General features: G+C 45.6%; 1 protein-coding gene across 1 annotated transcript; it reads left to right on the forward strand.

Moving 5' to 3' along the window:
• Window positions 1–6,795: 6,795 nt before the first annotated feature.
• LOC125947200 (uncharacterized) lies at window positions 6,796–37,083 on the forward strand. The gene is given in 10 exon segments (XM_049671599.1): window positions 6,796–6,895; window positions 11,163–12,003; window positions 12,739–12,946; window positions 13,936–14,160; window positions 14,163–14,323; window positions 24,447–24,537; window positions 26,030–26,207; window positions 26,792–26,879; window positions 28,967–29,015; window positions 36,836–37,083. Coding segments are annotated over 9 exon segments (1,728 nt in total). The 5' UTR covers window positions 6,796–6,895; window positions 11,163–11,523.
• Window positions 37,084–72,089: the final 35,006 nt, after the last annotated feature.

A 72,089-nucleotide genomic window follows, 5' to 3' on the forward strand; every position in this document is an offset into this window, starting at 1 on the left:
AGGCAGTTTGGACGGTATTTTTTCATAAGCTTTCCACTGATGAAAACCCACAGCATGGCCTTTGTCCGATGGGGGAATCCTCATGGTGCGGTTACAACCGAAACGCTGCACTGGGCACCGCAGAAGGTTACCGGCACAAGAATTATATCCCAGAACCTCTCATGAACTGCATCAAACCCATTTTCAAGCCCTTGCTGCCCCTGAGCTCCTCAGAAAGTGTCTGCATGGGCGCACACAGAACACAAACAAATCTCTGAACTACTCGATCTGGTGCCGGTGCGCGAAAACTACATTCGTTGGAGTAACCACAGTGAAAGCTGCTGTTTATGATGCGATCAGCTATTACAATGACGACAACAATGCCAGAAAGAAAGTCCTCAAGGTCCTTGAGATGCTATGCACTAAGCAGGATGGACAAGGACAGGATAAAAAAAAGCAGATTTTCAAGCCTCTGTGGAGAGCAAGAAAAGAAGAAAAACCTCAATCGAGTAAGCGAAAAGGCTTTAAAGGACAGGCCAAAGAGAATAATGCTGAAGATTATGCAGCAGGAGCATTTTATTATGACTTGACGAAAACGAACTTTCAGTGCCGTTTTCTTCAAAGCACTACTTTTTGTCAGAAAAGGAACATTTTCTCTGTGACTTCCGTGACTTCTTTCTGAATAGCATTCGTTTTTACTGAACCAAAAGAAAGGTTTTGCTGCCAGAACATGATTTTTTATAAAAGCTTTTCTTCAAGAAAAAAGCCTTAAAAGTCTAGTTAGTCCTCAAGGAAATAATTTTACTAAACAATGGTGATACCTATAAATGTTATTCCTGCTTCAGAAAAACACTCTGGACACATGCAACAACCACAGGAGTTTTCAGCTTTTTAGGCGCGAAGCATTTTTCAAAAATGTTTCTTCAAAAATAAAAATAATTAAAAATTATATCGTTTTACATTTTAATCATAGCTTCACAATTTCACACGAAATTCATTCTGTATTTAGCGAACTATCCAATAAAACAGCTTGCAAAATTTGGTAGAGTTTGCTTTATTAATGACAGAGCTACGGAGAGTAGTAGTAGTACACCTGAGCTAGCTATCCATCCCCCCTTATATGAAGGAAAATGGGAAGCAGTTGTAGCAGAAATCGATACACTATAGCGAAGATACGATGGAAGCATTTTGAACATGGATGTACTTACAACCATTGCACGGGTTGGCTTTGGCATGTATGGGTGTTCTTGAGCAATATCGTGCCCCAAGTTTTCATTCAAGCGATCACTTAGGGTCCGTTCGATTCAGCTGCACCACTTGAACCAGCTCCACGCGGTGCCGCACATTGCCGTTCGTTTCAGTGGTGCAGCTTAGCACCCCTGCACCCTAGCGTTCGTTTCAAAAAGTGCAGCAAAGGTGCCAGCGCTGGTTCAGGAATTTTCAGAACCTGCTCTGCCGGTGGTGTCGCGTTGGTGCACACGCGGTTCATGAGCTTGCACACTTGCGAGCAGACCACAGCAGACGATGTCAGCGAACGACTGGCTAACGCTGTTTGTACTTGTAGACGGGGCGCAAGCGTAGGTTACCCCTGTAATCAACGAGGATGGGACCCACGTTCCCTTCGGCGATGGTTTTGCCTACAGAATGCCAGGTATGTTAACCCTTTTTAGTCACATGGGGTCAATTTCTTGTTGTAAGCTCCTTCAATTCAGCTGTCAACGCCTGTGAATATGGTGAACTTGATGTGTTCGTTGCTTAGCTATAGCAGTGTACCTGTTCGTCAATATGCCAGTACTGAAGTGTACAAAATGCATGTTATTCTGATCCAGAAATTTATCGCGCACTGCTTCCCATGCAGCAAAGCTGGAGGGAATAGCAAGTACGTAGTAACGTGCGTAAAAATTTTTAATGTTTGCTGCGACAAAAGAAAGAAGATAATGTTTATTTGTTATACTGCATCCAACTAACTCGTATGCCAATCGAGAAAAAATTGATGTAACTATTAGGCTTCACTGTGGCATTCTGGTTCCCCGATTTGTCACACGTGTAGTGAAGATGAGACCATAGAACGTTTTAGTTCTTGTCGACGATTTATTAGCTTAAGAAAACGAACCCTACCAACACCACCCCCACCTTCTTGGAATAGACTTAACTGTTAAATGTACTATCTTTGGGTGCCTCTACACTTCCGCATAGCGATGGGAAGGTTAGCGCTACCATCCAAGATTTTCTTTTAAGATCAATGAGATTTAACCTCCGAATACAAAATCTTAGGCCTCCTTTCCTTTCACTAAAATTGAATTTGAACTGTTGTTATAATTACGGCAGAATTTTATTTGAACTGTTTTGTTATAATTATGGTAGAATTTTAATTTATGTAAAATCATGCAGGCTCTACAATCTTTATCTTTCGATTATTACTCACCTATTATGAAATTTTGACTTATTTTACACTTTCCTACAAACTACCCGATTCTTGGCCAATCGCCCAGAGTGGGTACATGCCACTAGGTCACAAGAATGTACATGTACATCTACGTCTTGAGTGCGTAGGTTGACAAGTCGCTCCTCTTTACTACTGAGCCTGCATGTGAAGCTTCGAATATGTTAGTCCAGAGTAGATACATACCTACAACTCAATGCGATACTATTTTCTGTCACCGGATGGGACTGTCATTACAGTTATATTTCAAGAAACCAACACCGACGCGCTGTCAGCGCCATCAGAAGCAGCTTCACCGGCACCACCTGCATAGAGGCAGCACCTGCGGACCTCAGCGCCGCACCGATGGAGGAGCGATCCAGATCCCCCGAGGCCGAGCTTTGGAGTGCTCAGAAGACCCGGTTCCTCATTTCAAAGTATACAGAACTAAATCCTCTCGTTGGGAAAAAAGGCGGCCTTAAGCAAGTTTCATTTACTTTCTCATTGAAGTGTTAACAAAAAGTCAAACTTCAACTTTGTTTGCTTAGGCACTTGTGAGCGTACTTCAGCAGCTTTTAATGTGCTGGAATTTCCAATTTTTAATCAATGACTTTTTTTTCACAGGACAAAAAAGGCCATGTGGCAAGCAATTGCTCTGATGATCACCACAGAATTTTCATCTGTGATGACCGAGCTTCAAGTGCTATTTAAAATAAATGGAAGAGCCTCGAACGCTCTTATAAGACGAAAACGAAAAACAATTCATCCGGGCACTCGAGGGCTTTGTGTGAATATGAAGAGCGAGTGCTGTTGACCATTGCATACAGTCTCAGGCTTTTGTATTTGCAACTAATTTTTTTCTTCTTGCATAGAGAGCTAAGTGATGTTCTTGAAAAAGAACATCACATCACACCTATAGTTCTGATGAAGCCCGGAGCAACAATTGAAAAAGACAGCAGCTGGAGTTGCCTCATTTTGACAGAAGTTTAGTTATCCCCCTTAATCCTGCCCATTGTTTTTCAGCAAGTCTCCCGACGCTGATGACGGCATTGACATGGAGCCAGAATTGTCAACGGGCAAACCCTTGCCAAGCCCTGCATCAGCTGCAGTTGTAAATGCCAACCCAGCGGATGCCTTGACAAAAAAAGGAAGGACATCATTGAATGCTCTTTTAACCGAATTTAAGGAGGCAAAGAAAGAGCGGATTGAACACTTTGACAAGAAAACGTCCTTGTTAGAGAGGCTGGTAACCGCTGTTGAGAAGGTTGCCACAACGGCTTCTGAATAAAAATTTCCAAGACAAACACTGATACTTATGTGTGTGCGTATTGTGTATTATTATCAGACAACACAAGAAAACCATACAAAGTAGCCTGGGACTTGCAGGTCCCAAACGTCTCGATTCTTTATCTTTCACAAACGTTTCCTCAAAAAGTATATTTGCAGCATTACACAGAGTGAAGCAAAACTTATCTGCATAAGTACTGCTAGCGGCACAAATGAAATTACTATTGCAGATCGAAAAAGGCACAAAGATATGCACTTCTGTGTTTTAGCACTGTTTTTGGCAATTGCTTTTCGCAGGCACTCGCTGTAGCCTGCCACACTGCGGTCAACAACATGGCCACTGTCCCTCATCATTTCCGACTTCCTCCAGATCCGGGAGTTCCTGCAGCTCTTCGAAGAAATCTCTCTCCTCATTGCATAAGTTGTGCAGGACGCATGCGCCCAGGATTATAAGGCAGCACTGCTTGATGCTGGCTGCGTCCACCAAGTACAGCCTGCTTAAATTGCTGCTTAAGTATTCCAAATGTCACCTCAATGGCAACTCTCTGCTGGGAATTCCCGGGACTTGTTACATTTCCTTTTCCAGGAGGGGAAGCTCCGCTGTGCAACCTTGTAAGGCGTCTTAAGCCATGGTAGCAACGGATAGGCGATTTGAATCCCCCAGGATGTAACCAGTGCTGCCCCCATTTCGTTGCCGTAGCTTCAAAAAAGGAGCCTTCGCGGAGCACCCTGGCGTCGTGTGCCGAGCCGGGAAATCCAACGAGCCCGTCTATGAATCTGTTCTCATGGTTGCATATGCCTTGCAGGATCAAAGAAGGAAACTTTTTTCGATTGAAGTACGAGTGCGGTGATTCGGTGGGGTGTTTATCTCTATGTGGTTTCCGTCCAGGCAGCCAATGACGTTTCGTGGCCCCTTCCCAGCGCTCTTTCTTAAGAAGCCACCCGTTGCTACGTTCTTGCTGTTGCTGGTCCAGCCACGCGACCACTTTTCCACTCGTGCTATGTAAAAGGTTCAGCACCCTCTCAATGCATGCGTGCACACATGACCCTGTCACATCAAATCTGTCTGCAATTCAGTACATGCTGCACTTGCTCCAGAGATAGCTCAAAACGATGAGACACGTTTTTTTGGCACCGATTCGTGCGCGCCCTCCACGAGCTTCTGGGAAGAACTGAGATGCTTGATAGCGGTCTGCAAGACAGTTAAAAGGTCTCGCGTGACAGTCAGAAGGGCTGCTTAAACTCAAACTCAAAATAGCTGCCAACGACGTCTTCATGGTATCGTGGAATACGATTGCGGTCTTTCCTCACCACCCTTATGGCCAACATTGCAACCAAGTCATCGAACTCCTCATCACTGTCCGAGTCCACAAGGTACATGGCTACTTGAACGACAGTTGACAGTGTGGCACAGTTCATCGTCGTCCTGTGCAGCAGCGATGCTCACACACACACAAAACAGAGCTAACCAATTTTTTCTACGACAACTGCAAACAGTGCAACGCAAATAACACAAGTCACATACAAATTAACCAGCACGTAAACAACAGGCAACATGACGCAGAAGACCTGCACAACACCCGCATCGTGGCATTCGTTTCTCCGTGGCGCTAGTGCTGCGCTGCAGCTGCACCACTGAACTGGCACTGCAAAAGTGCGGAACTCGCCGTGCACCACCGTGCACTTGGTTCAAGTGGTGAAACCGAATCGAACAGACCCTTCGTGCAAACCATAGGCGTGCGCACAAAGGGGGCGGGGGAGGGGGGCTCATTCCCCCCCCCCCCCCCCCTGAACGCAAAACCCTGTGCACGCCTATGACTGAAACAGTGTAGCTGCTTGTACCAGCATACATGTATGTATTGTTCTCTGCATATGAATGGCAAAAAGAGATTTCGAGCATATCTGCAGCGCTATTTTGTATTGCTCTTCATTGCAGGTGTGCAACGCGGAACTTCGCATGCTTGTTGTGAACCCCCGGTTCCCAGGTTCGTGCCACGACTCTTGGGTGTGGCAGCATAATCCACTGCGCGCGCGCCTAGCCGCACAACTGCAGCCTGGCGAGTATCTGCTTCGTAAGTATTCGTAATGTGTACCCCTAACTAGGGCAGAGCACTCGGCTGTCATTTTTCTGTAACAGCAGACTCAGGATATGCCCTCGAGCATGGCCGCTTGTTCCAGTACCTGGCAGTCATGCCGGCATCACCTCCGAAAGCCAGTACAACCGGGAGCACACATTCATGCGCAATGTTGTGGAGAGATGTATCGGCAATGCCCGGTGTACGAACATTTTCACTCCGCCCCCGTGACTGGGAACGAACCCGTGACTTCGAGCTCAGCAGCGCAACGCCATAGCTAATTGCCTTGCCTAAATCTAGACAAAGCATGACCTACTCCAAGTAATTCCCATCTCGTAGTTAAGCCACACTAAGCCGTAGTTACCTTCGTACAACGAGCACAATGCAATGACATGTACGCAATATGACAGCTAACCAATGTTGATTCAAAAAAAGAAAGAAAGAAAGCGCTGTCGACATGACAACTGCGTATGCTGAATGCCGCCAGGCACAGTTTTGAAATTCCCGGCGTCATCATTCCCGCTGGGCTTGATCATGCCGTTACGGCGTGCTTACGCGCACTGACTGCAGAGCTCACATCAATTTGCCAATGTATCTAACTGTCAGCGAAAAAAAAGAAAAAAAAAGTTTCAAAACACCACCGCCACTCACCGGCACTGCGCGTGTTGCAGAAATGGCTCGGTCGCATCGTGAAGTGTATGCCCAACTTTTAGGGCCGCGTTGCGAGTGGCGTCGAAAGCTTTTCCCCACAGCTACCACCCGGCGGTTGACACGTGGTTGACACAGTTCAAAGACGTCCATATCAGCCGGCACAAACTTCGCACACGCAAACAAAGCTACAAGTGTTCACCACTACGGACACAGGGTTCTGAATCTGCCGAAACGCGAGAGCGGAACGCGGATAGACACCACGCGCAAAAATAAAGCGTGCCTTCCTCTCCACCGCCTCCATGGTAATAAACAACGCCTTGGCCTTTTCAGGAGGCAAAGAACTAGAGTGTACTAGAATAGAGAGTTTTAGATTAGGGGGACGCAAGCGTTGGGGCCCGCTAGCGCTTGGGTGCGTTTGCGTTTGCGTATGCAAGCAGAAAAGCGTTATAGGTTAGCGGCCCCAAACGCAAGCCGCAGTGAAGTTGGATGGATGGATGGATGGATGGATGGATGGATGGATGAGGCTGAACCCTTTAAATCGGGCGGTGGCATACGCCACCTAGCCATGACTATTAACATAATTTGTACTTTCTGGTGGGTGAAATTTCACCCCTGCCTTGATTTTATCCACCAATCAGATAACCTCTGTTTGGTTATTTCTACCCGCTTAAAGTCTATTTTGCCTTCACTGTCCCGAAACCCCAATGCTTTGAAAAAATCAGCCCCGTTGCCTTGCACTGTAGGGTTAAGCCCTTTACAGAAAAGTATGAGGTGTTCAGCCGTTTCCTCTTCTCCACACGCACAGCACAACGTGTCTATACCTTGGTACTTGACTCGGTACATCTTAGTCCGCAATACTCCCGTCCTGGCTTCAAACAACAAAGAGCTTCCCCTAGAATTATCGTAGATATTTTCTTTGGCAATTTCTTGCTTGAAAGTTCGGTATGTTCCCAGTGCTGATTTCGTCTGCATCCCCGTTTTCCACAGACCCCTCTCCGTTTCCTTAACCTTTTTCTTAACCGCTGTTTCCTGGTTTGCACCCCTCCTGCAGTCCAAATATTTGATTGACAGTTTTCTGGTCAGCTTCCTCCATTTTGTATCAACATTCCTCATGTACAAATAACTGAAAACTCTCCTTGCCCACCGCTTTTCTGCCATTTCTCTCAATCGCTCCTCAAATTCTATCTTGCTGCTGGCTTCCCTGCCCTCGAATGACGTCCATCCCATGTCACCCTGTACCCCCTGATTTGGTGTATTTCCGTGTGCTCCCAGAGCCAGTCTACCTACCCGTCGCTGCTTAGCTTCCAACCTTGCTCGAACCTCTGATCTCATGCACAGGACCGCATTGCCGAAAGTCAAACTAGGGACCATCACCCCTTTCGAAATCCCTCTCACCACTTCGTACCTATTGTAATTCCACAGTGCCCTATTTTTCATCACAGCTGCATTTCTGCTACCTTTAGCCGTCACATATTTTTCATGTTCCGTTAGGTACTCAGCCCCATTGTTTATCCACACTCCAAGATATTTGTACTTATCCACCACCTCCAGCGTAACCTCCTGTATCCTATGCTCGCTGCCCTGATTATCATTAAAAGTCATGACTGCCGATTTTTCTTTACTAAACTTCAAACCTAAGCTATCTCCCTCTTTACCACAGATGTCTATTAATCTCTGCAAGTCTTCTTTGCTGTCAGCCATAAGTACAATGTCATCCGCATACATCAGTCCTGGTAATGACTGTTTAATCCATTCTCCTTGCTTGAAATAGGAAAGGTTGAAGCCAAGTCCGCTCCTCTCTAATTTTTTCTCTAATCCTTGTAAATACAGCATGAACAACAGAGGTGACAGAGGGCACCCCTGCCTAAGCCCCTGCTGTATCTCTATAGGCCCAGATACCTTGTTTTCCCATTTTATAAGCACCTTGTTACTTTTATAGATATCTTTTAAAAGATTTCTTACTCCATCTTCCACCTCTAGAGTGCCCAGTATGTCCCACAAATCCTTTTGGATTACACTGTCATAGGCTCCCTTGATATCCAGAAAGGCAAGCCATAGGGGCCTGTGTTCCTTTTCTGCTATTTCAATACACTGTGTCAATGAGAACAGATTATCTTCTAACCTTCTTTGTTTTCGGAACCCATTTTGTAGTTCCCCCAGCACCTCCTCGCTCTCCACCCATGCCTGCAGTCTGTCCTTTATAATCTGCATCACCACCCTGTAAACCACTGACGTCACTGTTATGGGACGGTAGTTGTTTATGTCGGCTTTGTCCCCCTTTCCCTTATATATCATGCTCATCCTGCTCAGTCTCCACCCGTCGGGGGCTTTACCGTCCATTATCATTTTGCTCACTGTCCTCTCTTAATGCTTTCTTAGATTTTGGGCCCAATGTCTTTATCAACATAATTGGGATGCCATCAGGACCTGTCGACGTGCTACTAGGAACCCTCTTCTCTGCCCTTTCCCACTCGCTTTGTGCCAGTGGAGCCACTGCACTGACTAGTCCATCCTCACCTGATTGAGAACATGCTATGTTTCGTTCTTTAAATTTTTCTGTCATCATTGTTCTTATATGTTCCATTGCCTCATCTCCCTCTAGTCGAACACCTTGAGCTGTAACTATAAACCTCTGCTCTAGGCTAGTCTTATTACTCAAGGAGTTGAGATGTTTCCAAAATTTCTTCGCTGCTTTTCTATCCTTTTTGTTTACTTCTGACAACCATTGGCTCCCCTTTCTTCTGATCTTCTCATTGATCAAATTGGATGCTTCCCTTCTACAGTTTAAGAAGTTATTCCATTTTCTGCCTACATCAGCTTCTGGTTCATCCCTCTGCTTTGAATATCTGTGTTCCCTGGATGCTTCTTGACGTTTCTCTATGGCCTTCTTAACCTCCTCATCCCACCAGCTCTTGGGTTTACGTCTTCTGTTCCCTTTTGTCCTGACTCGTACCTTAGTAAGCTCTAGCTCAAATAGTCCTGTTAAATTTGCATATGTCCATTCTGTTTTTGTATCCTCTGAAATTACTTCCTCAATTTGCTGGGTTGCTATTTCAAGCTGCTTTTCCGAGTAAAATATCCCACCTGGTTGTTCATCTTGCCTCCTACCTACTTTCATTTCCCTTCTAAAACTCACCTTAATACGTTTGTGATCACTACCTAGACTTCTGGAGCCATATTCATCTATGCTCATTACATTTAGCCTATCGTGCATCCTATGTGACATTAGTGCATAATCTATCGTCGACTGCAGGCTCCCTACCTCCCATGTTATGTGCCCTTCACACTTCTCAGTACTGTTGCATACAACTAAGTCATGCATTTCACACATATCCAGCATCATGTTGCCTGTTGAGTCTGTGTACCCGTCCATGTCTTCTATGTGTGCGTTCATATCTCCTAGTATAATAATCTCGCACCCTTCTCCTAGCTCATTAATGTCACTTGATATGCATTCCAGCATTTTTTTGTTTTCCTCTTTGGCATTTGCTCCTGTCCACAGGTATACAAAGCCAAGGAGTGTCTGCTCTCCTGCTACTTTCCCTTTTAGCCATAAATGCTCCTTGCATTCCTGTTTGACCCTTTGCCAGTTGATACTTTTATGAATGAATGCACCAATTCCACCCCCTTTTCTGCTGCCCTCTGTTCTATTGCAATATTCCCATGCATAGTCAGGATTACAGGGAGGTTGCTCCATGTCCCTAAGATGTGTCTCCACAAACCCGTATACCATCAGCTTTTCTTGCCTTAGTTGCTTACGTGCTTACGTCTATTTCTTCTCCTACCGATTCTACGTTTCTTGAATCCTGGGGCCTCTCTGGGTCCGTCTTCGTCTACACTGGTGGTCTTAGGGCTCTGGGTCCCCCCAAAAAAGCCGTAGCTTGGCGCCCTATCCTACTACCTACGCTCCCGCCCGTGGCACCACTGTAGTGAATGCCATCCTGTGCAAAAGGGTGGGAGCCAGACTCGTACACTTCCCGGTTTACCTCCATTATGCCGTACCCAAGTGGTCTGCTCAGACCCCTAATGACCCGGTTAGCCTCAAGCACCCTCCATTCCATCCCGCTAACCTGGCCCCGGACATGTGGGATTGTGCATATGGTCACATGCACATTCGCAGAGGTTTCTCTGAGTTTACGCAACCCAACCTCTAACTGTCCGTTTAGGTTCTGGCTCCTTCCCTTCAGCACATCGTTGAGACCAGCATGGATAACGACCAGATGTTCATGCTCGAGGTTGTCCGATACCACCTTCTGAGCTTTTGCCATTGCGTCAACCATGCACTTCCCTGACTGGGCTTCCACCCTCACCCGCCCGTCTGCCTTCACTGTTGTAAGGACGCCCTCCTTAACCCTAGCTACGTTGGAGTCCCCCACCACTAGGATCCTTCGCTCTACACGTTTGGCTCCTGCCTGCGATTGTCGTCCTCCAGTTCGCGCTAGCTGGTTCTCCACCCGCCGTGCACCACTGACACGTGACGATGTGCTCCCTGCCGTTCGTCCCTTCCCACCCGAAGCCTGCCACACTACCTCGCTGTAGAGTTGTGGAACCGCCGTGTTGCCGCCAGCTCTCGCCTGCTGTTCAACGGCCCCTAGGCGTCCCTCCCTGCTCTCATGGCATGCCTCTGCCTGAGTCTCCGCGCTGTCCCCGCCGCCCGCCTGAGCTGACCCGGGATTACGCGCCGCCTGTACCATTAGCGCCTCCACCCGCTCTTCCAGCACAGCCCGCTTTTCCCGTTCTTCTTGTAGGTCGCACGCGCTCGCAGCACCACCAACGTCTGGTCGTGACTGCGTTATTGTTTTCAAAAAAATAGAATCACGCATATAAAGTCAAGTACATTAAACTGTTTTTCATAAAAGTAGTTAATTTATATAAAAACGGTGTCTGTCGACACTAGGCAAAAGTTTAAATGGTTATCTACGTTCCTACGTTACGACTGAGGCCGAGCCGAAGCAATCCAAAGATACGTTCGGTAAACTGGTAAATTAGTTTGGCGTCTCGTGCAGCCAAGCGCGGCCTCTTCCGTTTCGTACAGAATCATCCGTCTCGTAGAGCATAGTCCTTTGTGGTTTGCGTTTTGTTTATTTAGAGCCTCCTGCAAATTTTGACATGCCGCCGTGGCGACGAGATCGTGCCGGTGTGCTCTGCGACCAGCTTCTTTACCTTGATCTATCGTGGACAGAGATAGAGGATTTGTTCCTCGCTCGCCGCGCGCCCAGAGAAAGGAAGAGGAAGTCGTCGACTGGTCTCGTGAACGCTGCGGCAATGGATGAGCAGTCTTTTCGGAGGCTGTTTCGATTTGAGAAGGACGACCTTCCCCTGCTCAAGGATGCCTTGCGCATACCAGAAATCCAGAGTAGCCAGGGAGTGAAGGTGACGGGAGAAGAAGCTCTCTTGATGGGTCTGCGCAGACTGGCATATCCGAATAGATGGTGGGACTTGGAGCCCCTGTTCGGCCGTCAAGCGTCTGCAATGTCGAGCATTGTCGGCATGCTATTCAGTCACATTGACAGCACCTTCGGGCATCTGCTGGACGATTTGAACAATCACAGCTGGCTGCGCTTGAGTGATCTGGAGGAGTTTTCCAAAGTAAGTGGGCGAATTTTGTATCAGTGTGATTTTCTTTCGCACATGTATGTTCTTGCACTGCACCCTTTTCTGTGCTTTTGTTTTTGTGCAACAGGTGAATGTTTACGAGGTATTAACAATTCTTGCTCCAGATTTGCACGCAGAAAGCTACTGCTGAAATCTGTTGCTGCTCATAGCTGTTGCCATCTTATTGGCAGTAAATCAAGGAACTGTGTTTCAACAGGAAATATATACACCAAGCTAAAATTGAGCATGTACATGCAGAGTGGAAAATATCTACAAGGATTGTACAGCAACCTTGGTTCTCCAGAAGAAAAGTAGAAAGTTACCTATCAAGAAAGGGTTCAGGCAAGGAGATGCATCTCTCCAATGCTATTCACTGCATGCTTAGAAGTATTCAAGCTCTTGAGACTGGGAAGGCTTAAGAGTGCGGATCAACGGCGAATACCTGAGCAACCTTCAGTCTGCAGATGACACTGTCCTATTCAGCAATAACGGGGATGAATTACAGCAAATGATTGAGGACCTTAACCGAGAAAGTGTAAGAGTGGGGTTGAAGAACTAGGTGGGGTGATGAAGTTAGGAAATTTGCAGCCGCAAGTTGGAATCAGCTAGCGCAAGACAGGGGTAATTGGAGATCACAGGGAGAGGCCTTCGTCCTACAGTGGACATAAATATAGGCTGATGATGATGATGATGATGCAGAGTTCTGATTTAGGAGTTTTCTCTTTGCAGGCTGTGTATGAAAGAGGTGCTCCCCTGCACAAATGTTGGGGCTTTGTGGATGGCACGGCAAGGCCCATTTGCCGCCCTTCAGTGAACCAGCGGCTATATTTTTCTGGTCATAAAAGGCACCACGCTCTCAAGTACCAGGCGGTGATGTGCGCTAATGGGATTGTGTGCCAGCTTGATGGGCCATATGAAGGGCACAGGCATGATGCTGGTCAGTGTTTCTTTGTTAGATCGATTGTCTAGATGTTTGTTAGGGCTTTGTAAGCGCTATAGCTGACACACAACAAAAGTAAGACACAGCACGAAGGATAAAGCACTGATTTCAACTGATTGATTTTATTAGGTCTACATATGTTTGTGAAATAGCTTTTAAGATCTTTCATGACAATGCAACAGGGCGGCTGTTATTGATGCGCAGGTATTGCAGTGCATGCTATTATACCAATCATTTTTGTCATTTTCCTTGCTTTTTTTTCCCTACTATAGTTTTTTTCACTAGAGCTTCCTACTATAGTGAGTCATGCAGTTAGCATGTGACATGCATAAACGTTTACTTAATGAAATCTGCTAGTTGAAAGTCAACGCTTTGTCATACGGTGTCTGTCTTTCTTTCTGTGTTGGCTATAACGCTGCCCTTAATACAAAAGTTTAGATTGGCGGACACAAACTAATTGTGTGTGCTAACTTCCTGAGTCCCCGTGAGACCCAAGCAGGGTTTGGTTCTTGCATGTGGGAGCCGCTTGGTGTGCACCTTACCTAGAACCAACGCCTCCTCTGACTAGATGCCCACACACTGAATAATTCTTACACATTACCTATAGTTTTCTCGTTATTTTAACCATCTGTAAACAATGTTTCTTGTTTGTTTCAATGAGGGTTTTGCAGAAACCTAATATGAAACCACTGCTTTTTGCTCATTTCCACACTGCTACTGTATGTTGCTTACCATGTCACTTGCACTGAGGTGTAAATGCATTAAACACACCTGCAGGTTGTAATTTGGAAAAGGCCAACAGACCTAATTGATTTTATTGTCTAAAATGTTGAGCTACAGGCATCTGCTACGTATCAATCTCTGGTGTGGGTTGTCACAACCCATTGAAGCGCCGTGTGAGACAGTGTCAGAGCTAGAGCCACCTTGCAGTGAAAATGCACGACTTCATGGCCGTTTTTAAAAGCAGTGTTTCTTTTTTTACACAGGTATCCTGCGTGACAGTGGCCTTTACGACAAGTTAGAGAGACTAGTGCAGGGCAACTCGTACTGCATCTACGGCGACCCTGCGTACCCTTTATGCCCTCTCCTGATGAGGCCTTATGCTGTTGCTTCCCTCACTCGGCAGCAAGAGCTCTTCAATAAGAGCATGAGCACAGTTCGTCAAGCAGTGGAATGGGGATTTGGCAAGACCGTGGCGGAGTTTTCGTTCCTTGATTTAAAAAAAACCAGAAGCTGCTGCTGCAAAATCTTGGGCAGATGTACCGTATTGGAACTTTGCTTGCCAACTGCCACACATGCATTCATGGAAGCCAGACTGGCATGTTTTTTGGTGTCCGTGCACCTGACCTGCATGAGTATTTGCGTCCTAAAGGAGTACTGAGATGACATTTGACTCTTCATTGTTTGCTTTAAATTAAGGTCCTCGAGCTCGAAACCTCACAAAACATATGAACAAGTCTCAGAGTACCCTAAATTACTTCTGAAGCTTTCTACCACCAGCTCCATTTACGTTTCCCAGAAGATGTGTGCGATGCCACATCATGATACAAAGAGTGGTGACATGGCAACAGAGCACTCACTGCAGCTCGCTCTGTCGTCTGCTATGCTGCCGCTCATTGCGCAGCTCAATGTACCAGCATAACAAACCGCTCATGGAGCTGAAGCAAGTGCAACAATGTCCCGATGCTTTGCTCCAATGTGACAACCCTGTGTTATGATGTCATGTCACATACATGTCCTGGGAAACTAAACCAGAATGTTGGTGCAATAGCCCTAACAGTAAATTGTTTAGAGTGGTGTGGTCTGAGGCTTGTTAGCATACAGGGTCCTGCATATTTCGCTTAGCATGCTGGAAAATTTTTTCTCACTTACTGCTGCAACGTTCTTGCTGAAATTTTGAAGAAGTATCACACTTTGGAGTATACGTCGTTCATTGCAACACTTGCCACAGTTGATTGTGTGGTTTTTAAGAAAAAAACACAAATTTGCCTTTGCTTATTGGGGTGTGAGCTGCTGTCATGATGGTGTAAGCATAAAATTGTGTTGCTACCTGCCGGCAGCTACAGAAAGCAGCTGCTCAGGGAGGGTTGGCGTGTGTTGCCTGCTCATACGACACGTGGGAGCCCTCCTTGAAATGCTGCTTTCTGCAGCTGCTGGCAGGCGGTGCCACAAGTTTATGCATGTGCCATCATGGCAGCTTGCATGGCCGTGAGGGTAGGCAAATTTTCACTCGAGTCAGGCAATTCACTGTGGCAAGTGTCACACTGAACGACGTAGACTACAAAATGCGATCCTTCTGCAAAACTTCAGCAAGAGCAGTACGGCGGTAAGTGGCAAATCTTTTTTTGAACACGTTAAGCCAAATATGCAGGTTTCGAGGTCAAGTATCGACTTAAAGCGAAAAATGAAAAGTCATATGTCATAAGTTGAGGTAAAGCGCATGAGAGCACGTAGGACAACAGGACAAGACAAAAAGACAGCTCTACTAACAATTGAATATTGACACGTATACATGTTTATCTTTCACCGGTGGCCGCTTTCCACCGGCTAACAAATGTTAAACGTTATCGCTTGGCGCAGGACGCGCCTGTATCGGAAGTTTCTAGAACATTATTGATGCTTCTTTCCGTTGCCCGTTTTCACCGACGCTTATGTTATCTGATTGTATGACCGACGCGAATTGTCTAGAACTTTCTGGAAGACCCGCGGGCATCAGGGATTAATCTGGAACCTTCGATGACTCAGGTATAAAAGCCGACGCATTTCGCCGCTGATCAGATTTTCGACGATCGCCGACTGTGTTCGCCGCTATCGTTGTGCTTTGAGTGTAGCTTGCTTTTGTGGGCACAGGTTCGCCCAATAAACAACCAGTTTCGTCATAAACAGTGTCACGACTGTTTTCTTTACCGTCACTACTACGTTACATCTGGTGGAGGTGCTTTTGAGTGCATGCAGCGGACGCCCCCGAAAAGCCGTGATCCAAGCCCGAACCCCGAAGAGAGTACCAACGTTGTCCCGGAGCATCGAGCTAGCCTCAGGCTACAAAACCAACCCCCGGAATACGGACCTCTTCCCGAGAAGACCAAGAGGACAAAAGTCACGACCTCGGCAGCAGCTACCATGACAGCCCCTGCGCCAACATCTGCAATCGTGATGCAACAACCCAGGGAGCCACCGACTTTCCGCGGTTCACCATGTGAAGACCCCGAAAGCTGGCTGGAGGCATACGGCCGGGTCGCTACGTTCAACAAGTGGGACTGCGACGACAAGCTGCGCCATGTTTACTTCTCACTTGAAGACGGCGCCAGAACCTGGTTCGAGAATAGGGAGCATGCACTAACAACCTGGGACCTCTTCCGAGCCGCATTCCTGGACACCTTCACTAGCGTCGTCCGTAAAGAAAGAGCTGCAGCCTTGCTGGAAAACCGTGTACAGCTCCCGAATGAGAGCATCGGTATGTACACTGAAGAAATGACTCGATTATTCCGGCACGCCGACCCCGCCATGCCAGAAGACAAGAAGGTTCGCATGCTCATGCGGGAGAGTTAAGCAGGAGCTATTCGCCGGACTTGTGCGGAATCCACCAACGACAGTCCAAGACTTTCTCTCGGAGGCTACGACGATCGAGAAAGCACTGGACATGCGCAACCGGCAATACAATCGCCGTTCGACGCCACAGTACGCCGAAGTCCAAGGACTCTCCCACGACCTACGAGACACCATCAGGGCGATAGTACGCGAAGAACTGCAGAAGTTGCTACTGTCGTCGCAGCCTCAAGTTGCTTCCATCGCCGATATAGTGCGGGAGGAAATCCAGCAATCGCTAGGACTTCCCGAATCACCGCAACCCCAGCCGGAAGCGCTGACCTACGCCGCCGTCACCCGTCGTCAAGGCCCCCCTCCGCGCTCGTGCCAGGGCCCCGTAACGCCGCAGTTCCGTCGTCCACCGCCGCCGCCGCCAGCACGCCCGCCCGTCGCCCAGCGCAGCTACCAAAGGAAGACGGACATTTGGCGCGCCCCCGACCACCGCCCGCTCTGCTATCACTGCGGGGAAGCCGGCCATGTCTACCGCCAATGCCCATACCGCGAGATGGGCCTACGAGGGTTTGCCGTCAACGCACCACGTCCACAGCTTGGCGAGCGACCACGTGACATCGCCGACTACCTCGCCGGAGCCCAGTGGCAACCACGACGACCCTCACGCTCGCCGTCACCAGGCTGCTACATCTCGCCGCATCGCCGTCAGTACACCGGTCCCACCCGGGGCCGATCTTCGAGCCCTTACCCGGGAAACTAAAGGCAGCAACCGATGGAGGTGCGGTTGCTGTACGACGCAATGCCGAAGATCCTCCGCCGCCGCCGACGACGACGATTCGCGTATCATCACGACGAGATATCAGCATGCCGCCTAGCAACAGCATTGACAGCACTTCACCGCAGAAAGAAGACCTTCCGACGCGACGTAGCAGCAGCAGAGCAAGCCGACGCAGCCGTGATCCGATGCCACGAATTAACCGCAACACCAGACGCCGGTCTACCGATCTAGACGTGCTCATCGATGGTCATAACGTCACCGCTCTCGTCGACACTGGCGCCGACTATTCCGTCTTCAGTGGCGCGTTCGCCGCCAAGTTGAAGAAGGTGAAAACCGCCTGGCAAGGGCCCGATATCCGGACAGCGGGAGGCCACCTAATAACGCCGAATGGAATCTGCACAGCGCGAGTCACGGTAAACAACCGCACTTACCCGGCGAACTTCGTAATCCTCCAGCACTGCTCCAGGGATGTCATCCTAGGCATGGACTTTCTAAATCAACATGGTGTAGTCATCGACTTAAGGTCCAAGTCGATAACGCTTTCAACGAACAACGCGATACCACCGGATACAAGCATAAGTTACCATGCCTTGAATGTGCTTGAAGAACAAGTCACCGTTCCGCCTCGCTCCAGCGTAATGATTTCCGTCGGTACCGAAGTGCTTGCAGACATGGAGGGGGTCATCGAGGGCGATCATCACTTACTGCTCGACCGTGAAATTTGCGTCGCTAGAGGCATAGCTGAGCTACGTGCAGGGAAAGCAAGGGCGATGCTCACGAACTTCAGCCCCGAATACAAGCACATTAACAAAGGCACCACGGTCGCCTACATCGACGAAATAGTACAAGCCAGCAGTGCTGTCGCCTTCACGGATTCCAGTGCGCCTGCAACGACGACTATAGTATCTGAACCAACTTTCGACGTCAACCAGAACCTTCCCAGGCATAAGAAAGAACAGCTAAAAGCTCTGCTCCTGCAATACAAGGACTGCTTCTCGTCGTCGTCAAAAGTTCGACAAACACCTGTCGCCAAGCACCGCATTATAACCGACGAATATGTCCGTCCAATCCGTCAGAGCCCGTACCGAGTTTCGGCACGCGAACGCGAGGCCATAAGGCAACAAGTCGACGAAATGCTACGCGACGACATCATCCAGCCGTCCAAGAGTCCGTGGGCGTCCCCCGTGGTGTTAGTGAAGAAGAAGGATGGAACCCTACGCTTCTGCGACGATTATCGTCGCCTCAACAAGATCACGAAGAAGGACGTATACCCCCTCCCACGGATTGACGACGCCTTGGATCGACTCTACAACAAAAAGTATTTTTCGTCGATGGACCTCAAAACCAGCTACTGGCAAATCGATATAACACCAGACGGACTGTTCGAGTTCAAGGTCATGCCGTTTGGTCTTTGCTCGGCACCTGCGACTTTCCAACGCGTCATGGATACAGTACTGGCAGGCTTGAAGTGGCAGACTTGCCTCGTCTATTTGGACGACGTCGTTGTGTTTGCCTCAAGCTTCGAAGAACACCTGCGGCGCCTTGAAACAGTTCTTTTAGCAATCAAGACCTCCGGACTCACATTAAAGCCAGAAAAGTGCCGCTTCGCATATGAGGAGCTCTTGTTTTTGGGCCACATCATCAACAAGTCTGGAGTGCGCCCCGACCCTCAGAAAACTGCGGCCATCTCCAACTTTCCTCCGCCCGCTGACAAGAAGGCAGTACGTAGATTTCTTGGACTGTGCGCCTATTACAGGCGCTTCGTCAAGAAATTTTCACGGATCGCTGAGCCACTGACGTACCTCACGAAGGCCGACGTCGAGTTCAAGTGGGAGACGCCGCAAGTCGAAGCCTTTGAAGAACTGAAGCGACGCCTGCAATCGCCGCCAATACTTGCGCATTTCGACGAAAACGCCGATACCGAAGTCCACACTGACGCAAGCAGCGTAGGACTCGGCGCCGTTCTTGTGCAGAGGACTGACGGACTAGAAAGGGTTGTAAGTTACGCTAGCCGGTCGCTATCGAAGGCGGAAGCAAATTATTCCACAACAGAAAAGGAGTGCCTCGCCATCATCTGGGCTACATCAAAGTTTCGTCCCTACCTCTATGGCAGGCCCTTTAAAGTTGTGAGCGACCACCACGCCTTGTGTTGGCTAGCTAACTTGAAGGATCCTTCAGGTCGCCTCGCACGATGGAGTCTGAGACTTCAAGCATTCGACATCACCGTCGTTTACAAGTCCGGGCGAAAGCACTCTGACGCTGACTGCTTGTCTCGCGCCCCCGTCGAACCGGCGCCACAGGACGACCAGGATGACGACACTTTCTTGGGACCCATCAGTGCCGACGAATTCGCCGAACAACAGCGAGCCGACCCGGAACTAAGGAGCCTTGTAGACTACCTGGAAGGCAAGACCGTCATTGTGCCGAAGGTGTTCAGGCGAGGATTGGCGTCGTTTTTCTTGCAAAACGACATTCTCCTAAAGAAGAACTTCTCGCCTCTCCGAGCCAACTGCCTCCTCGTGGTACCCTCAGCATTGCGTCCAGAGGTTCTGCAAGCTCTCCATGACGACCCAACGGCTGGACACCTCGGGTTTTGCCGCACGCTCGCGAGGATACAAGAAAAATACTACTGGCCTCGCCTCTCAGCCGACGTCGCCCATTACGTGAGGACATGCGGAGACTGTCAGCGACGCAAAACACCGCCGACAAGGCCAGCCGGACTTCTACAGCCGATCGAGCCACCTCGCCGACCATTCCAGCAGATCGGGATGGACTTACTGTGGCCTTTTCCGACGTCGACGTCCGGGAATAAATGGATCGTCGTAGCTACGGACTACCTCACCCGCTACGCCGAAACAAAAGCCTTGCCCAAAGGCAGTGCTGCCGAGGTAGCGCGATTCTTCGTTGAGAACATCCTCCTGCGTCACGGTGCCCCAGAAGTCCTCATCACCGACAGAGGTACGGCCTTCACGGCTGAACTAACTCAAGCCATCCTGCGCTATAGCCATACAAGCCATCGCCGGACCACCGCCTACCACCCGCAGACGAATGGCCTCACCGAGCGCCTAAATAAGACCATCGCCGACATGCTGGCAATGTACGTCGACGTCGAACACAAGACGTGGGATGCCATCCTTCCATACGTGACCTTCGCATACAACACAGCCATGCAAGAAACGACGCACATGGCGCCGTTAAACCTGGTCTACGGAAGGAAACCGGCAACGACGCTTGACGCCATGCTACCGGATGTCTCCGACGAAGAAAATCTCGACGTTGCCACCTATTTGCAGCGTGCCGAAGAAGGTCGACAGCTCGCCCGCCTGCGCATCAAGAACCAGCAGAGAACCGACAGCCGACACTACAATCTTCGACGACGCTACGCCGAGTACCAGCCCGGAGACCGTGTTTGGGTCTGGACTCCGATACGCCGACGAGGACTTAGCGAGAAACTCTTACGTCGCTATTTCGGACCATATAAGATCATCCGACGTATTGGCGCACTGGACTATGAGGTCGTGCCAGACGGTATTTCGCAATCACAGCGGCGCCGCGCACGACCTGAAGTCATCCACGTGGTGCGTCTTAAGCCTTTCTACGCCCGCTGACGAACTTAGGTCCTTTGTTGCTTTGTTATTTTTGTCCCTTTCTGTACGCGTGGTTTTGTTTTCGCTTTCTTGTTTGTAGCATCGGGTCGATGCTTTTTAAGGGGAGGGTATTGACACGTATACATGTTTACCTTTCACCGGTGGCCGCTTTCCACCGGCTAACAAATGTTAAACGTTATCGCTTGGCGCAGGACGCGCCTGTATCGGAAGTTTCTAGAACGTTATCGATGCTTCTTTCCGTTGCCTGTTTTCACCGACGCTTATGTTATCTGATTGTATAACCGACGCGAATTGTCTAGAACTTTCTGGAAGACCCGCGGGCATCAAGGATTAATCTGGAACTTTCGATGACTCAGGTATAAAAGCCGACGCGTTTCGCCGCTGATCAGATTTTCGACGATCGCCGACTGTGTTCGCCGCTATCGTTGTGCTTTGAGTGTAGCTTGCTTTTGTGGGCACAGGTTCGCCCAATAAACAACCAGTTTCGTCATAAACAGTGTCACGACTGTTTTCTTTACTGTCACTACTACAAGACAATATTTATTGCACATAGTATTTAATACATAAATACCATTGTACAACAGGACGAAAAAAGCCACTGTCGCAACATAGATTACTTTTGTTAGATTACGCCCATCTGTTTCTCAGTCCAAAAAGAAACCCTGTTCCTATCATGGTAGCTGCCTGTGGTGGATGATTATGCCGAAAAGTAATCTATGTTGCGACAGTGGCTTTTTTCTTCCTGTTGTATTATGGTATATATGTATTAGCCATGTGCAGTTAAGAATCAGTTGAGTAGTGCTGTGTCTTTGTCCTATGTGCTCTCTTGCGCTTTACCTCAAGTTATGCAGTACCAACTAGCCCACCAGTCTGTTCTTTTGAACTTCATATGTCGTGTCTGTACAGGCGAGTGCTTCTGCAATGAATTGACCTGTATAATGATGGAATAATTCTGTTTCACTTCTATTGTGAGCTGTGTGGTGCGTGTCCTTTACAACGAAGTGACCTGTATAACGAATAATTTCGGAGGCCCCAAGCACTCGTCGCCCTTCCACTTCTCCGAACACAAATGAGCTGCGCCCATGGCTCTATCCCGCACCACCCTCCTAAACATGAATGGACCGTGCGAACTGTGCCATTCCCAGATTGCTTGCTCGCCCCTCATTTTGCGCAGTTCTGCTTATGGATTATGTTGCTCGTGCTTGTCTTTGTTGGTTGTGCTGAAGTCGTTCCTGACCACGTGGTTTTTTTCGCCTTGTTTGACTCGTCGCCTAAATCCACTGTTATAAATTTAATAGAGTTGATCCCTCTTTCATAGGAATCGGTAGAAACGTGTCTTCACAGAAGCTGTTGCCTGTTTATTATATGTGAAGAATAAAGTTAAATGTACCTATCAGGAGCACCTTACCACTGCACAGGGACCCTCGACAATTTCCACAAAAGCGAAAGTTGTCGAATGACTCGCGATCGAGAAACATCCCCCAGTGACACTGCATTGCATGCGCTGGAGTACTGCGCAAATCCACCATAAAGTACAGGCGTCCACAAACCATACAAGCGAAACCAAATGGGTAGTTAGTAAAGCGCTTCGTAAACTTGTGTTCTGCTGCAGCAAAAGGCACAGGATTTGCTGGTCAGCAACCGTGTTACAGGTTTGCTTAGCGTGTGGCATCCTGTTGGTAAACAGCATCCTGCTGCCGAGTCGCTTCTGCGAAGGTACGAGCATTTTGGTCCGGCAACACTTTCAATATTATCATGATAGAATTTAATTATTTGCAGTATTTATCCGCCTATTTTTATGACATTGTGTGTGTTGGGAGAAAATGAGCAGATCATTGACTTTTCATTTTCAGTACTAACCTGTCTCCATGAGATGTGAGAAAATGGCTTTTAAGCTATGTGCTGTGTGTGCATGCTTTCACAATGCAAGTTTGCAGTGTCATGCAATATTGTTCTGTATGCCTATTTTTCTAATGCATTTATTTGATGCCCCAAGGTGTAGCTGACACATTTTACATTCATGTTAGCATCAAAAACACCTTGCATGTGATGCAATGCGATTATGTCCAAGCTTCAAGTGGACTTCAAGCAGGTGTACAAAGCATGCTTGTTCTTCGCACGATTAAACTAGTGATGTGTTATGTTTGGCTGCTGCATATTACTGTACAAGGTTTTTTAAAGAATTTTTATAATTGTTGAGGTGGATGAATATCAGCTTTTTCATATACGAATATAATAATGAATATGGAGTATTGCAAACACAGACATTGACAGGAAAATTATTTCTTTTGGTATAATGGGGGGCTGTACCACTTCTGTGCTGGGCACTGCTAAAAAGATGAGTAACTATCAGGGGCTCAGAATCGCTTCTCATTAGAATCGGTTCGAAGCGCAAACTGCACAAACAGCTGCAATATTTTTAGAGCCTGATGACAAACTTTCTAACAATACATTGCTGCTGTATGAGTGCATTTCCAAACACACTAAACTGTTATTGGAAAAAAAAAAGAGCTGCTGAAGTACTTGTTTGTCGTAGACAGGTAAAAGGGCCCATTACGAGAAAAAGGTCACTGGTTGCAGTTAAAAAGATGCACCTGCTACTGACTAGACTGCCAAAAGCACTAGACAGATTACAAGCAAAAGTCAAGATGTGATGTAGGCTAGTGCCACAAAACCGTAACAAAAGATGTATTACAGTTTGCTTCTGCATTGCTTGGAACATTTTTTTTATTTCACTTCTGATAATATGCAATACCTTTAGTAGATGGAAAGCAGCAAGTGGACTTCAATAGGTGGTCGTTGCAAAATATTTCATGTTTCAAATATACCGAATAGTGCATTTTGAAATATAAATAGTTTGTATGTAATATTTCCATTCATTTTCAAAACTTATATTCATACCATTAGTCGGACTAACGAAAAATATATATTTACTACCCTGCCACTGCGTAAGCTTAAAGGGACTGACAACAGATTATGAAGAACCTATTTTTTTATGATAGTGCAACGCAAATATTGCCCTCGGTAGTGTTTATACCTGCAGCGGTTACTTCCAAAAGCATGTAGATATTTGGCAAGGAGAATTTTTCGACCTGAGCAGCATCTACAGAGACACTTTATTAAACAGATTTTTGCCTGCACATATACAAGTGCTGGCATGCTACTCTGTATAGGGATGGGGAATGGGATTAAAAGATTCCAGAGGAGAGTGGGAAAAAAGGATAAAATGAAATGTGCAACTGGACCTGATACTATTTACTGATGAGATGGCGGGTAAATCTAGGCTTTGCTATATGAAATGGTTAACAAACAATCCCTCACTACATATTAGTCCTCCGCTCGACTAACCCACGCGAAGTCACGAACAAAGGAACGTTCTGACTGTCGCCAGTCGTGTCAGACACCCGCTCAGCGTGGCAAAAGATGGCCTGTGTGGTTCCGACGCAGCGTGGGCTTCGACCTCCGTTGAGAGCGATGAGAATGTGCGTTGCGGCTGCATATTCTTTTTGCATATATTCCATAGCTGTCTGATAAGTCGCTGCTTGAGGCATTTTCTTTTTCGCACTGATTCCAGGGATATATGGCACGCTTTGCAGTGGTTGCAGTGTCCATGGTGAAATTCCAGCGTCCCACAAAAGTCCCTCCACCTTTTTGGGTTCAGTTTGGTGAGGTAACGCCGTGTATGTCTTTGTGCCCGTTGACAAGTTCTGAGGTCTTCGATATTCTTAGTATGTAGGGCGTTGCTTTCGGCACGCCTTCGAATGACGCATGGCCTTTCGAAATCTTCGTCGTCAGTAGGTTCATTACAATGCTGAGTGGCAGAGCAGGTACTTTGTTTGAGGCAATAAGCTATTGTCGGTACTAATTCTGCATTCATAGTCGAGGCTGTGATCCTTCTGTCTACGGCTGATGTGTAAGCTTCCCAGTCTACCAACTTCAGTTTCACTTTTCTGGGCACGAAAATGAAGGGCAGAGATTAGGATCGGGTAATGAGTCTCGAAATATACCTCGACTCTCAAAATCTGTACACCAGCCGAACATAGGGGCAACTTGACTAGATGCAAATGTGACGTCAATGCAGCTAACAGTCTTCGGATTTTTCAGGTATGTTATGCTGCCATCGTTCAAGGGCTCTATATTGTATCTTGCAAGAAGCTTTGCCAGCTTAGCACCACGAGCACATGTATGTGAACTGCTATCTGCCACAGGCAACCTTTAAAAATTTTTGAACGTGTTTGCTGAAACATCCTACACTCAATATGCCAGTACTGAAGTGTACAAAATGCATGTTATTCTGATCCAGAAATTTATCGTGCACCGTTTCCCGTGCAGCAAAGGTGGAGGGAATAGCAAGTACGTAGTAATGTGCATAAAAATTTTAAATGTTGGCTGCGACAAAACAAAGAAGATAATGTTTATTTGTTATACTGCATCCAACTAACTCGTATGCCAATCGAGAAAAAAATGAAGTAACTATTAGGCTTCACTGTGGCATTCTGGTTCCCCGATTTGTCACACGTTTAGTGAAGATGAGACCATAGAACGTTTTAGTTCTTGTCGACGATTTATTAGCTTAAGAAAACGAACCCTACCAACACCACCCCCACCTTCTTGGAATAGACTTAACTGTTAAATGTACTATCTTTGGGTGCCTCTACACTTCCGCATAGCGATGGGAAGGTTAGCGCTACCATCCAAGATTTTCTTTTAAGATCAATGAGATTTAACCTCCGAATACAAAATCTTAGGCCTCCTTTCCTTTCACTAAAATTGAATTTGAACTGTTGTTATAATTACGGCAGAATTTTATTTGAACTGTTTTGTTATAATTATGGTAGAATTTTAATTTATGTAAAATCATGCAGGCTCTACAATCTTTATCTTTCGATTATTACTCACCTATTATGAACTTTTGACTTATTTTACACTTTCCTACAAACTACCCGATTCTTGGCCAATCGCCCAGAGTGGGTACATGCCACTAGGTCACAAGAATGTACATGTACATCTACGTCTTGAGTGCGTAGGTTGACAAGTCGCTCCTCTTTACTACTGAGCCTGCATGTGAAGCTTCGAATATGTTAGTCCAGAGTAGGTACATACCTACAACTCAATGCGATACTATTTTCTGTCACGGATGGGACTGTCCCATTACAGTTATATTTCAAGAAACCAACACCGACGCGCTGTCAGCGCCATCAGAAGCAGCTTCACCGGCACCACCTGCCATAGAGGCAGCACCTGCGGACCTCGGCGCCGCACCGATGGAGGAGCGATCCAGATCCCCCGAGGCCGAGCTTTGGAGTGCTCAGAAGACCCGGTTCCTCATTTCAAAGTATACAGAACTAAATCCTCTCGTTGGGAAAAAAGGCGGCCTTAAGCAAGTTTCATTTACTTTCTCATTGAAGTGTTAACAAAAAGTTAAACTTCAACTTTGTTTGCTTAGGCACTTGTGAGCGTACTTCAGCAGCTTTTAATGTGCTAGAATTTCCAATTTTTAATCAATGACTTTTTTTTTTCACAGGACAAAAAAGGCCATGTGGCAAGCAATTGCTCTGATGATCATCACAGAATTTTCATCTGTGATGACCGAGCTTCAAGTGCAAAATAAATGGAAGAGCCTCGAACGCTCTTATAAGAAGACGAAAACGAAAAACAATTCATCCGGGCACTCGAGGGCTTTGTGTGAATATGAAGAGCGAGTGCTGTTGACCATTGCATACAGTCTCAGGCTTTTGTATTTGCAACAAATTTTTTTCTTCTTTCATAGAGAGCTAAGTGATGTTCTTGAAAAAGAACATCACATCACACCTATAGTTCTGGAAGCCCGGAGCAACAATTGAAAATGACAGCAGCTGCAGTTGCCTCATTTTGACAGAAGTTTAGTTATCCCCCTTAATCCTGCCCATTGTTTTTCAGCAAGTCTCCCGACGCTGATGACGGCATTGACATGGAGCCAGAATTGTCAACGGGCAAACCCTTGCCAAGCCCTGCATCAGCTGCAGTTGTAAATGCCAACCCAGTGGATGCCTTGACAAAAAAAGGAAGGACATCATTGAATGCTCTTTTAACCGAATTTAAGGAGGCAAAGAAAGAGCGGATTGAACACTTTGACAAGAAAACGTCCTTGTTAGAGCGGCTGGTAACCGCTGTTGAGAAGGTTGCCACAACGGCTTCTGAATAAAATTTTCCAAGACAAACACTGATACTTATGTGTGTGCGTATTGTGTATTATTATCAGACAACACAAGAAAACCATACGAAGTAGCCTGGGACTTGCAGGTCCCAAACGTCTCGATTCTTTATCTTTCACAAACGTTTCCTCAAAAAGTATATTTGCAGCGTTACACAGAGTGAAGCAAAACTTATCTGCATAAGTACTGCTAGCGGCACAAATGAAATTACTATTCCAGATCGAAAAAGGCACAAAGACATGCACTTCTGTGTTTTAGCACTGCTTTTTGGCAATTGCTTTTCGCAGGCACTCGCTGTAGCCTGCCACACTGCGGTCAACAACATGGCCACTGTCCCTCATCATTTCCGACTTCCTCCAGATCCGGGAGTTCCTGCAGCTCTTCGAAGAAATCTCTCTCCTCATTGCATAAGTTGTGCAGGACGCATGCGCCCAGGATTATAAGGCAGCACTGCTTGATGCTGGCTGCGTCCATCAAGTACAGCCTGCTTAAATTGCTGCTTAAGTATTCCAAATGTCACCTCAATGGCAACTCTCTGCTGGGAATTCCCGGGACTTGTTACATTTCCTTTTCCAGGAGGGGAAGCTCCGCTGTGCAACCTTGTAAGGCGTCATAAGCCATGGTAGCAACGGATAGGCTGAATCCCCCAGGATGTAACCAGTGCTGCCCCCATTTCGTTGCCGTAGCTTCAAAAAAGGAGCCTTCGCGGAGCACCCTGGCGTCGTGTGCCGAGCCGGGAAATCCAACGAGCCCATCTATGAATCTGTTCTCATGGTTGCATATGCCTTGCAGGATCAAAGAAGGAAACTTTTTTCGATTGAAGTACGAGTGCGGTGATTCGGTGGGGTGTTTATCTCTATGTGGTTTCCGTCCACGCAGCCAATGACGTTTCGTGGCCCCTTCCCAGCGCTCCTTCTTAAGAAGCCACCCTTGCTACGTTCTTGCTGTTGCTGGTCCAGCCACGCGACCACTTTTTCACTCGTGCTATGTAAAAGGTTCAGCACCCTCTCAATGCATGCGTGCACACATGACTGTAACATCAAATCTGCCTGCAATTCAGTACATGCTGCACTGGCTCCCGAGATAGCTCAAAACGATGAGACACGTTTTTTTGGCACTGATTCGCGCGCGCCCTCCACGAGCTTCTGGGAAGAACTGAGATGCTTGATAGCGGTCTGCAAGACAGTTAAAAGGTCTCGCGTGACAGTCAGAAGGGCTGCTTAAACTGAAACTCAAAATAGCTGCCAACGACGTCTTCATGGCATCGTGGAATACGACTGCGGTCTTTCCTCACTAGCTTTACGGCCAACATTGCAACCAAGTCATCGAACTCCTCATCACTGTCCGAGTCCACAAGGTACATGGCTACTTGAACGACAGTTGACAGTGTGGCACAGTTCATCGTCGTCCTGTGCAGCAGCGACGCTCACACACACACAAAACAGAGCTAACCAATTTTTTCTACAACTGCAAACAGTGCAACGCAAATAACACAAGTCACATACAAATTAACCAGTAAACAGGCAACATGATGCAGAAGGCCTGCACAACACCTGCATTGTGGCATTCGTTTCTCCGTGGCGCTAGTGCTGCGCTGCAGCTGCACCACTGAACTGGCACTGCAAAAGTGCGGAACCGGCCGTGCACCACCGTGCACTTGGTTCAAGTGGTGCAGCCGAATCGAACAGACCCTTCGTGCAAACCATAGGCGTGCGCACAAAGGGGGCGGGGGGGGGGGCTCATTCCCCCCCCCAGAACGCAAAACCCTGTGCACGCCTATGACTGAAACAGTGTAGCTGCTTGTACCAGCGTACATGTATGTATTGTTCTCTGCATATGCATGGCAAAAAGAGATTTCGAGCATATCTGCAGCGCTATTTTGTATTGCTCCTCATTGCAGGTGTGCAACGCGGAACTTCGCATCCTTGTTGTGAACCCCCGGTTCCCAGGTTCGTGCTACGACTCTTAGGTGTGGCAGCATAATCCACTGCGTGCGCGCCTAGCCGCACAACTGCTGCTTGGCGAGTATCTGCTTCGTAAGTATTCGTAATGTGTACCCCTAACTAGGGCAGAGCACTCAGCTGTCATTTTTCTGTAACAGCAGACTCAGGATATGCCCTCGAGCATGGCCGCTTGTTCCAGTACCTGGCAGTCATGCCGGCATCACCTCCGAAAGCCAGTACAACCGGGAGCACACATTCATGCGCAATGTTGTGGAGAGATGTATCGGCAATGCCCGGTGTACGAACATTTTCACTCCGCCCCCGCGACTGGTAACGAACCCGTGACTTCGAGCTCAGCAGCGCAACGCCATAGCTAATTGCCTTGCCTAAATCTAGACAGAGCACGACCTACTCCAAGTAATTCCTATCTCGTAGTTTTACCTTCGCACAACGAGCACAATGCAATGACATGCACGCAATATGACAGCTAACTAATGTTGATTCAAAAAAAAGAAAGAAAGAAAGCGCTGTCGACAGGACCAAACTGCGTATGCTGATGCGCAGGCACAGTTTTGAAATTCCCGGCGTCATCATTCCGGCTGGGGCTTGATCATGCCGTTACGGCGTGCTTACGCGCACTGACTGCAGAGCTCACATCAATTTGCCAATGTATCTAACTGTCAGCGAAAAAAAAAAAAAAAAAGTTCAAAACACACGCACTCACGCACATGGTTTGCTGCAAATGTCGGACCCATCGTCGCCAGTCATGCCCGGCGCTTGCAGTGGTCGAAGACTGGCCTCGGCTACCATCCGCGGTGACAGTATGCCAAGACTCCATATCAGCCGGCACAACTTGCCAGCAAACAAGCTACAGTGTCCCCCACGGCCAGGTTCGAATCAGCGCTCTCACTAAAGTAAAGGAGCGCTGTCTGAATCTGCAGAACCGAGCACAAGCGTTCGACACACACGCAAAATAAAGCGTGCCTTCCTCTCCACCGCCTCCATGGTAATAAACCAGGCCCCGGAAACTCGCGAGTTCACCAAATGGCCACAGAGGGCGAAAAAATCTCTGCTAACAAAACAAGCATAGTACATCCCCTCAAAAAATGCCTAAGTGAGTTCAAGTAGCTCCCGCTAGAGGTGCCGTAATAAGCGCAATTTTAACCTACAAACTTTCTCCCGCGCTTATTGAAGCGTTTTTGTTAATTTACGAAAGGGTACAAAATTATTATTCTTAATTATACATTGTACTATTGAGCACTAACTCTGTTCTTTTTTTGCCATTGTAAACGCAAAATAACGCTCAGCATCATCGATCTCTCACGTGACCTCTGGCCTGAATTTAAAAGTTTACCGGTATTTTCGCGTACACGGAAAGCACGGATTCATTGGTTCGTACTTCTAGTACACTCTAGTTCGTACACTTATGGTGGTTGCTTACTTTGTGCTAAAACCAGTTTATTGCGCTTCGACACCTCGCGTTATTTAACTTGGGGTGAAGTGACGGGTTTGCGAGCGGAGATGTGAGCCAGAAAGCTAGGTTTTGATCGTGAGACATGCGGAACAGTGTATGCATCGAAACGGGACGCCGGATTCTGCTGCGACTGAGGATGGTAATACCGGTAAGTCGTTTAACATCGCTGCTGCTTGAATCGTAATCATTTTTCGTCTCGTTAACTTACAGGCGGAGACAAGTTGACGAACCAGATTCTGCATTACATATGGGCAGTCAGGACCCTCCTTTGCTGTTTCCAAAATAAATGTTTAGTTTCGAGGCCGTCGTTATGCAAACACAATCACGAAAAAAGAGAGCGATATCGGAAAGCCTGTCACATTTTTCATCTCGTTGTATCCGTGGCCGTAGGCGACTGAGTAGCCTTATATATATATATATATATATATATATATATATATATATATATATATATATATATATATATATATATTTTTCGATTCCGCCTGCAACTTCTTTCGTCCACAAAACCAGATAACCCTTTGGTAAATTGAAGTGAAAGTACTGAATTTAATGTATTAAACAGTTACACGCATGGTCATTTACCCATATTTCGTACTTGTTGGTTCCAAGTGTTCTTACTGTTCCGTTTGATTTACCTTGGGGCATTTATTTTTGTAGTAATGAAGTGGTGCATCACGTTCGTACAGAAAAACAATGCCGTAGTTCTAATAGCTTCATGTTTGTCTTGCGTTTACTTGTGAAACCAGCAGTGTGATCTCTTCTGGTGTATAAATGGGCGCAAAAATGTTTTCATTTGTGATCCTAATAATACTTAAGGTGTTGACACGCATTGTATTTAAGTAGACATAAATTTTATGGACAGTACCAATATTTAATTAACATGCTGATGAAGCACCCTAGAACAAACAGTGTACATTTGCATGTGTTCTGCAGTCTAAAACCATTACAATACATATGTCTCACCTTCTTGCATTTCATATTGCAAAATTGTGCTTTTTCAATTTCTGATGCAATCAAAATTTCTGTTCCAGACATGCAGTAAAGAGGATGGCACCAGTGTAAAGCAACACACTTCACACATCAAAGACAAGCTACTTCCTGCTACAAGGCCATTGTGTGGACTTTGGCTGTTACTTCTGTGTCAACACCTTTTCAGGAGGCGTTGGCATAGAATAAAGAAGGCGTTGGTAATAAACATGGGAAAAGGCGAGCAACGAACAGTGTTTCCACCTCAGTCGTATAAAATTCCGCCCCAACTAGTCTAAAATTTACCAAAACCCACTAAAAATTTTTGAACAGCAATAGGTAATACCGAAAGTAATTATAACCAGCACTTGGTTTAGTATTACAACGCCACGAACGTAAATGTGCAGCCCCTAGCTCTATGTGGCCAGATTGAGCGGCTCGCCGTAATATCTCTGAGGCACTGTCTTTGTCACAACGTTTTATATAAATACATCTACACTAACTTTTAATACAATCAAGACCTTCTTCACGGGTTACAAAAATGTTGTTAGTATGTGTATAAATAAAAACAGGTCACTAAGGTAGTAATTGTCCTGCAGAAATTGACATGCGATGGTGGCAACGTGGCCTTTGAGACTGTTGCAATCTCAGAGGCTACAGCGTCAACATCGCAGGGAATGTCGCAGCCATACAGTTTCACACAATAAATATAGTGCGAAACTCTATGGTCGCAGCCAGTTACTAGATTACCTCTTTCGTAACGGTGGTCGCAGCGTAAGGTCGTTACAAAGTGGTATAAAAACGGAGTTTCTCACTATATTATAGTAAGAAACTCCATGGCCCAACAAGAGCTTGGTGGCGCAACCCACTTCCCTGTTCCAAAGGGGACGCTCATAGCATCTATCCATCCCGCTTGTTCTCGGCGGCAGATTTAAAGCAAACTTCGACCATTCAAATTGCTGGTTCTTTTTTCACTGTAAATTAATGAACTATTGCACGTATGACACGACGATGGTTGAAGGCTCCAAGTAACCAGAATTATATGCATGAACCCAGAAAGATGGTAAATAGAATGCTGGCTGCACCATATCATTGCAGCAAACTTGGTATCCATGACCAGAACAACTGAAGTGCCACTTAGCTTGAAACTTTGCTGAACTTGTCTAGTTCGAGTTTCAAAAATAGCTTTAAATCTTTACGGTGCTCACCTTACCTAGTATGTGTCACATAGAAAACACATTTGTCTTTTTTTCTCGATTCAGGTGCTGCAACATTAATCAGAGCCAGTGTTGACATTGTCATCACAAGGTAGCGCCAGAGGCAATACAAGCGTCTGGCTATCTGTCATTACGTTATTTAAATGGCAACAGAGCCGTGTCACGCATTTTTGCTGTTCTGAAGACTTCGGTCTTTCACCAGCACAGGGTGAGCTGGTGAAATGGTTGGTTGAGATATGGGCCATCATCCCGCTTGCGATTGTTGCTAGTCGTTCAAGAACTGCAGACTGTGAATTGCACTGTGGCACTCGGAAGACGTGTTTTGTTAGATATTGTTATAAATTAACTGTGTGGCGGTGAGGCTTGAATAAATTTCCGTTCTGAAAAGGTTCTGCAGGATTTTTTTTCCAAGTAGCAAACCTCTGGGACATATGCTGATATATTGTCTTGTGAAATCGGGTGCAGTAGAGTAGGGTAGATACTAAAAGCAAAGAACTCGGCTGTATGCTTCATATCAAAGATGCAAGCTTATTGATTATGAAAATCAGGTCCTGCACATGAATCTATATTGTCATACATATCGGCATGTATGTCAAGTTTTGTGTAATTACAGATCTGAAATATCTTCAGAGCTCATCAAACTGCATTTTCAACATCCAACTAGTAACAAGTTTGACTTAATTGCCTTAACAGGAAAATGACGCAGAAGCCCTGACCGCAAAATGATTGGCCCAGCTGCGTGGCTAAAATGCAGCATTGGGTGGACGGCAATTCCAAGAATGGAATTGAATGGATCTCCTTTGCCTGGTGGCTGACATTGTTAGAGTGTGCATCTATTTGATCAGTATTAACAAAATTTACAATATATACTTAAAACAAGAAGATGCATAAACCTATAAATTTTTATAAAATACTGTCCGTGCTACAATTGAAGAGTTCATTTTCAGCTCCACATCCCCTAAGAACCCCTATGAAAGTGACCACTTCCCAACAATCTTTAATCTAACAAAACATGTTAAATCGGAATGAATGCTTTCCTGATTCAAAGTTGACTCATCTAATTGGGAACTCTTCCGAGAATTGACATATTTAATGCGGGATTACATTGCTGGTGTAAGTATACACAATGCTGTGGCTTATTTAACAGGTTTCATAATAGACGCCACAAAATGCATCCAAACAGCTCACAGACTGGCTAATGAACAACACATCCCATGGTGGAATGATGAATGTCGAAAGGCACGGAAAAAAAACAAAACAAACCTTGGGGATTGCTGGCATGGTCATTTGGAGAGGTGGTCAGACGGAGGTGCTGATGATGGGAGCTGGTTTAATCCTTGCGATAGCGACTGTGTCTTCATGCCCATTGTGCAGGGTTGTGAAATGGTGTTCAGGACGTTTGATGACTGGGAAAGGACCGTCATAGCGGGGCTGAAGAGAACGATGAGGCGTGTCAACACGGACAAAAACGTATGAGTATGTTTGCAGGTCTGAGGGTATTAGTGTGCGACAGAAAACCGTTGACTGACAGACACGTGAGGTTATCCACCAGGTGACAGTGGCTCACGTCCACAAGCAGATGAAAATGTCTCAAGAAATCAGCCCCTAACATGGCAGAGCGGACGTCTGCTATCCAAAATAGCTCGAGGGTAAGAGACTTAGCTCTGTCCATAAGTTGCGCTGACAGACGAGTTGATAACTTGTAGGGCGCTGGACTTTGCACAGAGACGCTGGTCAGCTTTGGATGCAGGAATTACGCTGACCTCTGCACCAGTGTCTATACCAACAAACGCAGTCTGGTGGTGTGGTCGGTTATATAAAAAAGGCAGCATGGCCATGATTGCATGCTGCAATCATATAAATTGGCAATATGGCCATGATTGCATGCTGCTGCTATTCATGACCGGCCTGAGCATTACCAGTGCACCACGAACAGCTAGGGTGACACACATCGACGAGCCATGGCATGAGAACGTTGGTGGTAGTAGCACAGGCTCTGCGTTGAAAAACTGCGTTCGGGTTATTGAAACAGCCATTGCACAGAAGGCGGAGTGAGAGGCTGATGAGTCGGACAGGGTCGGTCACTGAAGTTGCGAGTGTTGCGCAATTCCTGACGCAAGTCAGCGACTTGAGATGCGAGCTTTTTTTACTGCTTTCCAAAGAGAATCCACTTCAGCAAATGGAGAGCTATGGACAGCATTTATGACTGGTAGAGTCACGTCCATCATATCGTCGGCCAGTTCGATTAGTTCCGACAAGGACCTATGCTGAGCTGTGGCGAGAGCCATGCGTACATTGGCTGGAAGACGCTGTAGAGACAACTCACGTAATACGGCCCTGTCCAAGGAGTCTAGTTGGTCACCAATGAGGTGTTGCAGGTGACGTAGAAACTGGGTTGGACGTCTGTCACCAAGCTCTTCGTTGTTCAGGAGCTGCTTAATACGCCGATGCACAGGCGGGACGAGACGGCGAAGAAGAGTCTCGGATTGTCGTATATGGAGTTTCGTCATGAGGCTGTATGAGGATGTCGCCTATCTAGGCCATGGCCTGTAGCGGCAGTGCTTCTAGCTGGAGTTCATGCTTGCGAACTTCCGACGTTGCGCGATAACTGCGGAACTTGTTCGCAGCTTGTATGTACCATAACGTGGAATCGGCAAGCCATAGCTGCAGGAGTGGTATGGTGGCTGTAGCTCCTATAACACCTGTAGAAGGTACCTGACCAGTTGCAGAGGTAGTCGGAGCGGGGTTGAGGTCGTCTGGAGTCTCGCATTGATCCACTGAAGGTCGCATTCGTAGTCCGGGTCACCAGTAACTGTAGAACGGCCAAGCACAGTTAAGAACACTGGGGCTTTATTTGTATGTCCCTTCACTTGATCTATTCCATTGTTTCACTTCCTCTTCTTCACCTCACTCAGCTGTCCCCCACTACTCGCTCATGTCTAAACCGGCGACGCGCCAGAAGAAAAATTTGCCACAGCCTTAAACAAGCAAAGTCTCTGCACAAGAACATATCAACGTGCTAAGAGAGAGAGTTGGGAGAGGTACATTTCTAGAATAAATTCTTACATGGGTGAAAGTACAAAATAGGGTAAATGAATTAAAAGGCCAGCAGTCACAACCTCTACCCTTGGTAGGTACCTTAGGTGATAGCTTAGAAGATCAGGAAGATTTGCTGGATTGGTGGGTGAACACTCTGAATTGTAAAGATGAAGTGAACTTGGCCATGGTGCTCGCAAGGCGGGCACTGAGAGAGAGGACGAGGAAGAATAGAACAGCTGGCCCAGGAACGGGTGCTGTCTCTGTCTCTTTGATTCCTTTACAGACTATATATCTCTAGTGCATTGCACTGCACACAAATTTAACTTTCCTGAGGTTCAAAGAATGCGCAGAGCGACAGCCTCTTTCACACAAATGTGCATGAGAGGAGGCTTACAACTGTCCATTTAGCTTAGCTGAACTTGAGGCATCTCTCAATTGTAGTAAGAACTCACCACCAGGTGGGGATATTTCATGTATGAAATGATGGAGTACCTACACCCTGACACGCTGAAAGCACTCTTGCCTCTTTTCAGTGCCATAGGCGGCTGGATATGTTCCATCCTCTTGTAAAGAAGTTAATGTCTCCGTCCCCGTACAGCTTTGAACTTCAGTTTCATGACGTTAATAATTGGGAGGGATGTATATACATAGAGCTGATGGTGACTACCTTATCGAACATCACTGCAGACAGCAACTACCTCTGGGGGCGTTCGGAGCTCCGATTCCCAGCGGGCAATACCTCTAAAGGCTATTATGGCCACACTGCCAGATGATGCGACAGTGCCATCACGTCTTGATGAAAAGTGACACAATGCTGCAGAAAATGTGCAGATTTAACGTGCGTTTCCTGAACACAACACCCTGAAAACAAATGTACGAAGAACTTCTTTATCATCATCAAGATTGTGAAGAAGACCCCCGATGTTCATTGTACTACTTACATGCCCATATTAAAAAAGTGGTTTGTGCTGTGTGTTTAGGAGATGAAAATTAGCTTACAGGCCAGGCCCTTCCCGGGCCCTATTATATGAGTTCTGTCATTATTGGGGAGAGCAGTCAGGAGAATCGTGCATGTCCTTGGGCACTGGCTGCGCTATCTGGCAGGGAGTTGTGTTCGTCCCTTTTAGTGAGCAGTGTTTGCCTTGAAGGCCTCACCACGAGGGACAAAACCCTGGAGGCCACTAACCAAGAGGATGATGGGCCCTTCTCGGATGGTGGAGCAGTGCTGGCTGCAGTCGCTGGCAGGGTGGATGGCATTGCCACCGGCTCACTGGGCATGGCAGCCACTGGAAGCCATTGTGGCGCTGTGCCCAACACCCCACTTCAACAAAGCTATTCTTCGGCAGGTATGAAACCCGCCTGCGTGCCTCCTTAACCAATATACTTTCTTTGACTTTGATTGTCACAATTTTTTTTCTCTTCCATTTTCATGATGAGTGAAACCATGAGTCTGCAGTGTTCTCCCGTTTCAGATGAGTGTTCATGGGCAATACACTTAGCACAAGTCAGTTGGCCTTGACAACTCTACGAACCGTGGCTGAATCTTTGGCACTTAAAACATTGCAGCAGGTTTGGCACGTACGGTTTGACACGAATCTTAACATACGTGGCCTCAATAGTTCCAGGTAGCACACTTCAGCCAAAAATAAGAATTACATGTTGATCTCTTTGCCATTGCGCCTCATTTTGATTAGTTTTACATTAATTACATTCTGGTCTACTGTCTATCCATCCTTCCAAAAGCCCTTTCTCGGTCAGCTCCATCAAGTCAACTGAGATGACCCCATGGGTGGTGTTCATGGTGCGGTGCAGGGTCACACTAAGAGGAAAGTCGCCAAATAACACTAGATTGTGTAGCTTTTCATGCTTCTTCTTGTCACGGAGTTCCAATAGGTCATTACTGCCCAACTTCGTGGCTTTATAGCCTGGGCCAATAGCTGCAGTCAGACACTCAGCAACAAGGAAGGGTGAGATCGCTCTCAGTCTGTTTTCATAGAGCACATAACATGATAGCAGGGAAAGTTCTCCTTTTGGCGCGTCCAAAAAACTGAAAGACATCATCGCTGCGCCTGCTTCTCTGAGGGAGATCAAGCAGTGGTGGGAAGCCGTAAGCATATGTGGAGTTTTTGGCAGGAACGCCAGCCACTCACCATGGAGCATAACGAGGAGACGCTGCAAGACCTGTAAAGAACGAGTTCCGTAAACACCGACTGTACATGACAACTATGACCTAATATGAATACCCACGGTGCTTATGCCACACAAGGTTAACTCCTGCTGCCTGGAAAATTGGAAGTGAAGGGAAGTGATAGAGCATGCAGACAGAAAAGATTGAAAGCAAGATAGAAAGACGAAGGTCGGAGAGGAGGACAGGAAAGGACAGCTGCCTATTTTCCCCAGACAGGTTAGTCCAGGGGTGCCGTCTACATGAAGCAGAGTCCAAACGGTGTGTTGTCTCCACCAAGGTACTAGCACTTGGCATCAGCTCAGCCCCAAGGATCCGCTTATCCCCAAACACGGCTAAGCAGCACACGGCTAAACGCAGGAGGGTCCTACCTTCACATGCTCAGGTCTGTGCTGTCGCAACACACCAAACGCCTGTTGATGCAGACGTCCTTGCGGAGGAAAAAAAGACAAGTACATAATCAAGCTGAAGTACTATACGAGTGTTTTAAGGTGTCATTTATTGAGCAGATTCGTACATTACAAAATGCAGTAAACATGAGACAGGATCTCTGGTTGTCCCACTGACAAATTATGGTGCACAGCATAGGCTCAGGCTTGGCCGATGAGCAGGAAAACACCCACAAGATAATGAAATAGGCTCTTTTAGCAGTGCAGCCAAATTGCCTAAAATCGTGACAACTTGGAAATACTGTTTAGCTCAAAAACAATAAGGCCCCCACATACTCGTACTTGAGCATGGAGGTCTCTGCTATAATTGAGAGCATTAACACTTAAGAAAAGCAATATGGAGTTAGCTTTTCTAGTACACATGTAAGCATCTCTTGAAGGGTTTCCTATCAGGCCCAATCTGAAATTTCGGTCATACATTGGAACTTGTATAGCGCACTCTGGGGAGCAGACTGCCCAAACAATTTTTAAAGCTGGTTCATTATTAAGGAGAGAGAAGAAATTTAAATGTCGGGTTGTCGTGCTGTAGGAGGCAAGCTTCACTGCCAACATACACACTCCCTTGACTATGACTAGTGCTTGCAGGCGACATACCTTACCTGCTTTCTTTGATACTGGTGACTAGGGACTGCACACATGCATCTTACGAGTGCAGCCTCCTGTATTAATTTCATTCTTCCTTTTTGTTTTTCACAGCATGGTACACTACCAGTGGTGGTTTAGCGTGTTCTACATTCGATGCTTCCCCAATGTCAGATTCGATAATGGTGATATGGCCGACAGTACTTTTAACCATAGAAGCATTTATCTGTGTGACCTCGATTATTCGGAAGAAACCCGGGCTCCCACAAGGACAAGAGCACGCATTCATTTGTTTGAAATTTAAGTTCTTGTGCTGTAGAACGGTTTCATAGTTTGCTGAATAATTAATTGTCATCCCGTGGCCTATGCACCATTTTGTCTGCTGCCAATGCCCAAAACCTGGTGAAAGGTTTTTAGGTAATTAACAAGAATGTTTATTTAGGCAACAATGTACTTGGAGTGCACCAACAACTCCCAATGATTGGCCAAACATTCAGAATTTATCATGGCTATTTTACTGCAAACACAAGTGTTTTGAAGGATAGTTCTAGGATGATCTCTTATAACTTTGGTATGCTCATGTAGTATGCCTTCACATGACAGCATGCCACGTGAACATAGTGCAAGCAATATCCCTGCAATAAATTTCCCGGCAAAGTTCTTAGATTATGCCAGAACATCCTGCAACATCGCTTAATTTGCAGTTCAACATATAAGAATGTACCAACACTTCCATCCTGATGCACCAGAATGTCACGCAGCATACCGCAAAGGTATGTGGATTCATAATGCATTCAGCATAACACATAATGCACAGGTACATGTCAGTTGACCTACTCAGTGTGTCATGGTGGTGTGTTTTCACGTGACTTTTTAAGGGAGCAGCCTGCACAAAGGACTTGGCGCTGACGGTGCAGCTGTACAGTCACTCGCCTGTGTGTGAAGGTGATTCTTCAGGATGATCTTTTCGCAAGAGCGTTAGGGCACAAGGGGCACCGCTATGGCCGCTTGCCTGAGTGGGTGCGCAAATGAATATTCCGGCTGGATCTGTGTTTGAAGCTCTGATGGCACAAATGACATTGAAAAGGCCGCTCCCCACTGTGGACACGCAGGTGTCTGTTAAGAGTTCCCCTTTTTGAGAAGCTCCTAGGGCACGAAGGGCACTGAAATGGCCTCTCGCCTGAGTGAGTGCGCAAATGACCAGTCAGGCTGGATCTCTGTGAGAAGCTCTGAGGGCAAAAATGGCATTGATATGGACGCTCGCCTGAATGAACGCGCAAATGACACTTCAGGTTGGATCTCTGCGAGAAGCTGTGAGGGCACAAATGGCATTTAAATGGCTGCTCGCCTGTGTGGACCCTGATGTGTGCTTTCATATGATTCAGTTTTCTAGTTTCATAGGGACAGAAATCACAGCACAAGAGGTGTCCGTGCTGCAACTTGTCATTCTTGGCAGTTGGAGAGGTAGAATGCCTTGATCCTGCACAATAAAAACAAAGGTGCACTTACCAAATGCCAAAACAGAAACACACTGATGCTAGTGCTAATGATGAGCCTTTCATTCGTCCAATAATTCTTGAGGTTGTTCTCAGAATTGATCAAACAAAGCAAAGCTGGTCGACCTTTCTCACTTGCTCAATAACTAATCAATTATATATGTCATTGCTTAATGACCAGATTTGTGAAAGACAAACATGCTTCTACAAAATGAACTTTTGCATATTAAAATTTATTAAACTGAGAGGAGGTTGAATCTAGCGCTGGCACATGCTGCCGCTTTTTCAGCCAAATAAAGAAAAGCAAAAATTTTCATTAGTTGACATGGTGCAGAACAAGTTTTCATGATACCATTGATAACAATCACATAAAACAATACAGTGCAGCAAAAAATGTTACGGCACTGTGAGCTAATCAGGATACTTGCTGTCTATATAACAAACCTAGTGCACAAACATTAGTACACCATATTCACAAATGTTACCCATGTGACAATGTGGATGTTTGCTTTTAGTTTTGTGCCCTTCCCCACAGCCTATGCACCAATAACAAGTGCAATATAGGTGAAGGCACCATTATCAAAACAGTAGAAGCGCTTAGCACCTCATGATCCCAGTGGAATGCCAAAGTAACTGTGAGTGTACAGCGTGAAGATTAAACGTGGACGAGACAATCAGCCACCCCGCCAAAATAGCCACTCTCATGGACAACAAGCCTACCATCCTCAGACAGTTGTGAGCAACACAAACTTATAAATGTCATATGACCTCTTTGCCCGGATCATAGAAAAGCAAGTGCCTAACTTTTGATCGAATGCACCACTGCATGGTTGCCAAGACGACAAGAAACATGCTTGCGCATGAAAGTCTGAAATTAAGACTAGATGCCCTTGGTCAAACAAGCTCCATTATCACAAGTGTTTTGTGGTTTTATGCTGGTAATTCGTCAAATGAACTATTTATTACGTAACACTCTATGAAATAAAGCTTCTGTGCACAACATAAGTACCGAAGACATAATGCCTGTTACACAATATTATTCTGCAACTGGGTTCCCCAGTAGATGACCAGATTCCTTGTTTCACATATAGAACACACAGTAATGCTTAGTAATCAGTATGTCTACATATTGTGGTCAGATGATGTATCAGGATTTAATCTTGTTTATTTTCATTGCTCAAATTGTTATAATCTGTCACTCCTCGTTTTATTAAGCATGAAAGACAACTAACCAATAAACAAGTACACATATATTAATAATAAACACTGAAAAATAAGATGAGGCATGTTTCGCAATAACGTAAGCCAGGTGTGTTGCCTCGCAATGCAAGAGCTAGCACAACTGTGAAAAATCAATGCACTCCTATCAATGCACTCTGCGGTCATGTCTCCTGTGAAGAAGAATACAGCTACAGTGCGACATTGCATACCATATCACTCTTACAAAACAAAAGAATACAACGGAACAGGCATTTCACAGCGTGAAACAAATTGTGTAAGATGTCCATCTAGCACATCATGCAATTTTAAACGGGCCACTGGTCTTGTAGTGCTTATGTGCTCACAAGTTGGATTTTACCCAAACTGGTGCATTACTGCACAGTAATAACATAAGTAGAAGCGTGCAAATATAAACTTCTTAAAATATGAATCGAATATGAATGGCAAGTACTTAATATCAAATCCACTAGTCAAATGCAGACACATATATTCAAAGCAGGAACAAATATTTTGGTATAATAAGCACCACTTAATAGTGGAAAAAAGGACAGCTTAGCATCAGGGGTACTTAGGATAAGCTTTAAACAAAAAATTACTAATTGTCATAAAAAAATGCACAAACAGCCTCTCAACATCTTTAGAGCAAGATTGCAAGCAAGCTTTCCAAGGATCTATAGCAGTTGAATAAATTGGTGGCATTAAATAAACGGTTACTGAAAAGAGATCAGAAGTTATGGAAAAAAAAGAAGGAAAAGGTGCTGAAGAAATTGTGTGCTGTGATCACATGCATAGGGGCTCGTAAGATATCACTGGTTGTAGCGTAACAGACTAAACTGCCAAGTACACTAACCCCCATATTCAGAAATGCATCTTAAGTTGAAGCCCATGCTTGACTTGATCTAAGTGACGCCTGGCATGAATGTGCCTAGGACGCTAACTGCGTTTCCTCCGGCGCATTCTTGACAAGCATCATTTAAATCAAGTCAAGCATTGGCTTCAACTTAAGATGCATTTCTGAATACGGGGTAAATGACAGACTACAAGCAAAAATGAAAGGTTGTCATGTACGCAGCCTCCAGCCGTGAAACCTAAAAAAAAAGAGCTTAGTTATCAATTTCATCACTACACCGCTCTAACTACTTTTGTCATTGTTTCACTTCTGATAATTTCCGACGCTTTGTTTACTAGACAGAGCACAGCAACCACACTTTAACAGTCGATGTTTGCAAAATATCTGGTTAGTTTCAATACTGGAAAATGTTCCAAACAGTCCAAGCACCTGCTGGGACGATTTTGGTGCTCAGGAAATCTCGTATCTGGGAATGGCACAAGTGCAATTCTGGAAGAATCTTTCAGATAGAAAACAGGACTGGCACATACTCTAGTCGCTTGTACAATAGCATTGTGTAGTGTATCATTCTAAGGCTCAGTGAAAATAAGACTTCATACAAGTTTACCAGGATAATTATGCCACATTGGTGGCAGCAGGGCTTGTACTCTAAATGAACCAATGGAGGAATGAAAAACTGTGCATTTGAATATGCAAAATTTGAGAAGTAAAGATGATTCTGCTTGCATGCTTGTTCACAAGTTAGATTATAAGTTCGACATTCTGGATTTTTATCAAACATGGTTTATGAACAAAGATGAAGCACAATTCTCAGGATATCAGTGTACATCAATATCTAGAGAAAAAAATAGAGAGCGAGTGGAGTAGCTTTTCACATAAGAAAATGAGTTTCATTTTGAAAGTCAGAGTTTTCTCTTGTAAACCCGCAATATGAATCCCTCATGATAAAATGCCACAGCAGTATAGATGTGGTAATCTACAGACCGCCTTCTGGTGCTGTAGATGTATTTATTAATTTCCTTGAGTGCATGCTGGAGTATTCTACAGATCTTGGCCCGACTGTTGTTGTTATAGGTGATTTTAATATCGATATTCTATCTTTAGAACACAATAAGTAGTTCATTCTTGACCTGAAAGGGAAAATTTTGTTGTCCACCCGAATATAGCAAGAAGCTACATTTGGCTGGATGACAAAATTTTCCCTTTCATGATACTTTGTCCACCTGATTCGCCAAATTTCTGACCTGTTTCTGTCTTTCAGCCTCGAAAATGTTATCAGTGTACCTACACAGGTAACAGAAATGTCTGAAACACTAGTTGACTTGTGTTTTATGACACAAGCAAATGTAATAGACGCAGGCGTTTTAACATTTGATGCTAGCAATCACATACCCATCTTCATATTGTTTACGCCTGTCAAAAATACATCAACGTGTTTATCATACTTTTAAAATGAGTGATTAACACAAGCATGATCGCAGGTTTTGAAAGATATGTCAGCAAAAGGACATGGGCAGAATTTTATCGGTTGACGGACCCAGTTGAGGCATACAATTATTTTTTTAACATTAAAACTTTCTGATGATTTCTGGTTATGATAATCCGAAGAAGCAAGAAATGTAAAGAATAACTCAGCAATACATGTTGCTGGGATAGTCAATTCATACTGTATTACGGACCATAAGAGTAATACAAATGTAGAAAGCCATGGATTTTTAGTGCACTTCTAAGGCAAATAAAACAAGATAGACTTTTTACTACGTCCATCAAAACAAGACAACCCAAGTTCCTAATTAAATATAAAAAGATTAGGAACAAACTAGGGCGTGATATCAAATAAGCTCGAAATAGTTATTACAAAAATAAGTTTGGAAGAATTCTTAACGATCCGGACCAAATATGGAAAATACTGCATGACCCGCGACCTCATAAAGAACACCTTGTCGTTTCTGAAATTGTGAGTGATGGTATATCATATGCCAGAATTTCACTGGCAAATTTAACCAGCACTTTCTAAAATCTTGGGCAACAGATACCTTCAGCTCTGAGAATCATAATTACAGGTAATACATCATGCATAATGCCATCAAATCCCTTTTCCTAGCACCAACTACTCAGCATGCAAAAACCCCTTGTAATAAAATTTTAAAAATGTGCCTGTGTGTGGCAAAGGCGTAAAATCTGAGCCAATAAAAGCAGTTGTTCAACATATCGGCAATCCTTTGTCGCACACCTGTAACCTTATTTTGTCATCTGGTATGTTCCCTGATAAAGTAAAGAGCGCGAGGGTATCAGTTATGTTTAAAGGAGGCGATAGGAATGACATGAACTACAGACCAATCTGTTTTTCCTACTTTTTCCTACATTATTGAACAAACCATAACCACACAATTTCTGAATTTCTGCACCCAAAATAACCCGATTACAGAAAACCAGTATGGCTTTCAGAAACAAAAGTGTGCTGAAAGGAACACACAACATGAGTGAAGTATTTGATGACAAATGTTTTACATGTACCTACTATGGCATGGAAAAGCAATCTCAGATAATAGCAGACTTTCTAAACCATCACCCTGTTGCCATTGTTATGGTACAAGAATCGATGCATTTCAACTGTTTTAGCAAAAAGATAAATACTTACCTTATATCAGTTCAATAGTAAATCTATTTTTGTACCTGGGAAAACTTCCCTTTTACATTATGTTTTATTTTTTTATTGTAGTGTTAGTGTTGTATAGTTCAGTTTTTTGTGTCGCTATACGCGTAAGTGCGCATATGTGCATTTATTTTGTTTTTGTACATACGCAAATGATATGTTGAAGTGCATATTGCTACACGCATGTTGTATTTGGTCGTATGAACGAGGCGTGCGGGCGCCACCATATTATTACAGTCAATGTAGCCGAATTAGTAGAAGAGGAGGAGTGTTAGCGGGGAAGAGGAAGAAGAGAACGCTTCTTGCTTGTCGGAGGCTCGCCCTGAGGCCTGTTCAATAAACGCCGTTTGTCGCGCGTCGTAACAATATATACTAATCATGTATATACAAATTTCAATCAATGGCTGGATATAGTCGCGTTTTGAGCTCATGTTAAACTATTCTGTTGACATGAATGATGTGTGTATTTGAAAGGGGTCTGATACTCAGTCAAGCATACGTGCCTTTTTATCAGCCAAGGCAAATGTATTTTTTTTGTCATTGTCTGAATAAACAAATAATGTTTGAATAAGAGAGAAAGGAGAGCAAATAAAAATAACATGGATTACAACACTCCACTCAAAATTTTAATTGCTGTTGAATACTTAACGTCACATGCATTAAATTAAAAAAAAAAACTTCCAACTGCTATGAGTCATCATCTCTTTGAGCACTTACCACAATGAAATGCAAAATACAGCAAAATTAGGGAAGAGAAGAATTATGTTTATTCATACACAATTGCAAGGAAGGTAATTTCAATAAGTACGAGCAAACAGAAAACATAAACAATAATTACTAATGCCTTCACTAAGCTCACTCATAAAAATATTCCTCCACAACAGACGCCCTCAATTCATAACATATACAGATCATTCAATTTCGGTAAATGAGTGTTTATGTGGAAGAAAAACAATGACATGGCTCAGGGTCATAAGAAAAGAAGCTCCTAGAAAGAGTACACTTGTTAGATCCAACAGGCAATAAAAATGCAAGATGAATGTAAAAGACCAGGTCTTATCACGCCCCTAGAAAAAAATACGAAAGAAATTAGTCTCACGAATGAAAGAAAATTCACAAATGTACAGCCACTAACAAAAGCTATTGCACATTACTCAAATGCTACATAGTGCGATGAGAATACAGAGTTCTTCTTTTAGAGCTACAACACAAGTCGGTGGAGAAAGCGGAGAACAACTGTGTTGTCAAGAATAACACCTTAGGCCGGCCACATTGCATAACACTAAATGCACAGCCTTTGACAAAAGGTGAACCACTGTGTTATTGACAGCAGCTGAATACGAAATGTCAAGATGGCTTCCTGTTGTGTTTGTCAACGCATCAAAGAGTACTCTCTCATCACAGAATTCAAAAGTAAGCAACACTTGTGGTTTTATTGGCTTTATTTCTTTTGACAGAGGCTGTACATTGAATGTCTTATGAAATTTAGCAAAATATGACCCATGCTACTGAAATGTCAATCCACAGCAAGAAAGAAAGAGAGGACTAGAGAGCATGACAGTATGAATCTCCAATGCTGATGTTCTTTTCAGCTTGAGAGTATTTTAATTATATTCGATTATATGCACTGGGATTGTGGTACCCTGAAGCTGAAGAACATGAGATTCATTTAAACACCTGCAGAAAAAGTGACACAGAAGTTCACTTCCTCCCAAAGGCAGTGCAGAGAGTAAGCGCCTAGAACAAACCTTCAAAGTGACAAGTCAATAAAATTCTACGACTGAACAACGAATGGAAGAAACATCATGGGTATTATCTGGAATGAAGTCTGGAATAAGCGTTGTTATGAACAAGGTGCCACACGGTATTGAACCAGAAGGTCCCATTTCGATTTGATCTTTTCATATCAGTTCTGCTTCGCTAGGATGAACCCTAAGGCATGGTGCAATCTCATGGATTGTAATTTGTGTTTCACGAGAGGAAAAAAAAACGACAAGTACATAGTCAAGCTGATGTGATAAATGAGAGCTTCAAGGTGTCAATTATTGAGAAGATTCGTCAATGAAAAAATGTCGTAAACATCACGCAAGATTGCCGATCATTTCTAACTTTCAAATTATTGTCGCAGGAAACGAGTGGTCAATGCAGAGAAAAAAAAGATGCCAACAAGATGATGAATTAGGTTTCTTAAGTTCTTGAAAATTGGAATACTGTTACGCTCCCATACAAAAAGGCACCCACATACTAGCTGTACCTCAGTACACAAGCCTTTTTTTATTCTTGGGAGCATTAACACCTAATAAAAACAATGTGCAGTTACATTTTCTGGTACACAGGTAAGCGCCTATTAAAACGCCCCGCACCAGGCCCAATCTAAAATTTCAGTCATCAACTTGAAAAGGACAAGTACATCTGGGGAGCATTTCACAGCAAGTATTTTTCAAATTGATTCGTTACTAAACGAAATAGAAGGAATTAAAATGTCCTGCTGCCGCATTGAAAGGAGACAAGCCTCACTGCCAACATAGACATCTTTACCTCGAATATGTGCCCGCAAGTCAAATTCCTTCCTTGCTATTTCCGATACTGGAGACAAGGAGCTGCATCACAGGCATCTCATGACCCCAGCTTCTTATCTTATTTTTTCTTCTTTGCACTTCACAGTGCGGTACAACGCCTGTGGTGAATTAGCGTGTTCTGCATTCAATGCTTCACCAAAGTCCCACGCGATAATTGGTGATGTGGCAGAAACTGCGTCTTACAAAGGGGCGTCCATGCTTGTGACATTGATTCTCCAGCTGGAAGAGAGGTTCTCTCGAGAGGACAGTTCGGTGAATAATTGTCATCACGTGACCTACGCACCGCGCTTGTCTGGTGGCAGTGCCCAAACCTGGTGAGAGGCTACTTAACTGACAAGAATGTTCATTTAGGCTGCAGTATACTTGGAGGAGACCGATATTTGAACAATTCCCGAAGGTTGGTCTAACATTCAGAATTTATCCGACTACAGTGTAGACCGCTTATAACGTAAGTCGCCGGAGTCGCAAATATTCGCACTATAAGCGGTACCGCACTATGACCAAAGCAACAATTTTCAAGGCCCGCACATATGCAAAACATGTGCACCGAGGCGCCATGCGTATGCGACAGTCGAGAAATGCGGCTAGAACGTTTGCATTCAATTTACAGTCGAATCTCGTTAATTCGAACCAAATCACGCGGCGGCGCCTCCGACCGGCATTGCTCCGGCACCGCTATAGAGTAAAAGCTTAGGAGACCCCTCAATGTCGCGCGCGAAGAAAACAAAAAAAAAGAAAAAAAAATAGAACGCGGCAGAAATTCCACCGTCTCTCAAATGGCAAGGTCGCCGATTCTGCGTTGCGCCGAAACATGCGTGTACGTGCCGACGTCTCAGCCACGCTACTGTAGCCATGCGTAGAAAATGGCAGTGAACCCTTCTTTCTCCATTATGCTTTCTCTACTTTCTAGTCACGTGTTGACCTTGCACACTGCAGCTACGGCGCAGAGGGAAGCAGCGGCGCTGTCCCAGGCCGGCCAACGAAACTGCCCACGCCGGCAAACGCCCGCTTCCCGATAACGACAGAAAACGAAACTTCGGGGATCTGGCGCCGGGCCGTCTGTAGCGGCGGGCGTGCACAGTGACAATCGAAAGTGAGGGAGCTACGAGGGAGGGCGAGGGGAGCCACCGAAGCGGCGGAGTTGCCGAGGCGAAATCCGCTTCCCTGACGCCCTCCTCCCTCACATTCCACGGTCTCCGCGTGCACCCCTCGCAGTGCCGTGCCGGCGCCGCCCGCTCCCTGAAGTTTCGTTACTGCCGTTATCGTGACGCGAGCGTTCGCCGGCCCTCGCTCGCTATGCACGCCGTGATATTTTACGACTCGGACTCATGATTCGGGTTTCAGCCTCACTGGCTGTTCGTTCGCACCATGTGCCCTTCTCCTCCACTTTGTCTCTCTTTCTTCCTCAGGCACTCCTTGGGGCGTCCGTCTGAGGGGAGCGTTCGCCGTATCCGCTGACTTCCGTACTCCCACGCAGCCGCACTGTAACCGGTATTTCTTTTCCCGCAACTGCACTATAAGCGATACGTGTATACATGGAGTGCTATGGGAAAATTAACGGGAGTCTGAAAATACCGCACTATATCCGGTCCTGCACTATAAGCGGTTACGTTATAAGTGGTCTATACTGTATTTTACTGCAAACAGGAGTGATTTGAAGGCATAGTTAAGGTATGACTGCTTCTAAATTTGTTATGCCTGCACGTCAAGGAATACAACATGAATATGGTTAGTGTAATGGGAGAAATATCAGCACAACAAATCTCCCTGCAACTTGCTAGATTATGCCAGAACATCTTGCGAAGTCGCTTGGCAATTCAACAAATAGGAACATATCAACACTTGCTTCCTGATGCACCAAAACGCCTTGCAGCATACTGCGCAGGTATGTAGATTCATAATTTTATACTCTGCCTAATACATAATGCACACCTACAAGGTTGGTGACTTAATCAGGGCTGTCATGGTGCTGTGTTTTTATAAGTACCCTCAAGTGATCAGGCCACACAAAGGACTTGGAGCAGCATGGTCAATCGCGTGAGTGGATGCGTAGGTGAACCTTCAAGTTGCTCTTAAGCACAAAAGTCAGAGGGCACGAGGGGCACCGATATGGCCGCTCGCCTGAGTGGACGCGCAAATGATTATTCAGGCTGGATCTGTGGGAGAAGATCTGAGGGCACAAATGGCATTTAAACGGCCGCTCACCCGTGTGGACCCGCAGGTGTCTGTCAAGAGTGCCCTTTTTTGAGAAGCTCTGAGAGCATGAAGGGCACTGAAATGGCTTCTCGCCAGAGTGAATGCGCAAATGACCATTCAGCGTGGATCTCTGCGAGAAGCTCTGAGGGCAAAAATGGCATTGAAATGGACGCTCGCCTGTGTGGACCCTGATGTGCGTTTTCAAATCGAACATTCTTCTAGTTTCAAAGTCACAGAAGTCACAGCGGTGGAGGCGTTCCTGCGGCGACTTGTCATCCTCGGATGTTGTTGGAGAGGTAGAATGCCTTGATCCTAGACAACGAGAACAAAGATGCATGTATCAAATGCCAAAGTCGGAACACACACATGCTAGTGCCAATGATGAGCCACACCGGTACTGCACTGTCTACCCTAGTTCATCCAATAGTTCTCGAGGGTGATCTCAGAAAACATAAAACAAAGCACGGTTGGTCCTCATTTCTGACTTGCTCAATATTTACACATTCCTTTCAGGCATTTATTATTTTCTCAACTGGAAATTGTTTCACCATATTTATTGCATCTTAATATGGTTTACAGAATGGTTTGAGAATTTTCAATTCAGCCAGTTTAATCAAGGTTACAGAATGTGGGCTATATGGGACAACTCTCTACACGTATGTCAGATATGTGAACATAATCTATTTCATGTAAAGCATAAATATCTTGCCACTTGAAAAATATGCTTGATGTAAAAGATTGTCAAGAACAATAAAAAAAGCAGGCTTGCGTTACATGACAACATACTGTCTCCGAAAGCAAACACCCTGTCTACCCTAGTTATTTTACTTAACACTTTACATTTCACACTTTAAACAATGGACATTACCTAATATTCAAACTTGCAGCACAGAGCCAATCAGAAGCATATCATGGGGTATGCAACATGCTTTAAATATTATTTGCATCAGTGCCTTTGCTTTTAATGCACTATTTTGGTATGCACATTCAGAGAGAATACGTGCTTGCCTAATGACTGGATTTCAGAAATATGAACACATTAAAAAAAAGCTGTTGTATTCTAAAAATGATCAAACTCAGCGGAGGTGGAGTGAGGCACTTGCGTATGCTATCACTTCAGTCAAATTAAATAGCGAAGTTTTCATCCATCATCTATCCTCGATATTTATCACATAGACACAATACATATGCGCAACAGTGCAGAAAAAAAAAGCTATTTAGGATAATATGTTTAAATGACACACTTGTTGCACAGACATTTCCACATCATAGTATTTGCATGTGTTACCCACTGTGACCATGTCAGCATTCTCCAAGTTTTTGCCCTTAACCACAGCCTATGCACCAGTAACACTTGCAATATAAGTGAAGGTGCAATTATCAAAACAGTACAAACATTGCGCATCTGGTGTTAACAGTGGAATGCCAAAATAACCCTTCTCTTGCATAACCTCTTCGAACACATTGTTGCTTGCAACACAAAATTATAAACCCCTTTGCACTGACCATACAAAAGTACAATTCTTTTTTTCCCTCTTCAAATGAATGCATTACTATATGGTTCCTGATACAACAAGAAGCAAGCTTGCTCAATGAAGCCTTGAATTGAGACCAGATGCCCTTGGTCGAAAACGCTTTGTTCTTACAAGTATTTTGTGGCACATCGTCATGTGAGGTATTCAATACATACGTGATACCTAGAACACCCAGCAATGCACAATAAATGCTACCTCTGCAAAGTGTGGTCACATGCCGTTTCAGCATTCACCCATTTATTTTCATCACTCGAGTTGTTTTAATCTGAAGGTGTTTGTGTTTCTAAGCATGAAAGACATCAATAACCAAGAAAAAAGTACAGTGTAGACCGCTTATAACATAAGCCTCCGGAATCGCGAATATCCACACTATAAGCGGTACCGCACTATAATCAAAACAACTATTTTATTGCGATAATGGACACTCCAGGTGCATTTCTGCTGTTGCTGTCACTGTGTTCTAGGTTCTGTATTCGCTTACTAAATAAATTAACAAGTACGGTGTCACGCACGCACGAGCAAACATGAACTCTCGCTCGTTGATTGCGCGGCGAGCGAATGCCTTCGTGCTATCATGCCTCTCACTTCAACGCGAGTGGCGAAAACACGGTATGCGGCAGACTTTTCCCGTCGCAGATTGCTTTCAAGATAGGGCCAAGGCTATCGTATCGCCGAAGTGGATCGTCGCAGATTACGTCCTGCTTTGGTCCGCTGAAACCGTTCCGCATTGCTTTGCTGGCGAAAATCCTCTCCTTCTGTTTGCCCCAGTCCGGAACGCCCGTGATGCGGCCCAATTTCCATCTGTCTGCGCACACGTGATCACTTTCCTTTAAAATGTGGCATCATGATGAACTCGGTACTTCATGCTGATAGAGCAGACGCAGAGAACGTGAAGACAGATGGCAGACTATTGCCCAAGCACGTGTACTGCAGCACATGGAGGAAGCTACGGTAGCTAGGCTCGAGAGTAGCTAGGCTCGACGCGCGTGCGAGGTGGACATTTTGAAATGCCGACAGCTATATGGTAACTCAGATTTAGGGTTGGACTCGATTCTAACACGCACCACGCACGCAATTTTTGGATCTGTTTTATCAGAAAAAAAGGGCAAGTTAGATTCGAGTAAATACGGTACTTGTGGCTTGAGGGGAGCATTTGCCGTCTAGGTTGACAGCCGAACTTGCAGGCAGTCGCATTGTAACCAGTATTTCATGTCCCGCAACTGCACTATAAGCAATACGCGTATACATAGAGTGCTATGGGAAAATTAATGGGAGTCTTAAAAAACCGTATTATATCCGGTATTGCACTTTAAGCGGTTACGTTATAAGTGGTCTATACTGTACATGAATCAATAACAAACACTCAACAATAAGAGGATGCACACTTTACAAAAAGGTAAACTAGGCATGTCGTCTGGCAATGAAAGAGCTAGCTTAACACAGAACAAACAATGCATTCCATCAATGAACTCCACAGTCATGTCCAATGTGGAGAATACAACTAACAATGTGCCATAGCATAGTACCATTGTTCTTACACGATAAAAGAATACAACACAACAGGCACTGCACAGCATAGAATAACTTGTGTAAGGTATCCTTCTATGTAGTACTCCATACAGTATCTAAATGGGCCACTGTGCTTATGATGCTCAGGTGCTCCCATGTTTATTTTACCCAAACAGGTGCATTATTGCATGGTATGAACACAGTAAGCAAAACACAACTACTTCTTGGAGTTCATGAACAAGCAATACACATGCTGTGAAGTGATTTTAGTGTTAAGGAGCTGTGCAATCAGTGGCTGCATCATAACATGCATCATAACACTGTGCTCAAAATTTTCATTCCTGATAAATGTTTTGTAGGGAGTGCATCCAATGGCCGTAATGAAACAGCTCTCACGTGCCACCACTAAATTATCTTGGAGCATGCAACACAATTACAGTGAAATCCACTTATTACTGGTTTTAATAATGTATCCGATCAACAATGAGCAGCCGTGGCACAGTTAATTTCTGTGTTCTATGGTAAGTTAAACCAGTTTCTATAATGTTCCCCATGGCACGTTATTGGTAGTAGCAATTAAATCTGGCTACTGATTGTGTGAGCCAAAAGGAAAAGGAACATGAGATCCTGGGAAAAAAAAATTTGGCAGAACCCATCTCGTGATGACTGTCGACTGTAATGCGATTAGCATTCAGACGATGTAGCGACACACAGTATTGCTGAAGATATGTTTATTTAGAACCTGTCCTTGTGATTATGCGACTTCTCTTGCTTTGATTATGTGCGATATGCATTTTTATTTAGGTATCGGCTTACTTTGCTATGACACTCGCAAGCCAATGTTGGTCATGAACATGACGGTATGACAACTGCTTGACAATGACGCAGTGACGATGATGAAATGATAAAGAAGTAATGACGTCAATGGAACGGAAAAGATAATAATGGGACGAGGGCCTCACAACAATGCTATGACCTTTCTGAAATGATGATGATAGTACAAGGACGACAACGTGAGGATGGCATGAGAACAACAGGATGATGACGAGTATACGACAATGGCATGACCACGACAGCAAGACGGTATGACTACAAATGCATGACAGCGCCTATATGAAGACGACGCAATCACTACAATGCATGATAATGGCAGCATAATGACAACTGAATGATGACAGCATGATTATGACAGAATGATGAAGCAGGAATGATGTTGATGGAATAATTAAGGCAGTATGACAACAATGAAATGAGGTTTCTGAAGTGATCATGACAGCATGATGACTACTATGCGACGATGAAGGCGTGACAATGACATCACAATAGCGGCATAATCACAACTGAATGACGACATCATTACCATAGAATGATGAAGGACTGATGAAGGTGGTATGACAACAATGAGATGACGTTTCTAAAGTGATGACGATGGCTAACTGACAGCGTGACAGCGTGACACACTTGTCCTTCTTAATGCACGAAAATTTGTGAACGTGCTTGTGCAGCTTATCACACATATATGTACGGCTGCGTTCAATGTGAGCTGCATCATAGTGTTCGTGGTCAAAAGGACTGCGAAACAGCACCGCACAGTGGTACTGATATACGAAAAATTGGTTTAATGAATACGAGTATTTGAGACGGCCTTTAGTCCAATTTTTCAAATGTCGGTGGTGCCGTGCAGTCTTGAAACCCTATAGACCACAGGCTCCATGTTGCAGTTCATGTCGAATGTGACTGCAAAGCCCCAATCCGAATTCTGTTTATTCCACGAGGTGCACCTAGATTGCTGGTTACCTACTCTGCATGGTGCTCACTCTGATATAACAGCAGTGTGTGGTTAATTAGGTGCCTGCTCAGGTGGCCAGACTGTACAAAGGATAACAACCAGTGCAGAGAAAAAGTTGCTCGACTGTGTGTGTGTGTGCAGGTGCGACTTGGGATTGCTCTTCTACGAAAAGCTCTGAGGGTAGTACTAGTGGCAGCGAAGCAACTTCCCACCCGTCTGCTTGCACTTGCGTATGACCAGATCAGACAGCCTGGTGGTTGCATAGTTGCCATGATCTCGACAACCGAGGTGCTTCTGCTGCTACTACTGGTTCTTGACTGTTGCTTGGCAGCAAAGATGACTTCCTGCGACAAGAGTTGAAAAAACATAACCAGATCAGTCAACCAATTTGTTTACATAGAGGAGCTTGAAAAATGAAATTTCCAAATCTAATCAAGCACAAGCATTTGAGACAAACGACCTCCAAATACTGAATAAAATACGGAATATTTCCAACTTCTAACATAGTAAACGATAGATTTTGGTGGGGTCTGTCTGGCAAGAAAAAGCTTAGTTACGTTATTTGATACATATAATGCCGTTACCAACTGGATTTAAGCCCAACTGGAGCTTGTGAACGTGAAACAAATGAAAGGTGGTCGTACCTATATTGCACCATGACAATAAAAGTAATTAAACAAAAAACAGCATGTGTATAAACGTACATGATACAGTGCAGCGGTAACTGATGCAGCCAAGTGCAACATATGAATGCGCCGCACATCAGCAGAAAAAAAGCGAAACATGGCGAGACTTGCCAAATGATATTTCCCTTTGCCTAAATCGAGACAGCATGTTTGTATGCTGTCTAGGCGAGATATGCATATTGATCAGCTGGTAACTATTGCATGCATTTGCTCAGGAAGAGGTGCATCTACAAAGCCATGATTCTTTTGCAGCAGATTCATTCAAAGAAGCAGTCAACTTCTGGCATGCTACTGCTAGTTCTATTCATTTGCTTTCTTTCAATAAGCATATTGAGCTGCATTCCGTAGTTATTAGTCTTAATGCCCTTAGATTATTTCAGCCTTGGTACATAAATGCTTTTCTTTGCTTTTTATAACACTGGTTGTTGAACACATCTGTTACAGAGGCCCCGAAACACTTTTTGAACATTGCAAGAAAACGTTGCAGATCTGTAGACGAGGCTGCTGCGAACATGTGAGCCGAATATTATTGCACTGCATGCAGCAGGGAATTTACAATGTTTTGTCAAAACAGCCAAAAATCGCTTGCACCCTCCTTCGCAATGTCCTCAGCAGCTACCTCGCGATCAGCCCAGCATCTCTAACAGGTATCGGAAGATTTCATGATCAGAAGAACATTATCAATAATATTATTAGCACTAAATCTGAGTTTAATAAATGAAAGAAAAATGAAAAAATATATATGCATATGCTATCTCAACGAACAAAATTATTTAATTTTTGCACTTTTGGTCTACACACGACTGTGGCGTGTAAATAGCTGCGTCTGCTGCATATGGCCTCGGAGATTGTACTGACGTGCTGCATAGCAGTAGATATCGGGGCTGCTACGGGGAGTCGCGGCGAGTCCTGTGGGAAGCGAGACACTCTGAAAACCCATGCTTTGATTTGTCTCTGTGGGTGATATGGCTACAGGAATGTGGCGACGCGATACAGCCCGAGCGCCCATCTCGTGTCGAGACAGCGACGCACACGCATGAACCGAAAGTAGCAATGTAAAGAAAAATGTCGCAGTTTCCCCCGAAAGGCTAAGCATTGATTGCGATAGCAAATTATTGGACAGCTATACGAAGTAAAATAGTAGTTTTATCGGTGGTATGAACTGGTAAACATTCGTTTACTCACTAAATTAACAAGCACGGTGTCATGCGCACAGGCAAAAGTGAACACATCTCACTCAATGACTGCGAACACTCGCTGTCGGAATGATGGCATAAAGAAGAGCAGCCTCGAATGAGTTGCCCATCGTGGTGCCTCTTGCTTCAAAGCGGTGAGAACACAGTGCACACGAAACCATCAGCTCTCAGTGTGCCTAGACTCAATTTCGCCGTAGATTACTTTCAAGATAAGGCCTGTGCGATACTCACCGTAGATTACTTTCAAGATAAGGACTGTGCGACCACAGGCCTTATCTTGAAAGTAACCTATATCTAATCTAAGTAATTGGCCAGAGCAGAACCCCCCTGCTGCTTTGTGCACAATGAAAGATGGTGTGTGTTTCTCCACGCCTTTCCCCGTTGCGCGCATGCGAAATCAAGCCTTCTCGGCTCACCCTCACAAGCTTTCAGTCACACCTACAACACACAGTGCGCAGCTGCAATCGTACCGCAGTTGAACTTTATAAAGAATGTTACAATGACACCGACGGCAGGAGTGGCATATAATGGCTATAGCAATAAAATTAAAAAAAAAAATACGAAAATGCCCCACTTTTGGCCCAGGCCTTGCCCCTCGCCACATCCCGTCTAGCTTCCAGTGTGCTAATGAAGATGAAAGGAGAAAGTTGCGCATCAGTGCAATAACTACCTTAAGTCCACTTGTACTTGAAGGAATAGAAGGGTACTGCTTTGGGCTAGTTGGTAACAATTCATGATAAATGTTATTTGTGAACCACTTGAAATGAGGACTAAAAACGACAGACACAAGCACATCTGAGTTTGCATTATAGAGATTGTGGTTGTCAGCCGTTCGGTGAACGCAAGGTTATAGCCATGCACAATAATCAGCCGGCACGAGATATAATTGAAGTGGCCAGAATTCTACGCCTTGGAAATGATAAATGTTATTTGCGAACCACTTGAAATGAGGTCCAAAAACGACAGACACAAGCACATCTGGGTTTGCATTATAGAGATTGTGGTTGTCAGCCGTTCGGTGAACACAAGGTTATAGCCATGCACAATAATCAGACGGCACAAGATATAATTGAAGTGCCAGAAATTCTATGCCTTGGAAAAAACTGCGTCAGTGTGGCTTCATTGGGACTATCACAAAAAAAGCTTAGTTATCTTAATGGGGACGAATTCTGCAAAAGCTGGGCAACGAATGCGTAGGCCATTGATTTGAGTTTCTTGAGTCTTACTTATTATTTAGAATGTATCTGGCTATCTTGCTATTGTAATTGCATGTGTACAAGTCTGTTCTGTTAATTGTACATGCATCTTTTATAATGTTTTTCGTGTTTCGTCACATGTATGTATAGAACCACTCGACTTCCTACCACTAAAACCAGTTGAAAGTTTGCGCTTGTGTCTGTCGTTTCTAGTCCTCGTTTCAAACGGTGTGCAAATAACATTTTTCATGAATTGAAGGAATAAATAAATTATTCTAACAGAAGATTTGCGAGGCGACATCCCTTAATATTGAGGCCATGCTACGATTAGTTTGAAAAGTGTTTCAGGGCCCCTTTAATCTTTCTTTTCAGTTCTACAATCATGGCTCTCTGTTCAAACATCCTTCTTCATTGTGTGTATTTGCTCATGTGCCTGCAAAAAAAAAAAAACCTTCATTGTGAACACGTGTAACTAACAAATGCAGCAAAGAAAGTTCAAACACATCTTGTATACGTTGGCCACCATAAGTACGATGTAGAGTAACAGCGGTCATACTGAACTTCCAAGCCATCTGCAAAAAAACAAAAGAAAAGGTATTGTGATGCAGGGTCTTTTAAGGCTTGGACCGGGCCCCTGAGGCAGCACCTTGGAGTGCCCAATCAAGGACGCCATTTAATCATGCTGACACACAAGACATTTAATGCAAACAAGACAATAAAAAAAAGAAACAAACATAGGGGACATGGGTGACTAACACTAACAAAACATTTAACAGTGAGAAACTAACATTAACAAGAGACAATAAGAAGCGACACGCAGTACAGTCAGCAAGAGCAACGCGATGCAGTCCTAACAAAGCAGTTGAGGGCTGCACAACAAGAGGGTGAGGAAAAGTGATGAGAAACGGCGGCGATCTCACCAAACTAGGGATGAGGCTGAGTGATGTGTTGGTGATGGCTTGAGTGCAATCGTGTTCAGCCAGTTGAGGAGAATGATGCACCACAATGGAGACCTTGAGGATGGAAGTGGCAGGCGACTGGAAAATCCCGGCTAAGCAGTTGCACGCAAGCTTGGGCCCGTAGTGCGACCACTCTTTTTGCGCCTACAGGCGCTGGCATCCACAGGCTTCGTGCTAGAATTCCATGGCCTGGCAAAGTCACGAAGCACACGAACAGATTGACAGGAAGCCCCAGTTGGGTGAATACCTAGTGGCTCGGTTCCGGAACCCGACGACCCGTCTTTAGCTCCCGGTCCGGTGGTCGACCTTCTTCATGCGTCACTTCCTGAAACTCTGTCCCAATCTACGTGCCTCACCTCTTTCTTCTGCCTTGGGCTTCGCTTGTCCCCATGATTGGTTTTTTCTAACTTTGTGTGTTTCACTGATAGGTTCGTTTGTTGGCGCTTCGTGGACAGCCATAATCGGCTCCCGTTCCTTTTATTTCTTCCTTGCCCCACGTGTCCTCGTGCTTCTCATTGTAAGCACAGCACTTACGTCCGTGCATGCACTCTTTGTTGTTATCCTTTTCTTCTTTGTTGCTGATACAGCCAATTAGCCAGTTGCAGCGGATAGAGTCCATAAATGCTGTTAAGCCCAAACCACACGAGAGCGATTTTATGCACGACGGCGATGAGCGATGAAACGGGCCGTCGCGCAAACAGATCGCTCGTTCTTGTCGCTCGATCGCTTGGTTCTGGAAATCTAGAATTCGTCGCTCGTCGCCCGGAAGTGCTATGAGCGACTAGCCGATAGTGCAAAGCCGGAACAGGATGTACATCAGTCAGTACTACCGATTGTCGCATGAAATGAGCAAACGACTTAATTTTGATACGTGCAAGGATAAGAACCAAGTGCAAGACCTTTAGAAATAGTTATGCTGCTCTTTACAGTAAAACATATTAACTTAAATTAATAAAGCCCGCTTCGAGCCAGTTTCGGCGTGCATTTGCTGCCCTCATACCGGCAACACCGGGGAGACGTCGCTCAAAGTCATGCTGTACGACTTGCAGGCGACGGCCATCTCCATCGTGTCTCTTGTCGCTGTCACGTGCAAGATCGCGTGCATGCGGTTTGTACTTTAATCTAATGTTGTTAATGTAAGCTGGGCTTGGGTATCATTTACGGAATATGATAAAATAAAGAATTGCCCGTGTGTATGCCTCAAAAATTGATGGTTTGACAATATCTTATCTGGCTGGGTGGCAAATGCATGTGAAAAAGAAAAAGGTTGCAGTTTTGCCCAAAAGGTGAAGCATCGATTGCGATAGCAAATTAGCAGAGAGCCATACGAAGTAAAGATAGTACTCTTATCGAGCGTATCAACTTAACTTGTAAACGTTCGCTTGCTAACTAAATGAACAAGCATGGTGTCAGTGCGCACAGTAAACACATCACAATCGATGACCACGGACACTCGCTGTCAAAACACTGCCGTGAGGAAACGCAGCAGCAGCAACAAGCGAAGTGACCTTTGTGTTGTCTTTGCTTCAATGCAAACTGAGCGCCAAGAACACAGCATGCATAAAGCTATGAGCTGCCAACGCACCTAGACTGTGCCCCCAACGCAGATCACTCTCAAGATACGGCCGCGCGACTGCGTGCAGCTGCTGTATACACACTTGCAGCAGTAGAACGCCGCCCCCTCCCTTCCCCCGGTGCATCACATCGTTGGGTGCATTGCGCGCGACTGAAGACGGGCTGGGGCCGCTTCCTGCCCACTTTCCTCTCTTTCGCATGAGCAAGATTGAGCCGCGATCATCGGCTGCCCTTGCATGCTCTCACTCATGCATACAGCGTAGGGCGCGCGGCAACGGTGTTATTGCCCTTGGACTTCATACGGAACCGCACGGCGATGACAGAAACGTGCCTTGTCATATTATTGCTATCGCAATAAAATGTAGCACACTGACCCAAACAGTGTGGCTAATATATTTTAGGAAGCAGACATTCAGCCGGCGAAGTCACTTGAAAATTTTGCCCGCAGTTTGTTCTCACAGGCTGGCTTCGATTACATAACTAACGCTGACACATTTGTGAGAATTTGTGATTAGAATATACTCATGACAGCCAATAGGCACCCTTTATAATGTGATAGCCGCTGAATTCTCAGGCGCAATGCACCATGGCCATGAACATGCTTAAGAATCAAAAGAGGTGAAGTGTGTCTTTCCATAATCTGGCAGCGTAGCTGAAAATGATTCGGTTAATGAGTGGAACAATGGCCTGTGCAAAATAAATATCAACGGAATGACCACTTATTGCGTCCAATATCCTATACCCACAAATGATTGGTAGCAGTATGCTTACAGCTAAATAATAGAGCACCACAAAAACACTTAATGGGCATACTTTGCAGGCACAAGTCCATTTAAGGCACATTACTCAGCATTGAATATTGGCAGAATCAATGAGGATAGAACCTAAAGCACTTCCAAGGCAGAATATGCTGGTACTAGCAATACATACTGTTGGCATTAAACTGAAGGCTCGTGCCAAAACGGGTGACACGAACGACAGAATGGACTAGGGTGGACCAACAAAATAATGGTGAACTTTGCTTTAGCTTACTCTGCCTGCATTACAACTGTTGTCTGTTGGCTTTATGCGGTTATGATTAACAAAATCGAGCCCCTAGGTTCGCCTTTTTCTTTCGTCTGCCTGCATTAGTAACTTGACCATGAAGAACTGTCCCCAAATTTATTTTATGAGGTTATGCTGGCTGCTAGGAGAATATCATATATCACCACACCTTTGTTCAGTCTTACTTGTTTCTTTTTACATGCATATTGCTTTTTGTGAGAAAACAAATTTGTACAGAATCAAAAGGTTCTTACCCATAATATATTAATCATGCCACTGCATGGTGCCTGCACAAACAGGCTCTGTGCTCGATCATCAGCAAAAACCAAGCAGTTCGGGTTCTTGGTTATGCAAGCCGCTTGCATTACAAAATATATAGCTGTTTACTTCGTGCAATCTAGGAATTCCTGCTCTTCACACCAATGTCCACATAGCTGTGTATGTTTATCAGCGGCCCTATAAGATGGCGCCACACCACCAGTCATGCTGGTTAGTGTCTGGGGCAAATAGCGTCCTCGATCACCCGCACCGGTGCGCACCGGGGCGCCTTAGTGCGCACTTTCATCCTCGATCAACCGCACAGGTGCGCACCGACCATCTTCGATCACCGGAAGCGCACCCGGTTGGGGCGGTTTTCCGTTGCCCCGTCTCGCACCGAGAAAATCGGTGGTGCGCCGGGGTGCAATCCCAGCAAGCACTGCGGGACGCGCGAGCACCGCCGACTGCGGAACCGCGCACGCGGTTGCACGGAGTTGATGGAATTAACTAGTCGAGATGTCGGCAATGAGAAAGGAAGCGCTGCTAGTTGCCGCAATCGATGAGCTTTTTTCAGTTCGTCTGACAGCGAAGACGACATGCTGATCGACCTCGTCCAAAAACAATGTGGTGAAGAGCGGCCGAAAGTGGACAGCTTCGTTGAACGGGTCGTCAGGCGCCTCGACGACACCGGAGTAGGGAGATTATTTGGCTCCCCATCTTTGTGCTACTAGAACTTGCTGGAAGCGGGCCGCAGAAGCGCACTGCGCTGTGTTACTGACAATACGCTCGACTCCCCGCGCGTGCGTTGCTAAAAACGAATACTTAAGACTCATTCACACCGGCGACTGACAGTGGTCACGCGATCAAGTTGGTCGCAAAGCGACCAGTCGCAAATGGTTGCTTTTCTCGAAAAGCGACCATTTTGGCCAGTCGCTCACTGCTCGATTTTTTAGCCGCGCGACCGTGGCCGCAAAGCTGCTCAACCAATCAGCGCCGCGCCGAAAGTGATGTGTATCGTCGTCCACGCCAAATGCAATGTCTGCGTCACGATATGCAGGCTACAGGCCGGTAATTGGTGTCTTGTCTTGTGATTCTGGGACGCAGCAGTTGCAGCAACGTGTCGAATGTATGCGGTCGCATTCGCTGGAAGCTAAACAGCAGGAAAAGAAAGCACAACACAAACCTTTTATCTAGCTGCCGTTTGTTGGATGAGCACGCCACCCAAATGTGAACAGCGGGTGAACAGCTTCGCTTTAATATTATGCACCGAATAACACGCAATGCGAACTAGAAATTACAACTTGCTCTCGATAATACTCGTGTCATGCGCACAAAGTTCGGGCAGGAGGCGGCTTGCGTGGCCGGTCACTTCACGCGAGCGGAGGAAAGGGCGCACCCATGAGCGTCGCGTTTTCTTCGGAGGCTTCCGCGCTGCCACAGCTGATACCCCGGCAGAGCACTTCAGCACAGGAACGACGTCTTCCTGTTCACTCGAATCAAAATCCAGCCTATCGCTCGAATCAAAATCCATGGCTGTTGTCGGAACGCGAAACCAATTTACACAGTGCCAGCGAAGTGCGCGCTAACAGCGTAGATCCCTAGAATTCTCGCTGAAAAACGAGAATGTCCGGGATTGCGACTTGCAGGTCGCGCTCAGCCGGGCTTGCCGGTGTGAACATCGGTCGCCTTTGGTCGCTTTTTGTTCGCGAGTCGCAAATGGTCGCGCGACCTCCTCAAGTCGCCGGTGTGAATGAGCCTTTACTCGCCATAAAATCGTTCATTTCATCCACCGACATTGCCACATTATGTCTCTTGCCATTAACTATAAAATCCATTGATGTTTACTTGTAACCAAGTATGTCGGAGCACGCAGTTTGACAAGGTTCGAGTGCTTGCCGCGTATCCTCTGCACCTGCGCGCGCAGGTGCAGAGGATACGCGCGCGCGTTTTGCGCACATTTTGCGCGCCAGGGGTAAAGTGGCGCTTCATGCAAGCATCTGCACGGGGTGGTTTTGTCCTCGATATTGACCCTCCGCAGTGCGCCACCACCGCGGTGCACAGCGCACCATTCTGGTTTCGGGGCAACCCCGGGGCAAGGTGATCGAGGATGCTATAAGTGTCTGCGCCGCTCGGGTGTCTGTGCGCCGCGTGATACAGATGCATTCCAACCATGAAAGGCGGCGCACGGCCGATCGTGATTTCTGCACCTATACCTGAATAAATAGTTGTATCCCAGTATAAAATATACAGCACACATGATAAAAATCATAGGTGCCCAAAGTTTGCATTCATGACATTACTGGGGCCGTATTCTGAAACGTCCCCCCCCTAGGCGAAATTTCTTTTTTCGCTTTCAGGCGTGCGCTGATTGGCTGTTTTAGCAAAATTGGATGAGCTGATTGGGTGGTTGAGCCCGACGTCATTCAATTTTGCTCAACCAGCCAATCAGTGCGCACGCTTATTTCGCCTAGGCGAACGTTTCAGAATACGGCCCCTGCTCTCAGGCATGGCCACATTTCACGACAGCGCTGTATGGCTTCAAGTATGTATGTAACATTTCATGTGTTTCCTAATTTTTCCTCACCGACAGAAGCATCTTCAAAAGTGCAGTAACAACCTTTGAAACAAATGAGGCATGTACGAAGTAGGAAAATCCGGTGTGATAGGGCTTCTGTCTTGAGGTGCATAAGAAAACGCGATCGGCAACACGTACGCACCGTTCACTTCTGAGCACACGCACAGAACGAGCACTTTTACGCCTAGCACCGCTGCGACACACCGCACATGTATATCACGATTTGAATCTACCGAACACATTCCGTAAAGCAAGAACCCAGCACGAACGTCGCGGCCACCACGGCGCATCACAGCCGGCAAAACGGCTCACACGCAGTATATAGCACATGAGGAATGACAGCGATAACGAGGCAATAAAACTTATCGCTACTGATCGTGTCAACTCCTGAAAGTTGCCGAAAGGACTGGCGTTCACCACTTCGCGGCGACGAACCGCATACGCAGAACAAACACAAGTGCGTACGCTGCGCGGGTCGGACACTTTTCACTGCGCGACGCCTCGAACATGTGTCGTGCCAATGCCTCCTTTACTAGTAAAGGAGGCATTGGTCGTGCTTAGAATGCACGTGTATGTGATGGTCTTCTCGTTTGATGCAATGCCCACGCGAAGCACAGCACAAAAATCACGAGGTCGACGACAGGTTCAAATATTTCTTCCGACGCCCGCGTAAACACAATACACTTTTGCAGGCTCCGTTTGCTTCTGTCGGCGACCGCACGCACTGACGAGGTCTGCAAGGGTACACCGGCTTGCTGCCTTCGACACCTACCTCCGTGGGTGCTGAATAATTGTAGTAAAAATCACAAGAACGAGAAAAACACATTGTTTCTGACGCGGCCCTAGTTTAGGCCTTCCTGTACTACTGGCCTGCCCAGTGAGCAGAACGCCAGCGCGCCTGTGCTAGCTCATTTTCCTGCCACTAAGAGACATGGCGCTACCAGTGAGTGAGTGAGTGAGTGAAATAACTTTATTGAGGTCCAGAGAAGACGCAGGGGACACCCCGCGCCACCCGGCTAGTCCCACGTAGGGACCGGCAAGCCGAGCTTGACGGCCCGATCGCGGGCACTCTGGACGGCCAGGGTTTGGTCGTTGAGTTCGGAGCTGCCCAAAAGCGCAGCCCACCTATCCTCGCTGAAGGCGGAGCCGATGGCTTCACACTCCCACAACACATGGTTAAATGTTGCCGTTAGTCCACAGGCAGGGCAGTCCGCACTGGGATACCTTTCAGGGTATATAGCGTGAAGAACCGCAAGGTTAGGATACGCACGAGCTTGTAAAAGTCGAAGGGTCACCGCCCGCGCCCTGCATAAGGCAGGGTGCGGGAGGGGGAATACCCGTCTTGACAGATAATAATGCTTAGTGATTTCATTATACGTCATCAATGGTTCCCCGCGGGGTTACGCACTTTTGCTGTCGTCTGCTCGCTCCAAGACGTGATGTTTGCGTGGGTAAGCAGTTTCGTACGACAAACAAAATGAGCAAGAGAGGCAAAAGTGCGTTGATTGAGTAAAATAAACAACAATACCGCACTACTGCGTGCCTTTACGTAAATCACGACAAGGTAAGACGCCTGGCATAAGCTTTATATTGAGCAATATTGAGTTCCCGGTCAATGTCCCGGTTTACGTACGTGCGTGAAAAAAAAAAAAAAAATGGATCAAGGCATGCAGTTCCTAGAAAAGGTGAGGCTGCCCTAGTGTTATCTGGCGTGCCGAAAATGCAGCTACATTGTTATACGTACATGTTCTATGATTGACGACACGTAACCGCACATTTATTTTCACTTCGTGGCATTTCCCGAATTCCTACGCCGCCGGTATTCCTACGCCGCCGGCATTGCGAGCATGCGAGGCAGGAGTTGCACGAAATATTTTCGCAACAAACATTCGCGCAAATAGGTTGTGCCGCAGAAAAAAAAAATACTGTATTAACGTTGGTGGTTGATCGCGTACGTTTTCATTATTCGTCGCTTGCAACTGCGCGGGATCCCGACAATCAAGTTCAGGTTGGAAGCATATATATAGCCTTTACTTCACTTGATATGGTTCTAGGCCAGAATCTAACATCAAAACTGAAGGCAAGATGCACTGCTTCCAATAATTCTATCCATTGTGCCCTGTATGTAGACGTGCAGCGCCTGCCATACCAGAGGCGAGCATCATGTATTCAGCAAAAAGAAAGTGGAACGATCGTGCAAGCACATACTTATACAGCATAATTTTATTGTGATAGCAATTATATGGACAATTATATGGACACTCCAGGCGCATTTCCGCCGTCGTCGTCGGCGTGATGTTCCGCATAAAGTCCAAGTGCGATAACGTCGTCGCCGCGCGCAGTCTGCTGTATGTGCGAGTGAAAGCGCGCGAGGGTGAACCGACGATGGTGGCTCATCTCGCGCGCGCAAGGGAGGAAAGTGAGGAGGTAGCGCGCCGTCTTCCATCGCGCGCAAGGCACCGGGGGCGGCGGCTGCATATCGCGTGGGCCCCACCTTGAAAGCGATCGGCGATGGGGACAGAGTGCGCCGAGTGCTGATAGCTACGTGTGCGCTGTGTTCTCACCGCTTAATTAGTTCACGATGAATTAAGATAACGGCTGTGTGAATGTCGATTCGCTCGCTACTCCTGATGCCGCGTTTCCTCACTCGAGCGCTTTGACAGCGAGTTTCCGCGGCCATCGAGTGAGGTGTTATGTTTGCTTGTGCGTTCGTGATATCATGCTTGTTAATTTCGTTTGTAAGCGAACGTTTACAAGTTAATATGGCAGATAAAACTACTATTCTTACTTCGCATAGCCGTCTTCTATTATAATTTGCTATCACAACCAATGAAGACCTTTTCGTCGAAACTGCGACCTTTATACAGTAAATAAACGGTCTTCGGTCGTATACATTACCCGTGTTGCAAAGCCTGTCACAGAACGACAAGTCATCAATCGGTACAGACAGATCCCCCGTTAATGTTCAATGAAAGTTCAGAAAACTGCAAAGTTGATGGTGCCCAGAGTTTCACGCTGGGCCTTTGAATTTTATAGTAGACTCTCTTGAACAGTACAATGCACTTTAGACACTCTCGGGTTACAAAATAAATGTTAAAGGGTCTCGAACAAACCTAGCAGCATGAAAAACATTCATAACCAGCTTTCTAGTAAGAGCCGCAGAAAATATAGCGATATTTCAGTGGCACACAGGAAGCTATAGCTATATTTATTTATTTATTTATTTATTTATTTATTTATTTATTTATTTATTTATTTTCAGTACCCTCAGGGTATAAATACATTACAGAGGGGAGGGGCATACAAAGTAAAAGTGAACACAAAAATAATAACATAAGGATAACATAAAGATAGAAGCCTTACACAGAATTATACAAAATTATACAAAACATATACAACATATGCGATGCATTAGACCGAATAATTACATACTGACATAAAGCACACAAGAACGTAATGTGTGGTACTACAATAAGCTTGATAGCTAGGTACCACGCTCTACCGTTCTAGCTGCGACTGCGGGGATCATTCTAACTTGTAAAGGTGGGCTGCCGTACCCGAGCCGGGAGTTCTCTGTATACGTGCATGAGCTAGACGTTAAAGGTTATGCGCTAGTGCTGAATTAAGGGGAAAAAAACATTTTAACTGCACTATAAGCGACCGCTCGAAACAGTATTTACACAGGAAGGCCTATACTGAAGAGCACGTAATAAGGTTCGATAAGCTCGTGTACGACAAATAAGGCCGTTTCTCACTTGCACGGTCAACAAAATAAAGAAATGAGCACAGAAGTAATCATTTGACTAACCCGAACGACTGCCGGCAGAGAAATACTAAAGGCTATAGGTAAAAACGCTGAACCCGTGGTGGAGGACGTGCAGAAACTCCCCCCCCCCACAAAATCAGAAACACCATAACTATCAAACCGCTACCAAAGAACATGCATCCTTCCTACCACGAGGGTAGGAGAATAGCTAGAGCCAAAACTGTAGCAAAGAAATACGGGGGAAGGCAGGACGTGGCGTATGTTGATGCGGCGGCATACCCTGGCAATACCAACGCCTTCGCGATAGCGGTCTCCGCGGCAAACGGAGAACCGATATCAATAGCTACCATAGATAGCTACAGTCAGAGTCAATACCAGGAATTAGGGACATTTCGTACAGTTTCCTTTTTTCGCCACCACGTGGCGTATCGACCTTAAAGAATTCGAAATTCCCGCTATGACGTATGCTATGACTATAGTGAACTAGATAGGGGTAGTGGGACGAGGGCGATCCGGGAGCCGAGGTCGTTTGCACGGAAACCGGCAGGCGGCGCTGCCGCGCCTTTCACCTGAACCGCCCGGCAGTGCGCGCTTATTCGCCGCGGACTCATCGGAAGGGTACGATAGATCTGAAGCTCATGCTTGACTCCTGAATGCTTACATTGCGCACAACGTCAGCAAAAGGAGAATAAATATATTTCTATAGTGTTGTCTATAGTGAATAAACAGTAAAAAACGATGTACAGTGCGATTGAGAAGGGCTGAGAGACGACACACACGCAGCGCAGTGCGTTTCGTATCTCTGAGTTCCTGTCCTTCGCGCTGGGTATCGTTTTTTTACCATGGATTACAAACTAGCCCAAGCAACCACCTTTGTGTAAATAAATATTTTTGTCTCAAAAGCTCTCAGCCATGGGATTTTAGGTACAAATCCGCAGGTATACCTGTAAATCGAAAGGGGACTGCCGGGGCGCGTTTCCGGCGTCGTGATTGCAACAAATAAGAAAGAGAGAGAGAGATTCTCTGAAGGAAGGTATGAAACCATTTTATTCAGGACTAACGCTCAGATCACAAAAGCAGCGTCAAAACAAAATCAGGCCCCTAGGTCGTCCTGCTCAGCTTAAGGTGCTTAGCTCTCCGTGGCTTTGCGCTTCTCGAGCTGTCAATACCTTTGACTAAGAAGTTGAGTAGCGCGAGGACATAGAAAGAAACAATTCTCATGCTTCTTCCTTGTGAGCGTCGCATCCAACACCATTTGAGCAGAAGAACTTACTCTTTACAAGAGCCACAACATCGCAGATGCTGTTCTAAAATGCTGAAGCATTCTGTGAATATGTTCTCAAGGGCTTCAATAAATGAGTACAAATCTTGCGACGGATACAAAAGTCCACCCCAGTCACACTGCTCAGTGTACTCTGAGGCTAATAGGTGTGGCTTCTGTTCGCCTGACGTGGAGGATGCGCTCACATAAACAACAGTTAAGTTTTAGGACGCACGTTCTTGCTACGTTGCCAGCTACGTAATATACTAGCCGCGAGTCACTCCTCTCCAATACTAATGATGAGTGGCTAGCACGGGGAGCTTCTACTATGGCTAGAGACTCTTCAGCTTCTTCTACCTCCCTTGGGCGAGCAGCTCATCAACACTGTTTGGAGAATTGTTGGGAGTTTTGTCGTTTACGCTGAGAACTGCATTTATGATATCAGGGGTGCCATTTGCACCGTCCACACTCCTTGCCATGTTGCTCAGTGACTCTCAGCCCTGTCGCCGTGGAGTTTGGGAATTTCACTCAGCACAAAGGCGCGATTTTCAGCGCCGTCACCTATGTCCACAGTTTCACTGGTCTGCAGGCACCGCCTTTTTGTCTGGCCGCCATGGAGATGTAAGGCAGCCCTTTTCCTTGTGGGCCGTTCGCGCGATGAATTTTTCGAAAGGTACATGGGGAGATTAGGCAGACTCGTGGGCACGGCGTCTGTCGAGAGAGAGTTTCCGCGTTGTGTACGTACCTCTTTGCCTTCTATCACGTGTACGTAATCTCTCAGTACATACTTTCCTTCAAAATGAAGCTCGCATACGGCGTCAGTGGCATACAGCGGCTTGTCGTTGCGGTGTAGATTCCGCTCCCATGTCAGGCGCATTTCTTCATCCTCGGGGACACTGAACAGAGACAACTTCGGGGCATCTTTCACTCTGATGTACCCAGTCTTACAACCAGGCGCAAAGCAATAGTTCTTTCGCCGAAGTCTCCCTATCTCATAATTCAGTAAATCAGCCAACTCAACGTGCACCCGCCACCAACAAAACCACGCACGTTCAACTACAATCCGTAAACACGTCGGGGCCTGTGTTTGCGGGTCCGAACGCGCGCGGCCATAGAATAAAGGCGCGGCGGGGATGCGGCTTCAGGTGAAAGGCGCAGTGGCGCCACCACATGGCGCGCGAATATTTCCGTGTGTTTCGCCTCGCCGGCGCTGCCCCTATCCGCTCTCCCTCGACCCACTACCCCTATCTAGTTCACTCTAGCTATGACGCACAACTAAAGAAAGCGCAATAAAAATAAACACACCCTGAAGCTGTGGCTTCACCTCGGTGCTTGGAAACGAGCGCGCTTGTGTATCAGCGTTATCTCGAAGACGGCCAGCTACTTGCTCTACTGACAATGAATCGAAGGTTTTGCTAGACACCTGGCCAGAAAGCTCGGCCGCATTCTGGAGAGATGTCTGGCCGAGATAAAGGCTCCCGCAAAGCTTCCGTTGAATATATTTTTTTTCTTGAGCAGACTTTTTATTTATGCACCACTGTGGCCACGGTCGTGCATATACGTCAGGGTTCTGTTTCATGGGTTTCCTATAGAACTGGCGTGATCCATTGTTTAAGAAGAAGCTTTAGCTCGGGCCACGGTGTAAGATATATGCTCTTTAGGTGAGGTCTTACACCGTGGCTCGGGCCTATCTTCGATGCCGGATTCTCAAATACACGTAAAATGCAGGAATGCTTTTATGAGAAAACCGCTGAACCGATTTGAATGAAATGTGTTGCATTAAGAGGGAAAGTTAAATTGCAGAGACTGCAGCAAATAGAATTTTCGTTTATATAGTGTAATGTTTTCAAAGAATCGCAGGATGTTCGTAAATTTGAAAAAAGAATACAAGCATGAAGTTTCCAAATCCGCAACTCAACCATTAAAAACAAATATGGCATTTCTATAAACTGCACCCGTTGGAGCATCAAAAGCGAACATTTTTTTTTTTGCTATACCTTAAAACTTACGTGAATTTGTTATAATGTTTGGAAGGGTTTTGCAAATGCAACATTCACAACATAGTGGTATATTTCAGGATGGTGTATGATATATGATTGCTATTTGCTTTGGGTGTATTATTAGGTGCAGTTTACAGAATTCCGATATCATTTTTAGCTGCTGAGGTAAATAGCTCTATAAGTCAAGTTTTCTTTTTAGAAAATTTGCGTAAAAAAAGTAGACGGCCTATAATAAAATATCCCTTTCTGCAATCACTACATTTTAATTTTTTTCTAAATTCAACATAACTCATAAGATTTGGTGGATCGGTTACTCTGAGAAACTATTGCCGATTTCCCATGTATTTCGATAGGAGCCCCCAAGCTCAATGTTCCCTCTAAGTTAGAGCTTGAATAATATACTTGTTGGCAACATACGTTTGTAAACGTGTGATCGTGGCCTAATGAGCTAGAGCACCGGCGTACTGAGCTCAACGGCCGAGGATATGTTTGTAAAGCGTCTTGGGAAGGAATAAGCGAAAAGAAAGGGAGAAGGCTGGTATGTATTCAGAAGCGTGTCTGGTTGGCTAAAAATTACTAAATTCTTTGGTCGTGATACCACTTCAGGTTCCATCAGCATAATTTCTATTTCATTCCGCTAGTATTGTGCAATTATTGTCAATCAATCGATATTAGAACACCGGCGTCATGGCATTGTATTCCGTCGCAATTATTTATCGCCATCACTTCAGAATCATCTCATCGTCGTCATGCCGTCGTCCTCATATGCCTTCGTCGTTCTATCGACATCACTCCTACCTCGTAATTCCATCGTCGTC

Source organism: Dermacentor silvarum, chromosome 7 (assembly GCF_013339745.2).
Source record: "Dermacentor silvarum isolate Dsil-2018 chromosome 7, BIME_Dsil_1.4, whole genome shotgun sequence".
In the NCBI taxonomy this organism is placed as follows: Eukaryota; Metazoa; Arthropoda; class Arachnida; order Ixodida; family Ixodidae; genus Dermacentor; species Dermacentor silvarum.